The 71607-nt window shown below is 46.1% G+C and overlaps 1 protein-coding gene across 3 annotated transcripts; it reads left to right on the top strand.

The window, feature by feature from the left end:
* Nucleotides 1–26092: 26092 nt before the first annotated feature.
* On the top strand, nucleotides 26093–68958 carry PITX1 (paired like homeodomain 1). Of its 3 annotated transcripts, XM_079968158.1 has the most exons (5): nucleotides 26093–27173; nucleotides 30133–30186; nucleotides 53607–53756; nucleotides 59026–59231; nucleotides 68054–68958. In XM_079968158.1, exons 2-5 carry the CDS (start codon nucleotides 30141–30143, stop codon nucleotides 68585–68587), a joined length of 936 nt encoding a protein of 311 aa, XP_079824284.1. In that variant the 5' UTR covers nucleotides 26093–27173; nucleotides 30133–30140; the 3' UTR covers nucleotides 68588–68958. The 3 variants fall into 3 exon arrangements, with proteins under 3 accessions (XP_079824284.1, XP_079824286.1, XP_079824285.1); XM_079968160.1 differs by lacking the exon at nucleotides 30133–30186; XM_079968159.1 differs by lacking the exons at nucleotides 26093–27173; nucleotides 30133–30186 and having other exon boundaries at nucleotides 53018–53756.
* Nucleotides 68959–71607: the final 2649 nt, after the last annotated feature.

Genomic DNA, 71607 nt, shown 5'->3' with positions numbered 1-71607 from the left:
TGGGCCATGGGGTCACAAAGAGTTGGACACGACTAAACGACTAAACAACAACAACAATATCCACAGCCTCAGATTGTGGCATTGATAAAGGGGTTAGTTAAGCCTTCTCTACTTTTGCTATTTAGCCTACCCCAAAAATGCTTCCAGTGCTGCTTTTTGCCCTTAAAGATGTGATATTGCTTGAAATAGCATTTTTGAGAGGTAAACAGCTTCAGGTGATGTCTTTTTGGTAGGAGAGAAAAAGGCAAAAAAAACCACCCCCAAACCTGCCCTCTACACCATAGGCCCAGACCACACTGGGGGCCTATACAGCTGCTATTTATAAAAGAAAGTAGACCATTATAAACACTTACTTACTTACTTACTTACTTACTTATTTATTTATTTATTTAAAAAACTATTTTTATTAGTAAATTTAAGAAATCAAATTATAAATCAAATATAACAAATTTCATTTCCCCTCGCTCCCTCTCCCACCCTCCAAAGACTTCCCTCAGCTTCCCTCTCTGATTTGTTCATACATATTATTCTCTGCATACTGTAAGATTGTACATATCATTACCATATCTATCATATGTTCTACTAATAAATTTGGGGGTGTTTATTCAAAACCTGCCAAGGAGTCCAGATCCTTTTGTTGTCTTTTTAAATAGTTTGTAAATAGTTCCCATTCTTTCTTAAAGTCACGGTTGTCCTTCTCACGCAGTTTATATGTTAACTTTGCCATCTCCGCATAACTCATCAGTTTTTCTTGCAATTGTTCTTTGGTTGGGACTTCCTCATTCTTCCATCCTTGTGCTAACAAGACTCTTGCAGCTGTTGTAGCATACATAAATAAATTCTTTGTTTTTCTTGGCAGGTCTTGTCCTAAAACCCCTAACTAAAATGCTTCTGGTTCTCTTACAAATGTCATTTTGAACATTTTTTTCAATTCATTGCATATCATCTCCCATTTTTTTTTAACTTCTCTACATTCCCACCACATATGATACAAAGTACCTTCTTTTTCTTTACATTTCCAACATATATTTAAGGTATGTGCTTTCTCTAACGTGCAGACTGATTTATTTCATGTGGAAATTATGATTAAATTTACAAACTGAATTTCCTTTCAGACAACATAAAATGAAATTCCCAAGTCAAACCAGAAGCTGGACAGTGTTTCTAGCACTAGACCCTATGGAAACAGCAAGTCCAAAAGTGTGCCATGTACTAATAATGACATCATCAGTGTGCACCTTATTCTAAGGGACACTAAAGGAAATAGTAAAAAAAAAGGAGACTTGGGAATGGCCATGTAACGAACTGTTTAAAAAAGTCTTTAAGGAACACAACAGTCCTAGTATAGGCTTAGAATAGGCATTCTCAGTCAGGGGACTGAGTTTCCTCATGCCAAGAAAATTCTGTGTCCAGAGAAGGAAGTTTGAATAAGAGATCCAGGTCTTGGGAAGCAGATGGCTATGCAAGAAAATGTTTTCTTCTTGATTTTTGCATCATTTCCTTCCAGAATAACACAGCATTGCTATGCTGTTGATTACTGCAGTTCATCCTGGTAGCAAATTGTGCTCATTTCACTGCACTGTATACTGCATTGAAAGTGGGAAATGAGTAAGTCCATGTGTCATTATATTTCGGTTATTTTTATAATTTCCATCTTTGTATGTTAAATATTTCTTGAAAATAGCTTAACTAAAATGATTTTGCAGGTAGGCTCTTTTCATTCAGAAAATGGTAACAGTTCCTGTACACACCCTTTTGTTTCTGCTTCTCAAACCTGCATCTTCAGATGAAATTGCAAAAAAAAATGTAATTTTAATTTTAATTTTAATTATACCCCACCCACCTGGCTGGGTTTCCCCAGACACTCTGGGCAGCTCCAAGCAGAATAGTAAAAACACAGTAAATACATGGCATTCCATATTCAAAAGGTGCTCTTTGTTAGGAATGGCACTAACAGAATAAAATTGTCAACGTACTGGTCTTGGAAAATGTTCTTTTGCCTTCAAAATACTTGTATATCGCTAAAGAGTTTGTTTGCTAGGCATAGCTTTTCTGCTCGTGGTGCTGAATTGAGAGCAAAATCTTCACAGTACTTATTTAAAATTTCTCTGCTACATATCTATTGTAAGATTAAGGCTACTAGTTAGTAATCTAATGGGTGCGGATGATGCTATCTTCAACTTTGTGACAGTCTTCCAGAATGACCTTGGGTATATTACGTAATCCAGTGACTGCCCTCATTATTTTGAAGCAAACCATTAATTGACAGTGTGTGTTTTTTCCCCACCCACTAATTATATCACCCTTTGGGCTACCATGAGTGCCTATCCAATAATAATTCTTCAAAGTTTTTCCTCTGTCTTTTATAAGCAAGACATTCAGATTTTCAACCTTTGTGGGTGCAATTAAATTAATTAAAAACTTAAAACACTACACTTCTCCTAGAAGCAGCTTATTCTTCCATCAGTAAATAAATACCAGTTTAAGCATGACCACAGGAGCTTTATCCTGTTTAAATAAAATAAAATGGGCACAATTCAGTGAAAGTTTTAACACTTTCGAAGTCCCATTGATTTCAGTGTGTAACACAGAAAATACGGCATTCTCCCACTGAAATTAACAGAATTTAAACATGCTTAACTTGGACTAGATTATGACCAAAATGTTTAAAAGCAATCTGAAATATTCCAATAAAACACTGTGCGTTGATCAGCTCTTACAGTTTAGCTGTGGGCATTTCCAGCTTGCAGGTTTGAAACTTCCAAACTTCCAGGTTTGAAAACAGCAATTTGTATTGTCATAGAAAGGCTTATCCGTGTGAAGACAAAAAGTATTATGTAACTGGACTAGAGTGATTATTACATATCTCATTGGTAAAGTGTCTCTAAAAATCTTAAATTTTGGTTAAATGTTCTTGAGGTTTTTCCTTTTACTGTATTGTATTTTACTGCAGCTGTATACACTGAAAAAGAAATTACCAAACTAAAAGCAACAAAAGAATGGCTAACGCTAACTCTGCTTCCTTTTTTAAAATGTGAATCTTACCATTAAAAACGTTGAGAGACAGAATAAGAACATAAAAAGAGCTGTTCTGGATCAGGCCCGGCCTGAGAAGTGTCAAATTTTCAAGAAATTTTGACTTTCTACTCTGACTTTTCATCCTGTTGTGTAGCTTAAGGTCTAGGGATCCAGAACCTATGATGAGAGCAATAACCCATTCTGAAACATTTATAAATGACCCTCTTAACTGTTTATGAGACATTATCTGAGGTAAAACAGAGTAGGAGAATAAACTTGAAGTAGGAAGAGCTGGCTTGTCTCCCAGATGGAGGTTGATAAAGTGTCTTTTTTGTCAGTGTTTCTTCTCAGTTTTACGGCAGCCTTTAACTGCTTGGTGTTTAGGGGTCTTTTTATCAGAAGATGGGAAAAGGAGTGGATCCAAAGCAAAGTGGCTTTCCCAAACAATATTCCCCAAATGACTTTATGTGAGCAGATACTGTGTTATCTGGCTATCAAGATAACGCCATATATTCCTTTACTTGCCATGACAGCCTGTTGTTCGGATTCCTGGTTCTGGTATGTATAAGAAATTCCTCAGAACAGCAATAAATTTTCAAAGGGCATCTGGTTCAGCCAACTCCTCTTCCCCCTATTAGTGGACATATTTAACAAAGTAAATCAGCAATGAAATTAACTCAATCAAACGGACCCTTTGAATCTCAGCAGAGACAGCTTAAGTGGCTACCCAGAGCATTTATTCTACAATGAACCCAGTTCTCAGCTAAAAGATTCTCAGTATTTCACAGAGAAGAACCCAAAATATATATAATAGAGCAGAATGGATAAATATATGCAAGTCATGCAACATGTGTGCTGCAGTACAAACATGTGGAAAACTCACCTGGTTCTGGTCATATTCATTAATTTTGGAATATCTTTGCTTGTTTTGTCTGGATGGTATTCAACAAAATAAATACATGAGAGGAGCGACTTCCACTTGAGCGACAGGATTTTCTCCTCTTCTCCTCCCCTTCCCTGTGCTGTCACCAAATCTTCTCTGGGGGGTTGGAAGAAACCCCAGAATAATTTAGGAAGCACAAAGGGGGAGAAGGGAGGCAGTCCTGTTGTGCAAGCAAAAGGCATTCCACTTTGTTTGCTTGTTTGTTAACCAAACTTTTGTGCATTCTTCTTCATATTTGGGGGGGGGGGACAGCTTAATTTATTTAGAATCATGGAGTTAGAAGGGGCCCCGTGGGTCATCTGCTCCTATCCCTGGCTGATACAGGAAACCCACTACTTTTCATGACCTGGGGTCAGAGTCACCTTCTTCAGGAGATGAGGCTGGCGGTTCAGAGAGGGAATTTCACTAAGGACCAGCCCCCACCCCCACCCCCAATGTATCAAATCTACTGGAAGCACTTCTGCAAGAGGAGCTGATGGAGCCAGTACTCCTCCAGTCTGGGGATGTTGCCTTGCCCTTCTCTGACACAGCGGACTCCATCTCAGAAGTTCCAATACAGCCAGTGTTTCCACTCTGTCAGAGTAAACTATTCCAGGAGGACGCTGGGCCATTTAAATGAAGAGGCACCTCTCAATGAAGGTGGAAGACAAAGTTGCACCTCCTGCATAAGGCTCAGTCTGCAAGTAACTGCTTCTGAAGCAGTAGTGGAGATTTGTCTCTATGCAGTATTCAGCTTCACCTCTGCTGATGTTAGTATGTACATCACACAACTATTACAGCATCCCTGCAACTACTCTATTCCGAACGTAAAAATGGAAAGCGTAATTCTGGTGGTCAACAAAAGAGGTTTCAAGACTGTCTCAAGGCAAATCTTTAAAAATGTAGTATAAACACCAACAATTGGGAAACACTTGGAGAACAGCCTTTACCAAAGATGTAATGGGCTTGGAAGACACTCAAACTCAGGACACAAGGGGAAAATGTGCTAAGTGGAAGGCATGCTTGCCAAACCCTCACCATGATCAACTCCTGCCCAAACACCAATGTCCCCACTGTGCCACTGTGAAAGGACATAAGGATCCAGAACTGGCCTCCACAGTCACTTAGGGACTCATTGTTAAAACCGTATTTATGGAAGACAATCTTACTCGGCTATGAGTGATCTCCAAAGAAGAAGACAGCATCCCTGAAAGGTGGCCATCTAGCCTCTGCTGCCTGGTGATCTCCCAGTTTATTTCAAAGTTGGTGCCCTACAACCAAACCAAAATGGCAGCATCAGTTGTAGGGCAGATTGGAGAGCCTTGTAGGATGCATGTAGCTCATTAATCTCACAGTTGGCACCCCAGCACTGAAGGGAATTGAGTTTAGTCTTTACCTGGAATTCTAAAAATGCTTCCAAGTTCTGATGAAAACCTTCAGCAGAAGCCTGCATTTTCACATCAAAAATGTAGGTTACTGTCCCTGGGCTTTTTATGCTAAAAGCCAAACTCACAAAAGAGCTGAAGTATTTTGCTAGAGTGCCTGTGTAAATTTTGAGGGGGGGGGGAGAAACAATTCAAAAAGTGAACTAGAGCTCAAACAGATGTTATTCAATTTTGCTTGGAATAAGTATGTTACCTCTTTTAAGCACACTTATGTAAGTTATAAAAGCATGTGGTAGAAGAGTACATAGCCAAAGTGGTATTCCTTCCACCATCCCAGTGGCTCTATAAAGTATACAGCTCTTTCCTTAAAGAAATCTCCTGCCTCTTTACAAACATGGAACGGGAAAGCCTGTAGTCAGTGTTGAAAGCATTAAAGTGAATCTACTTGATGCTGAAAGCCTGCATTTGCCATTCCTTCATCCCCAGCTTCACAACCCAGGCAAATAGTACAAGGGTACAGGCAGTATTTGGTTTTGTTTTCTAATAATTATTGTCTGTAGTCAAGGCTAGATCTCTCCCTTGGATGTGTTCCCTGTTAAAATTCATGTACCCGGGTGAAAACTATAGAAGGCCTGCCCTTTGGCCCTTTGAATAGCAGGAAGGGTTTTGCCAAAGATACTTTTCTCAGAAAAAAGATACCTAACATTAATGCAAATGAGATGAAATTATTTTACGAAGGTCCTATGTACCCTATAACAGTAATAGTAGAAAAAAGCACATTGATTTGTGAAGATCTACTTTGTCCCTCGATGATAAAGTATACAACTATGATGATCTGCTCTGTGCAGGCACTCAGTTTGTTTAAAGTAACATTCCTTCCCAAGGTCTTTCTAACTGCCTGGCTTCCCATATCATATTATGCAATGCTGTTTCTTGTAAATGCAGCCTAAAATTATTGGCCCCACTCCACAGATGCCCTCATGCAACGGTGGGCTGCATTGACATGTGTGAATCCATCAAATAGATGGCGTGACTCATCCACTTTGCTGATCCGAAAGTTGAGAGAGGAGGAAAGGAGAACCCATCTATCCTTCACACTCAGTAAGCACCCTAAAAACAATCATCCCATGGTGAGTGAGCTTCACCCCACTTAGACATGCTTATCATAAGAACAGGGCCGGATTTAGATGAAGAGAGGCCCTAGGCTAAGGTTACCAGATTGTTTCCAATGAATCCGGGTACACTTTTCAACTTCAATGGATTTTGTATGGAGACTGATTTGTAAATCTGGGGACTGTCCCTGGGAAGCGGGGACATCTGGTAACATTACCCTAGGCTACTCCACTTGTGAGGCCCCTCCCCATCCCCCACCCTCACAACTAGAAGAAAATGGAAGTATGTTATAAACAAAATTGAGTGAAGCCAAGGATGATGACAACTATTTAAAATTCTACAATTCATAATTTCTCCTCTAAAGGACATAAGATATTCTTGTTAAATAGCATGGTGATTTTTAAAAATGCATAAAATTAACACTGAAAAACTTTTGCAATAACTGAACTTTGTAAACCTTTTGTGGCCTGGGCAGGCCTGGAACTAGTCCCCATGTCTTTTTCCTCCCTAAGGAATCAAGTTCTGCCTTCATGACATCTAACCATGGCTCAGCATCCTCTGAGGTTAAACTCTGGACCTCTTGGAAGCTTGAAGGTTCCCAAACCTTCTCTGAGTTACTAGCAACGGCCTGGGTGCGCCATGTCGTCCTCTTATATACCTGCTGGGATTGACAAGGCATCTGACCCTCACCTGAATCTCATAGCTCTCCTGTAGCTGCCTCTGATTACTTATCATTTAACTCCTGGGGGAAATAATTAGCATCACACATAATGTGCATGGAAGTTGCCTTGCCGAACCAATTAACCAACTAGAAGAATTACTGTTAATAGCACCAGTTTTCCTATAACTTGATATCACTGGATATTTCTGATGCACTGCAAAAGCATTTTTAGTTTGTTTTCCGTTGCCACCCTGGAACTTTTCTTTATTAGTGCCACTTTGTTTTGTACGATTCCTTGCAAATGAAGGAAAACAACTTTTCTGCTTGTATATGTTGATAATATAATTTTGGTTACTGAGGACAAACAAGATTGTACAAAAACAAGATTGGGTGCAGGCCTGCCCAGGACATAGGCATCCTGACTGTGACAAAGGTGACCTGTGTGCTTGCTTGCTCGCTTGCTTGCTTGCTTGCTTGATTAACAACTGTTGGGAATTTCAAGGTCCCTGCTCTCCCTTCTTATGGTCTTTGTACTGAACCTGGAGACTCCAATAGAGAGCATTCCATGTCAAGAAGGAGGACAAGTGGGCACTCTATCAAATGACAGGGCAGGAGTTACACGGAGCAGGGCCTTTTCACTGGTGGTGCCCATTGTATGCCTCGCTCTTCCCAGACCTGCTCTCTTTTGGCCTGTATTTTGGAGCTTTATAATTAGGAAGACTTTGGAAGAACTGGTTGACAAGCCTTATCAGTTGCTGACGTATGAGCGGATTTTTTTGCTGCTATTCTGTGCTTCTGGTGCACCAGGGTTTACACCAGCGTAATAGAGTTGGCCAGGATGCCAAAAGAGATACAATTTACGAGCTTTCTCCATTATCTGCACAGTAGGGGGTGTTCAGTCAACAGTGCAAAGGCTGAGCTGAAGCATTCTATGCTGGTTACCTGCTTTCAGCCATAGGGGTCGCTGTTTGCTAGTACCCAATTGGTTAGCTGTCATATTCTAGAGCTCCCAATAGTGGCTCTTAGGTAATTCACAAAATACAGAGTCTGTTCATAAAACATCGTTTTCATTCATAAAACAGTAACATAAATCTCCATTGCTACATATTGGGTGTATATTTCAGCGTATAAGTTTACGGCCATGCTCTAGTGTAGTGCTTATGTGACTGTGAATAAAAGGTGATTGGGCTCCTTGTCTCGGGGTTTGGGGGGGGAGAGGTGACAAAACTGATTTCCAATAAGTGCCCCCCTTTATTTCCATAACAAGTCCTTGAGTCTGTACTCTGAGTGGTGACACCAGGGACCTAGAAGGTGCAGGGCTTCTCAGTCCAACCCCTGCACAGTCTCATCAGGGCTGACCTTAAGGCAATTGTAGCAATTGGGCCAGATTGGGCCCTGTGGGCCACTCCTAAGGGGGCCCCTGCACCAGGGCAATCTAGATGGATTTTATTTATATCTATAGGATTTTGCAGACTTTACCTGTGAACTGGGGCCCTACAATGAGAGCCAGTGTGGTGTAGTGGTTAGGAATGGTGGACTCGTAATCTGGGGAACCAGGTTCGCGTCTCCGCTCCTCCACATGCAGCTGCTGGGTGACCTTGGGCTAGTCACACTTCTTTGAAGTCTCTCAGTTCCACTCATCTCACAGAGTGTTTGTTGTGGGGGAGGAAGGGAAAGGAGAATGTTAGCCATTTTGAGACTCCTTCGGGTAGTGATAAAGCGGGATATCAAATCCAAACTCTTCTTCTTCTTCTACAATACAAAATAAATCAAGTTGTGCCCCACTGCTTCAAATTGGGCCATGCTGGCTAGCCCTGAGTCTAACAGTTGCTGGGCCTGAGTTGCCCTGCCCTTGCAGGGCAGGGTTTGCAATGTTGGGAGAGGGGAGACTGCAGTACTGGGAGAGAGCAGGCTGGTGAGGCCCCCTAGTCTTAGAGGCCCGAGTTGCCCTGCCCCCACATGAAGTCTTGGGTTTGCAATGTTGGGAGAGGGGAGACTGCAGTACTGGGAGAGAGCAGGCTGGTGAGGCCCCCTAGTCTTAGAGGCCCGACTTGCCCTGCCCCCACATGAAGTCTTGGGTTTGCAATTTGGGAGAGGGGAGACTGCCCGCTGGGGAGCGGGAGGGCTGGCGAGGCCCCCTAGATTTAGAGACCCTAGTCTTCAGCCTACTTAACCTATACATAAATCCGGCACTGCATAAGAACCATAATCTTAACTCCAAGAGCCTCTATGCCCCCAGTAGATTTCCTGGCAGTCACTGGTAGGGGATATGTTTACTCAGAAACATGATGATGGCAGCTCCCAAGATGCCCTTGAGTCTGACTTATGAGGCAAAGCAGTGGTAAATAGCAACATTCCCTCCAGAGTTTTCTGGGTGTCCTTTACCATGTACTCACCTCTCAGGAACGACTTTTGTTCAAATTGAGTGAAGATCAGCATCAGGTTGGCCAAGGGACAATCTAAGCCAGATGCATTTGAGACTGTCTGGTTTCTTTTTATGACGCTCATTAATAGGTCAGTCGAGAGAGTGAAACCACTGGACTCTCATGTGGGCTTATGGAGAGACTCTGTACGATAAGGGGACTTACTTTGTTTACCAACTTGCAACTCTTGCATTCCCTTGTCATGATTCTCCTGCACAGTAGAAACGTAAGAGACCAGGCACTGCTAGTTGTACAATGAAGTTGCCCTTTATTTTGTAACTATTTGTTGATGTTTTTGCATTCAAAACAATAAAAAGGATCTTTTTTTGGGGGGGAAGCATAGTGAAGATGTACTACACAAGCAAGCCATTCTGGGTAAGCACATCAGAAAAGCCTGGGTGGATCAGGAGCAAACGTCCATTTAGTGTGGCAACTTGTTTTCCAATGATGGCTAACCTTCAGGAAACTCCCAAGCAGAGAGAAGTGTGGGGAGGGAGAATAATTGCAGCATCAGAAATGCCTAAAGAAGCCAATGGTAGATAAACGTCCAACTGGGGCCTGCAAAAGAATTTTAGCAAAGCTTTTTAACACATCTTCCTCAGTGGTGTGTTAGTATATCAATAATGCAGAGTGGAAATCAACCTAAGAACAATGTTATTCTATGATAAACCTGGATAGCACACCAAAAAAGAATTTATAAAATTGACAAAACAAGAAACAGACATGCTTTATCAATACCACAAGAACAAGTTTTTTTTTGTTTTTGTTTTTTTTTTTGAAAAATATGTTAAGCAAGAAACATACCAAATTTGTGAAATAAGCATCTTGCTGGAAAGCATATAGGGCAATTGTGGACAGCAGTCTCCAGGATTAAGAAGGGTCATCAAGTCCACTGTATTCTTAATACAGACAACAATGGACTAGTTACAAAAAGTTAGCGGCACTCTGAAAAGAAACATCCAAGCAACCTGCAGGATTTCCAAGTCCTCCCATTAAATGAAAGCAGCTAATTTTTTAAAGCCCAGATTTCAAAACCAACTTTTAAATGCCCTAAGTAATATCATCACATAAACCTCAATATGTGAGCTGAAAAAGATGAAGCTATCTAGGTCAAATAACGTATCTCTTACATAGACAGTTTAATATTGGTTCCAGTTTGTACTCTGATTTAATGGGTGCTATCATTTTGCAGAATCTCATTAGTGGTTTGTACCCAGCAAAGATGCCCCATTAGCACAGATGTAAGGAAGCTTTTACAGCCAAAGAGCCTTCTGGGTTGGGCAGGTCCAGAGGCAAAAGTGAGTGAAGCAGCAAGTGTGAAATCTACCTTTGTACAGAAGGCTAGCGTCTAAGACACTCACATGCCCCTCGCTACGCTTCATCCAGACAACCAGGAGGCACTGGAGTTCAAGGACAGGCTCCAGCATCACATGAATAACATTTGGGGTAGCATTGCTCTAAAGGTTAGGACCTGAACCACTGGGTTCAGGCTGGAAGTAAAATGACTTAGATGGAGCAAGATATTCAACAGGCTACCTAGGAGGGAGGCGGACTCTCCTTTGCTAGGGGTTTTCAAGAGGCTGGAGGCCACCTCGCCATCATCTGTTTATATAGACATATAGATATACGTGATATAGATAGAGATAGAGATAGAGATAGAGATAGAGATAGAGATAGAGATAGAGATAGAGATAGAGATAGAGATAGAGATAGAGATAGAGACATAGATATATGCCACCTTCCACACAATTGTGCCCAAAATGGCTGAAAACAAAAGAACAAGAAGTACAACAATTTAAAAAAACATATTAGAAACAACTGGAAATAACTGTAATATCAATACGTAAATAAATTCCAAAAAAACAGTCCATGCAACATTGTAAAAAATAAAAATAAAATAAACTGATTTGACAGCTTAAACCCAACAGCATTGCATAGATCAATTGTATCCTTATCAGGAATGTATTGATAGTACATTGCCTACATTGCCCAGTAGTTAAACTAGAAACAGATTACCTTTGAGATCCCTTCCAGTTCTGTGGAGATCCCAACATAGATCTAGCTACCTGGTTGAGATACTGGACTTAGCCATTTCATTTCATCTATAAGCACAGCAATTTTCTTAAAATGCCATGTTCACTGAAGATGCTGTGGATTGGCACTGGGTTCTAAATTTGGCAGGAAAAAAAACAGCAAAGCTAAACAAGCTGCTAAGGGCAAAACTAAACAAAAAATAATCAGTTGATAAAATACATTCAGCCATGCAAATGATAACTATACATAGGCATACAAATCAGTCATGTGCTTTTTCCTTTAAAGTTCTTTCGTACATTATGAACGGGAGACTTTTCTCTAAAGCATCAAGACCTGGGTCTCTGCCAGAGAAGGCAGGATATTAGACTTGATGGACCAGCGGTCTTATCCGGTTTTTGGTTTTTTAAAAAAATCCCATGTTCCTATGTTTACGTAAGTATGAAGTGGGGTAAACTTGAGTCTTTAAAAGCAAACATTTTAATGCACTCCCTAATCCTGAGGTATACAATATGTAATTATGCTAACACACCTTGAATATTTTTGGCAATTGTAACTCTTCACCAGAAATTGGTACTTTCTTTCAGGAATTCTGTGTCTGACATTCGCCAGCTCGCTGCCAAAAACTGCAACATGGAATGAACTGTGTGCATATCTTGAAGGGAGACCCAAATAATTCTGAAACCATGGAACAGGCAGTGTGTACAAATGGGAATTAGCCATGCCTACAACCCTAAGAATATAGAAGGAATGTCAAGAAAAATTGAAATATCCAGTCCATCTCTTCCAGATTATATATACGCAACATGCATGGTCTATAATTTTCTATTGCATCCATCTGTACAGTGGTACCTCAGTTTAAGAACAGTCCTGTTTAAGAACGATTCGGTTTACGAACTCTGCAAAACTGGAAATAGCGTCCCAGTTTGCAAATTTACCTCGATCTAAGAATGGAATCGAATGGTGGAAGGGAAGCCTCATTAGGGAAAGCACACCTCGGTTTAAGAATGGTTTCGGTTTAAGAACGGACTTCCGGAACGGATTAAGTTTGTAAACTGAGGTACCACTATATATCACTTTTGAAAAGAATTTGTGATTTATTTAACTCCTGCAACAGCAAAGATACCAGGCAAAACATTCACCCCATTTTATCTCCTGGGAATTGGAATAGTAAATGGAATATCGTTTGGGGAGGTAAATCCACAAATATCCAATCAGTCCTCTGCCATACATCTGTTTTAAAATATATAGATATCTGTAGGGGAAGGGTGAGGAACTTGTGGCCCTCCACAGGTTTTGGAATTATACTTCCAATCATCCCTGACCATTGTTCATGCTGGCTGGGACTGATGGGAGTTTGAATCCAGCAACATCTGAAAGGCCATGGACTTCCCCTGCTTTTAAAAAATCCTGAATGTTGCTTGATTAAAATATATTCTCATATATTTTACTTGTCTCGTTCTTTTCCCCCCATGGGACTTCACACAAATGACATCATAATTTGTACTCAAGTTTCATTTTCCAAATTAAGGACATAATCATAGGAGGGGGATCTCATTCAGTTCATGCTCAGATATTTGGCAGAAATTTTTAATTGTATCCATTGTTTCTCTACAAGACAATACTGGATCTACAGCTGAGATTACCACATCATCAGCGTACAGAGTCGGTTTATGTCTGCCCTTAAATGTCTATCTCCTTTCCAAAAAGGCTGTTTATTTTAAAGAGGAATAGGTAAAGGCCCATTTCTGCAAAAATGATGTTATGCTCCTGAGGGTAATGAAATGTGGAGAAATCGAAAACAGACTAATGGGATAAAGATGCCGTAAACTTCTTTTGTTTAGTCAGGAATCACCATTTATTTCCAAACTGTCTAATTTTCATAAAGTGCTCAAAAGAAATAAGGTTCAACTAAGTCCCGTACACCAGGGATTCCCAATCTGATCCATGAAGCACCATTGATCCACAAGCATCATTCAGAGTGTCCGTGGTGCATCTGTGGGTTTGTGGCTGAAGACAGGTGAGACAGCACCGCCATCACATTAAATACAGGTGGCAACAGTTTTAGGCTCATCCAATTGATGTGCAATTGCTTACGCGTGGGTCCTTTTGGATCTAGAAGAAGGCGGAACAGGGGTGGAACAGGGGGTGGAACAGGGTGGAATGGGGGCAGGGCAGGCAGTAATGGGGCAGGTGGAACTGATACCTGCTGTACTGACATGGGGGGGGGAATGGAACCCCTGAGCGAAATGGTCGCCACCTGTCTTCATACAGATTTTAATTATAATTTTATTTCTCCTATTATGTATTGTATTTCATTGTATTACAATTTGAGTTAAATTGAATTCAAACTATGATGCAATAAAATGCAATACTGTATATATGAAATATAAGAAACAATACAAATGCAATTAAAAATAACAAAGTATCTAGCACAATTGCTATCACAGGCAGAAATGGCATTAAGTTGTCTGGAGAGACCCTCAGCAATTTTCAAGTGGTCCATGGAAGGAAGAATTTCCCTACACCAGTGGTTCCCAAATTTGTGGGAGGGGGCACTCCCTTCCTTGGATTCATAAACTCATCCCCAGTGCCCCTTAAAAAGCTTAATTTTAAAAACAGTTTGCACAACCCACTAAGGAAAATGATAACACAATCACATTAAAAACAGTTAATTGCACACATACTCAAAATCCAATTAAAACTACAGTGGTACCTTGGTTCTCAAACTTAATCCGTTCTGGAAGTCTGTTCCAAAACCAAAGTGTTCCAAAATCAAGGTGTGCTTTCCAAAAGAAAGTAATGCAAAATGGATTAATCCATTCCAGACTTTTAAAATGAACCCCTAAAACAATAATATAACATGAATTTTACTATCTAACAAGACCATTGATCCATAAAATGAAAGCAATAAACAATGTACTACAGCCACACAATCAATCAATCAATCAATAGCTGAACTGGGTTCCACACAGTCACAAAAACAAATGACAAAAAGAGCCGCAAAAACACAAAATAAATAGCAAAAACAGACAGACCTCAGTGTAACACTAAAATTGGAAGCATAACATTCAAAATGGAGCCTTTTCAGCTTCTGAAAAGAGTTTGCAAACCGGAATACTTACTTCCGGTTTTGCAGTGTTTGGGGTCCAAGGCGTTTGAGAACCAAGGCATTTGAGAACCAAGGCACCACTGTATTTGGTTTAATTAACTCAGCAAAAAGGATGAACTTTATCCAGTGATACCAGCATCTCAAAGTCTGGTAGTCATTTACCTCCAGCATCCCCCTGCTGCCCTCTTGCCTCTTAATGCCCCTAGGATAACCCACTGCCCCCCAGAGGGTGGCACCGCCCACTTAGGGAGCCACTGCCCTACACTGTCATATCATGCTGAACTCCCTGAGCCTCCGCCTCCTTCTCTCCCTCCCAAGAACCAGCAGCATTGATGCTCAGTGTTTGGAAGGCAGGTGAGCAAGGCTGTCCTGCCTGTACCACGCCTGCTACTGATGCAGAGGAATCCAGAGGCCTCCCCCCCCCACCCACCCCAAAACTGGAAACCTGAATAAATAAGGCTTGGCGTACAGCACAATGATAAGACCTACAAATATCATTAGGATTAGGGGAGGCAGACAAAGGGATAACTCCTTTATTGCAAAATAGAGTTTATTTATATCATGTTGGAATGAAAGAACGCAAGATGCCTTCAATCCTTAGGCTTCACTAGGGGAGATATAAAATTAGAAGCTGCCTGATTTATTTGGCGGGAACGTATTTATTTCGTTGGAAACCTCTTAAAAGGGTTTGAGTTTAAAGAACAAGATGAATTGTAAAAAGCAGTTTATATGCATACATACATATTTGTGTGTGCGCGCGCGATACAGCAAATATAACTGTATTACACACATACACACATAAACTCTGTGTGTGTGTGTGTGTGTGTGTGTGTGAGAGAGAGAGAGAGAGAGAGAGAGAGAGAGAGAGAGAGAGTGCAAAATATAGCAGTAAAAACCATATCATTAAAGCAGCAAGAAACATCAGTATCAATTACAGTAGATGGTAATGCCAGGAACTGGTATTACAAGTCAGAAAAAGTTCAGGTAAAGAGGTATGCTTTTAATTCAGTCTGGTGTAGTGGTAGAGTGTTGGACTGTGACCTGGAAGATGAGGGTTCAAATCCCTATTTAGCCATGCAGGTGAGTGGTTGTCCTTGGGTCAGTCACCAACTGTTAGCCTAACCTCCCTCACAGGCTTGTTGTGAAGATAAAATGAAGAGGGGGCAGATTCATGCATGCTGCCTTGAGGTCCTTGGAGAGAAATTAAAAGTTAAATAAATCAAATGCATTGTTGGTATTCAAGTTTAAAAGGTATATTAAATATTTATATACATATTTAATGTTATTGAATATTAAATGTAATAATAATTGTCAGCAGAAGCACCCAGCGATTCCTAAACCCATTATGTGGATGTAACTTCAAACATTTTTGAAAATCACACATGGGTTATGATCAGGATACTAACATCCTAGTAAGTACACAGCATTCAAGTAATACTAGCGTAAAACAACTGTGCTTTTGTGAATTGTTTTCATGACATTAATGCTTTTTGAAATGTACGGTGGTTGTTTTTACATGGTTATCAAATGTAATCAGGCCACTACTACCCACAGCATTTGAAAGTAAAGGAACTCTATATCCAAATGCTATGATATGACATTTTATATAGACAGATCAATGTCTACGCTTGACTACTTCAAGCGAATGCCCAAATCCCTCAAATCCTATTCTTTGTCAGAAAGTCAGAAGCAGACAGAGGTCTGAAAAGTTATTCCCAGCACGGCCCCTGGGATTGGTGGTGATGGGAAACTCTCCATTCCTGCTGCTAATAACCACGTATTAGTATATCACACATTTCATGTGTTCAAAGTTTTTCACATACATTATCTCAGTACTTTGAAGAAGGAAACCATTTAGGGAGGTAGACAAAACAGAAAATGCTATAATAATAATTTGCTTCAAATGCTTTACAATCCCTAGGCAAAAGGTGTGCAGCCCAAGTAAGCCTTAGTTTACACAAAGCAAGGTTTAATTTCTAAAGTGAACATATAACTTCTACAATTACTTGAGTTCTCTCAGCTATAAATTCCAAGGTTTTGGGGTGAAGGCTATGATGACTAATCCATATTGTAGTTGCAAAGGCCACATGTCCTAAACTTTAACTAGAGCAAACATGGATATATACAAATGTGCTTGCAGATTTGATTAGGGTATGCTTGTACGCAGAGCTGTGTGTGCTCTGGCCAAAATCCAGAGAAACTTATTCATGCTTCACTCTCATTGAAACCAATGGAACACCTTGTTGGATAGCTTAAGATAATAATTGATTTTAATGGGGTTTGAATATGACTAAGTTTCCCTAGATTTTGGTATCTATGTGCTATGCTGCTGGGGATATTAATAAGTAAATTTTAAAGAAATTACAAGTCCACAGCCAGAGGTGGAGCTACTATGAAACCAATGATGCTTAAACTTCAGGGGCCCTAATCCTGGAGGGGCCTCAGAAGCGACTTTAGTCCACAATGCTTAAAAAAATTAGACCCAGTTTCATCATTCTATGATGCATCATGCATGTACATACCTAACTATCACCACCCCATAACTAGAAAACTGTAAGGCATATGATTTTTTTTTTATTTATTTACACCAGTGACTTTGGCATGTGAGATAATCCAGTACAATTTTAATCAAAATCTGAGATGTAGTAGTTAATTTTTATTTATTTTTTCAGTGTGGCAATCTGTTATGGAACAGCCCTGTTGAAGAAGATAACAGTGGTTTCCTGGACCTCACTGCTGCTTGCAAAGGGGGTCCCATAACAGTTCAAGCTTCAGGGGCCCCCAAATGTAGGTCCACTACAGTCCAAAGCTGTATATAATAGCAATGTTTAAGTGCAGTGTGTTGTGTTACATTCATATTAAGGGTCAACAGGTCTCCCGAGTTGTTTTCCCCACCCCATGTATATATCAAGCACATGTACGCTGAGCACAAAACAACTTTAAAATAAGCAGATCTCAGGATGGAATCCTTAGAATGTAAGGCAGGAATTCTGCTGTTTAAATGGATATGCGGTTGCGATCTTGCCATAGCTGTAGCACCAAGCACACCACACATTCCCCTTTTGGAAATGCACCTTAACAACCAATCATTAGGCTGGTCTTCCCTAGAGCTAATTTACAGAACTTCCCATGCAGCACGACTGAGACAAGAAAAGGCAAATTTTCCATGAGCCATTAAAGATCCTCAGGGGGGGAATGAGGATTACATTCCTCATTATAGACAAGGAGTAGGAGAGCAAGAAAAAAAGGGTTATTAAATGGAAGTGAAATACCCTGGTGTGGCATATTGTCTTCATTTTCACACTACCCTTAATTGTATCATCAAACCAAGCACATGTTAAGCAGGCAGGTTAGGAGATACATAGACTGCTCATCTTCTGAATCGCTCCAATGACTGTGTGGCAAATCTGAATCAGTGTGCTGAAAGAAGTATTTCCTTTGGTACGAAGAGTGTGGGTGGTTGGCCCTTTGCAGTGTAGGAAAACCAAGCTAAGGGGATTAATAGCTGTATAGATAGGATTAATCAGTTAATGTATACATTACAGAATTATCTGGTAAACAGCCATTAGAGCCACTGCCGACAAAAGAGGGTTCAACAGCAATACCAGGACGGCAAGACAGCACCTGTCTAAAATGTGGCATGCCATCCTCTGGAAAACACTGGAAATGTATCCACAGAGCCTGCAATGTCCAAGAGGATCTTTGGAGACATGACAGTTTGCCTGGCCTAACTGTCATGTCTCCAAACACGTATCAATCTAACTGAAAATTAATGGCTGGGCTCTGGCACTGACAACAATGCAGTAACAGAAGCCTAAGAAACCTGCATAGACCCCCATAGTGCATAGTAAGGTATGTAGGCTTGGTTTAGTAAATGCCTCCGTCCGAAACTTCAAGGCAAGGACCAATGTATATGGGGAGGCGGGGAGCAATCTTTTTTCTGGAATGGTAAGGTAAAGGGACCCCTGACCATTAGGTCCAGTCATGACTGACTCTGGGGTTGTGGCGCTCATCGTGCTTTACTAGCCGAGGGAGCCGGCATACAGCTTCCGGGTCATGTAGCCAGCATGACTAAGCCGCTTCTGGCGAACCAGAGCAGCACACGGAAATGCCGTTTACCTTCCTGCCAGAGCGGTACCTATTTATCTACTTGCATTTTGATGTGCTTTTGAACTGTTAGGTTGGCAGGAGCAGGGACTGAGCAACGGGAGCTCACCCTGTCGGGGGGATTCAAATCACCAACCTTCTGATCGGCAAGTCCTCGGTTCTGTGGTTTAACCCACAGCGCCACCCGTGTCCCTGGAATGGTAAACTTTGCTAAATTTCACACAAATGTCTCCCCACAGGCAACAGGGCAGTATGGTTCCTCCCGCATCACCTACTGGTTAGCATCCACCTGTCTCAAGAGACAATGGAGTATGCCTCCAGGGGTGAAGTCAAACAGCTGCATTAACAGCACTGAAGTGACCTCTGCAAGACACAAGCCTGGGCAGTGTGTATGGAGGTCCTGGGCTGACCAGATGACACGACACACACACCCCAGCCTCACTGATATGGTCCAAAGGAAAGCAGAGCAATATGTTTGGCACCAGCTTGGCTACAGGAGTTGCCGGAAGGAGGCGTACAAGGTGCCATCCAACTGCCTTAGGGTGTCCACTCCGGATTTGTGTAGGCCAGAGCTTTTCAACCTTTTTGAGTCCCTTGACCAACTACATTATCTCTGCAGCACCCCTGTGGGACTCAAGAGTGCAGTTATGTCACTCCTTGCCTGCAAAGCTGACAGCCTCTCACCTTTTTTCGAATACCTTCCCTTGTGAAGTATTCCCTCAGCCTCTTCTCCTCTCTCCTCTCCCCTCACCTTGAGAGTCCTCTGAGCAGCTAATGCTGCCGTCCCTGGTCTTTGAACTGCCGCCCCCCCAAGAGAGGTACCTCCCAGAGGCACCATTCACCTGTGGAGCTTATAGCCAGGGCTACTGCAATAAACAGCTGTGCAAGCCTTTGGGAATCAGAGACGCAAGAGGGCATCAGAGGAGGGAGGGAAGGAGAGAGGACCAGTGTTGCCCACAGCACCTCATTCAAGGCACCCCAGGGTGCCATGGCACACTGGTTGAAAACCACTGGTGTAGGGTTTACTCCTTAGCCTTTTCTTCTCCTGAAGATGTCCCACAAGGCAGAGAAGGGTTAGGATCAGAGTTTTCCTTCTCTTGGATAAGCTACCTTCCTAGGTTGACAAGCCCCATCTGCCCCTCAGTTCCCTCTACAGCATGTGCAGAAACCACTTTCTCAATCCGCCAGAGCCTGTCTTGGCATTCAGGGGAAGTCCCTAAATCACCCCTCCCCTAACACCCCATACACCCCGCATCACCTATACAAACTCTGAAATACAGCTGTGAGTCGGCTCTGAATAAACCTGGAATTTTGCAACAGTGGAACTTCCTCGTAAGTGTACTTACATCTGACATCTTAGCAGGGGTGAAGGGGAACTGAGCTAGACCACAGACCTCACTTGGATGCCTCAACAATCATCTCAATCTAAGTAAAGAGTGAAGGAGAAGAGGTGGGTACATAGGCTGTAATTATTGTTTTTTGCCTAACTTTCTGGGGTGTTTCTCTCCTGGTGGCTTTTCATTCTTACCACATTCCTGGGAATCCAACCCACACCAGGAAGTGCCCCCTTCTCCTTTTCCATTTGGAGGATGTCTGTGTATGATCCGTTTGAGGGGAGTTTAAAAGGGGGGGGAATAAAAGAAGACTTCCTAATAACACTCTATTAAGCACTGTTTTAGGGACAATCGCCTTTTGCTCTCTTTAATTTCACATTCCCTTTAAAACAGCTGCCACAGTGCGATGGGGACTCCCAGCCAAACAGGAAACACATTGTTAGTTGCCTGCATTAAACCAGTAAAATGCATTAATTTATGAGCTCCCCAATGAGTTTTTATGACCTTCATATCACCTTGTTGTATTGGGTAGGCTCTTGTGCCAAAATGTCTCACAGTGTGTGTGTGTGTGCGCGCGCGCGCGCACGCACCAACCATCCCATATTAACCCTACCCTTCTAGTCCCTTTGAAAAGCTCAAGCAACCTATAAAATACTAACATTAATATCATACCATCTAAGAATCGGCTAACGCCTGGCATGTGAATTCCATTTACTCTTTCCCTGTTGAACAAACGGTGAGTGTTCAGTTAATGCTATTTATCTTTATGATCCTTTCCATACTGAATACTCTCATTTTGCTTTATATGCAGAACAAGAGGGAAGCTCAGGTCAGGTTTTCTCATGGACCTCCATAATGTGCTTGAGAAACTCCAAAAGATGCCCTTTCTTGCATGCAAACTGAAAAACTTACTCCCTCCTTGGGATATTAAGTGCCCAGGCACTTGAGTGGTGCTTGAGAAGGAAGGAAGCAGGGACATGGTTAGAAAGTGGTCGTGGGTGTCCAAGCCCTATGTCCTTTCTGCTTTCGAATCTCCTGCCCTTCCTTTTAAAAAAACACAACTTGGTTTAAAACATTTGCTTCTAGGTGGCTGATGAAATCCTAGCCACCCTTCTTCTTAATTTCCCAGAGGCAGCTACATATAAGAAACAGCATAAACAAACTATATGCAAATTTGTGAATATGAACTGAATCCTTTCAGTATCTAGCAACATCCTGGCTGGCTGGAAGGAAGAAGTACTGGCAAATGTGAGTACTGTATGCTGCTTCTACAGTCTTGGAGACTGTGATCAATATTAAATTAATAAATAAAGGGCACAACTTGTTAAGCCTATTATTTCTGGATCATACTCTTCTTCTTCTGGATAAACAGGCTCCAAGGAGCAGCCATCTTTTTCCTAACCCATCAATTCTATACACCTGGAATGGAAAATGTACTCATTCTGCTCTCCTTAGTTATACAACGGTATTTTAAAGCTGTCCAGAATTGGAAACTGGCCAATTTTCCCCTTGCTGCGGCTGCACTGTAAGGAATTTTCCAGAAGTCCTGCTCATATTCTCCATAGGAAAGCACTGTCCAGTGATTGCATCATAACAGGACTCCCAGTTTAGCTAGGCCTTGGTTTATTTACCCTCTGAATTCCATAATGTATCTTGCGTAACTGTCAGATCCAGACCCAGTTCCGAGATTGTGTTTCACTGAAGTTGTATTCCACAATCAAAATGCAGAATTACAAGACAGCATGAAACTAAGGGACATAGGAAGTTGCCTTATATCAAGTCACACCATTGGTCCATCTAGCTTAGTATTGTCCACACTGATTGGCAGTGGCTCTCTATTATTTCAGATGGGAGTCTTCCTCAGCCCTATCAGGAGACAACAAGGATTGATTCTGGGACTTCTTACATGCACAGCTTGTGCTCTACTACTTTCCCCAAATGTGTACCCTTAGCTTTACACTAAATATGCCCCAGACCGTGTACTATAAATCTCTTCAAAATCTTCCTTACAAATCTCTGCCACTCTAAAGGTGCAGTTCTCTTCTTTGGAAGCAGCTCTCTTGCAAGCTCTAATGTCTAGATCTGATGGAAAGATGCAGTCATTAAGATATACATTTAGATTATTTCAGAGTCCAGAGTTCTCTGGGAATAGGGATTGTTAACACCACTCCGGGAACTGTAGCTTGGGTGGGGGGTGAATAGGGGTCTCTTAACAAAGCTCAACACTCTCCACAAACTACAATTCCCTGGAGTCTTTGGGGGAAGCCATGACTATTTAGTGTTATGATGCCGCTTTCAATGTGTAGTAGAGATGGGGTCTGCCTCTCTTGTATCATAGTATCTCTCTACCACCTCTTTCTCGGAATTACTATTCAGTTAATGTACAGTATTACTTATTTCAGATAAAAGCCTTATCTTACTATATTAAAATAAGTAAGAAATCAAAGCCCAATTACACATACAAGCTTAATCCAATCATATTTACTTGGAAGTAACTCATGCATTGGACTGCAAGAAGATCAAACCTATCCATTCTTAAGGAAATCAGCCCTGAGTGCTCACTGGAAGGACAGATCGTGAAGCTGAGGCTCCAATACTTTGGCCACCTGATGAGAAGAGAAGACTCTCTGGAAAAGACCCTGATGTTGGGAAAGATGGAGGGCACAAGGAGAAGGGGACGACGGAGGACGAGATGGTTGGACAGTGTTCTCGAAGCTACCAGCATGAGTTTGACCAAACTGTGGGAGGCAGTGGAAGACAGGAGTGCCTGGCATGCTCTGATCCATGGGGAAGAGTCAGACACGACTAAACAACAACAACTCGTGCATGTCTTCAATGGGACTTACTCCCAAGTAAATATGCATATTATTGCAGTCTTACTGTACAATCAACACATCAACTCAAAAGCAAGTCCCATTGACATCAATAATGTTTACTCACAGGTAAGTGAACAGAAGATTGCAGCCTTCCGTTTTTAGAAGTAAATTAAACTAGGCCTTCATCCTAAAGATTCAGCTAATTGATTTCAATGGGTTTATGTGTACCTAACTCTGTGTTGTGGGACGCAGGTGGCGCTGTGGGTTAAAGCCTCAGCGCCTAGGGCTTGCCGATCAAAAGGTCGGCGGTTCGAATCCCTGCGGCGGGGTGCGCTCCCGCTGCTCGGTCCCAGCGCCTGCCAACCTAGCAGTTCGAAAGCACCTCCAGGTGCAAGTAGATAAATAGGGACCGCTTACCAGCGGGAAGGTAAACGGCGTTTCCGTGTGCGGCTCTGGCTCTGGCTCTGGCCAGAGCAGCGATGTCACGCTGGCCACGTGACCCGGAAGTGTCTCCGGACAGCGCTGGCCCCTGGCCTCTTAAGTGAGATGGGCGCACAACCCCAGAGTCTGTCAAGACTGGCCCGTACGGGCAGGGGTACCTTTACCTTTTAACTCTGTGTTGGATTGTGCCTATGATGTGCACTAACTCCTTCTTCTTTAAATGGGCCCACACTCCAGTGATTGGTACAGTCCAGTTTTTCCAATTTTAGTGAAGAGTGGATAGCTTGCACCTAGCATGGCAGCCCCACTAATTTCAACAAGTCTGACTTTAAATCCATATTTTGTTGAACAGAGGGCAAAGAAGAATAGAAGTAACAGCACTAACGCTCGATTCTCCTGAAGCTTGCATGGAAATAAATCCAGTTATGGATTCAGGGTTCTTAAATACAGGTATTTTAGTTTGCAATTAGTCCACTTAGACCACTACGAATTCTATGCTGTTTGGGGGGGGCAGGGAATGAGAGAATTCCTGGATGCCAAAATCCAAGCTTGGGAAAATTACTGCTTCGTGAGAGAACCCCAGCAGAGATTTAAAGTCACAAAATATGCAGCAAGTAAAGTGTGGAAATATAGGCTGTTAGACCTTTAAACTATGTCCTTTCAAGTACTGTAAGTTCCCTTCCAGCAGCATAGGAAAAGACCACACGTTTGGTAAGTTAAAAATTGGTTTATTTACAAACTCTTCAAATATCTGGTTCGTGTACTTTTCCATACATCAGTCAGAAAACTTGCACAGGCAGTAAAACTTAGCTTAGTTACAAAGTGGTAAAAATTCCTAGATTATTGGTATAGGAACTCAAGAGTGGCTGGTGAGAGCCAAGCAGTTGAGCTGCAGCAACCAGTTCAAACCTCCTCACACAGTGAGTTCCTCAGGTAGACTAGGGGCAATAGGAATGATTGCCTATTTCCTCCCAAGATGAGGGGAAGTGACATAGCTATGCCTGGTGGGACTGCATACTCTATGGCATTAACCCCTTCATGTATTAACTAGACTGGAGTATAGTGGTGCCCCGCAAGACGAATGCCTCGCAAGACAAAAAACTCGCTAGACGAAAGAGTTTTCCGTCTTTTGAGGTGCTTCGCAAGACGAATTTGCCTATGGGCTTGCTTCGCAAGACGAAACGTCGGGCGAGTTCTTGCGAGTTTTTTCCATTTTTTCCCCTTCTCTAAGCCGCTAAGCCGCTAATAGCCGCTAAGCGCCGCTAAGCCGCTAAACCACTAATAGTGCTAATCCGCTAATCCGCTAATAGCCGTGCTTCGCAAGATGAAAAAACCGAAGACGAAGAGACTCGCGGAACGAATTAATTTCGTCTTGCGAGGCACCACTGTATGTTGCTTGCTGGTTACCTCATTTTCTAAACATTTCTGCTGCCATGGCTTTCTGGAGAAATGCAGGCATCATGGTTGACACAACAAATTTGGGGATAAGGGTGTAATTGTTTTAAATCCATTTTTAATTAAGTAGCTAGTGAAGGAAACATAATCCTAAACATGTTTACGCCAAGTCCTAAATTAAGGTTACCAGACGTCCCCGTTTCCCTGAGAACACTTCCCGGATTTACAAATCAGCCCCCATACAAAATCCATTGAAGTTGAAAAGTGTCCCCGAATTCATTGAAAAAAATCTGGTAACCTTATCCTAAATTCATCTTGCAGAGTTCAATGGCACTACTTCCTAGCAAGTATCTTGAAGACTGTAGTGCATATTATGAACTGTGTGTATTATGAACTATGTATTTTGATTGTAACCTGCCCTGGGGCCTAAGGTGAAAGGCAGGAAAATCATCATCATCATCATCTGCACTTAAAATGGTTTGGCACAAAAACTGCATTGTGCACACCTGTTCTTAAGAATCAGATTTGTGATGAATCCAGGTTCTCAACTGCAACAACTTTTCTAAACCACTGCCCCCCACACCACCCTGTTTTCCAAACAGGCCCCTAGCTCCTCTGCATCCCCCAGTTCAGGAGGGTCAGTCTTGACTTGACTGAAGTTGCCTTGCCTTAAATCTCACGAGACCAGGATATGTGATTTATGTACAAAACCTAGAATCTGGTGGTTCTTTGTATCATCAGCTCCAAAAGAGGGGAGTGGAAGACTCTTAGGCTTAAAGCCATTTTGTCAAGGCAGGCTAAGCTGCCAACCCCCTGCCAACTTTACCAATCATTCTTAAGCTGCCTCCATAAAGTAAAAGGGAAACAAGGTATAGTTTTCTTCACCACTGTCCCCTTCAACCCAAGAAATAGGGGAGGTTGGGCCAAGTCTATGCAGAAGGAAGCTCTAATGTGTGCGATGGGTTATCCTCCCTAGCAAAGAGTTTAGGGTTGCTGCCTTGGCCACAATGGGATGATGGAGAGAGCTTGCTTGCTCTTGCTTCAATAAGGAAACAGCAAGCTAGCAACACTTCTTACGCACCCCCACCAATCCACCACGCCGACCCCCGCCGGCCTATTAGTCCTTTCTTCGGCTGTGTGTTGCTGTATCCTGTTATTCAGCGATTTAATAAAAGGCCTTGCTAACTTGAGAAACTGGAGGATTAGGCCTAGTAAGAGAAGGGAGTCCTGCTCCTGTAAATCCCCAGGCAAAGACCTTGTTATCCACTGCCAGGGTGAGGGTCTCCATAATAATCATCCCCTAGAAGGCGAGGAAAGAAAAAAGGAAAAAGGAAATGTTAATGTTGTCTGTCGCTGGCAGTGGCGAGTGAGGAAGGAGCAGGCGGCTGGGGGTGGGGGCTGCAAGGGGTGGAAGGGGGCAATTTGAGAGAAGGAAACGAAGGCAGCCAATTTGTAGGCCCTGTGCCTCATCAGGGCCGCTCGGGGCCTCCGCGTTTTGCTCCTGATTGGGGAAAGGGGAATAGGCGAGGGGGGATCAAGGAGCCTTGCTGGAGGAGGAGGGGGGCCGAATAACAATAAAGGAGGTCGCCTTTGCAAGAAGGAGGTCTTCTCTGACAAAGCGTGGCGAGGCAGGGTCCCCAGCCAAAGGTGGGCCAACAAACCTGCCCTCCTCTTTCCAGGATCTCCTAGCTTTCGCTCTCTCCATATATATATATGTATATATATATATATAAAGGCAGGGGGAGCTTTCTCCGTTGCCGCCTCCTGCCTCCTCGGCAACTGGCACCAGCCCTCTGCTAGGGCAGACACGCACCGGAAAGGGTGATCCCCTTCGGGAAGAGGGGGGCGGATTGGAAGGATCACGTTCTTCGAGGCCGCCGGCACTGCAGGAAGCGGGAGCCGGGGTCGGAGGGAGAAACCGAGGGCGCGGGGCAAGGTACACACACGGCGGAAGGCTCAGCTCTTGTCTGGAGGGGTCTCTCTCTCTCTCTTCCCCCCCACTCCTCCACCGTGTGTGCTGGTGGTGGGACCCTGGGTGACTGACGTCAGAAGGAGCCGGCGGGATCGCCGGGAGAAAACCTGCCAACCCCCCGGCGCCGGCTGCTCACAGCTCCCTGCTGGGCCCGGGGACCAGAGCAGGCGAGGGGCGGGAGGCGGAGGGCTGCTGCTGCTGCTGCTGCTGCTGCTGCTGGGCCGGAGCGCCCTGAAGGGAAGGGAGGAAGGGCCTCCCTCCGACGGCTTCCCGCGAAAGGCTTGGAGAGCGGAGTCGACATGGACCCTGGCAGGACGCTTAGAGCGCGCTGAGGAGGAGCAGGAGGAGGCCGCCCCCGCCGCCGCTGCTATCCTAATTTTAGCAGCCCGTTCTCTGCTGGGATAACATACGAGGCGCTCCAGAAGACCGGGGCGCAAGCAAGGGTAAGCGCCTGGCTACTCGGGTCGCGGGGGCGGGCCGGTGTCGCCGCTTTGCGGATTCCACAGAGCTCCTGGTCTCGGAGTCTGTTGTAGTCCAAGGGGAGCTCGAAGCCTTCCCTCAATCGTTTTGGGAGACTCGGGGAAGGCTTCCCCTTTGCCCCCGCCCCAAACCCCACGTTGTTTATATACCCCCTTGATTCTCCTCCACCACCACTCTAGAGGGCAGTGCTTAAATCTGGAAAGGGGGCGGGGGGGCGGAATCTGGAGTTCCTAACCCCACATCCAAGGGCATTTCTCTTGCGAATGAAAAAGCGAGGTTATCTGCTCGCCCGCAGAACGATCCGTCCGGCGGAGTTGCCTTGACCGATCGCCCGTCGGGTTTTGTCAGCCTGGAGGGATCCTGTCGCTCGCCGGGCAACCCCGGCCGGGCCCCGCCCTCTCTCTCCTTGGCTGCCTCGGCCTTTTCCCCCGTCGAAGTCGCCGCCGTCCCCGCGGCTTTCCTAATTGCAGCCTGGGCTTAGCCTTGAAGTTGCAAGTCCTTGACTTCTTTATACCTTGTATAAATTCTCGAGGGCTCCTGCGCTTCGTCAAATCTGACAAATATACCCGAAAATATAATTCCAAGGGGGTTACCTCATTTTGCATACTGCGAAGATGGAAATCAAACCAGAACTTCTTGCCAAGGGGAGACAGTTCTCGGGGCTGTCTAGTGTCAAGGCTGCAGGGGACAATTTCGTCTCCTGCGCGTTGTGGATCAGCATGACAAGAAACACGTCGGAACGTCGCTAATAAATGTTATATTTTTATGGAATTCGATTTTCTTTTTATAGCTGCAGCTACTTGATCCTGAAGTATTATTATAATATATATATGCAGTTGAAAAGGCTAACCTAATATTTCACAGGTGTATTTTTCTAGAGGTCATGTGACAAGAGCTTAAGGGCCAAATGATTTTTTCAGAGCGCTGATTTATCCGCCAGAACTCGAATAATTTGCCAAAAGTCTAGGAGGACTTTAGGAAGAACAAATAAAACTAAGCATGCATTACTCCAAAAAGAAATCAAGTAGGAAACCCGATGCCTTAAAAAGACGATGTCTTTTTTCTTTTCTTTTTTTACATAGACCGAAATAACTGTTGGTTCTAGTTATTAAACTGCAAACAAACGGTTTAATAAAATAAATAGGAATTCAAACTGTCCACATTCAAAACCTAAATGGAAGCTATTTTATTAAACTGGAAATATCCATTTAAATAAAAATATATACACGATCAAAACTGTCCTGACTTAAATCCTAAATGAGATTTGTGTTATTGATAATGAAGCATGTACCTTCATTTCCCGTCCATGTACAGTAATTGCTGCCCTAGTTAAACGCTGAATATAATCCTCAGTTCCTCTTACTAGAAATTAGTTCCTTGGCTTTCTTTGCACTCCTTGCACAGCTTAAGACAGACTACTTGAGTTTATGTAAGTTTCCAAGTATTAAAACATAGAAGAGGCTACATTATTTAAACAGAACTGACATCCAAGTATGTTTGTTCAGGACTTGAGTTTTACTAGGAAGTAAGTTCTATTTCTATCAAGGCTGGTTACTTTAAAAAAAAAAAAATCAAAATCTGGGTGCCAGTCCCATAATCATTTTAAATCCAAACAACGCTGAGGTTTAAAATGGATTGTAGATTAGAGTAAAATAAAAATAAATAAAACAATCAGCCAAGCATTTGTCAACAGTTGTTGCCTTTGTTGTGAATAAGGCAGTAGACCAAAAGAGAGAGAGAAGCTACCTGATGTACACTTCTGTATATGTGTGTACACACATCTGTGTCAAGGTTCTAAATCTGTTCCTGTCTAATTTGAGGTTAGACTAATATCTTTGGTTTCTTTGCATGTTATCCACCCTGGCAATTCTTGTTACTATTACAGTGAGGGGAGCGGGGAATACTGTAGATAGGTGTTGGTTGTGTGGTTTTCATTTTAATCTACACACACTCCTGAGATATAGTCCTAAACATACTCTGGGAGATATATCCCATGGAACTTACTTATGAGTAAACATATTAAGATTGAGTGGCAGACTACTTCTGTTTAATAGTTCCAGTCTGGATAATACAGTACTATGTGGACGGGTGAAATGTTCTTTTATTTGGCTTTTTAAAATTTCAATTGCTTGCTAAGATAAGAAAGCGCCCAGCTGCAAATTCCCATAGTTTCCTAATCTTGTGTTTTCGCACTCCCGTTGCCCCCACCACCCCGCCCCATTCGGAAAACCTCGATCAGGTACGAGGAGCCCCGGGGAGAATCGGGAAAACGGGATATTCAGCTTCTGTAGTTTTGAATTTGGGGTTGGCATCCTGTCCAAGTCAGTAGGAAATCCACTCTTGGCTCTAGATTGCGCCAGTGCAACCCGACTCTGTATGTTTACTCGGAAGTAAATCGCACCGTGTTCAGAGGGACACAGAATAAGTGGGAAATAGGACTGCATCCGCTCGCTTTATAAAATTTCCCTTTCCAGTGTGCGGGAAGGCAGCTTTTTGCTAAAATACAGCTTTCCAAGAGTGACTGTCAAACACTTGCCGCTGCCATTTGATTTTCTGTTTGGAGGGGAGCTATATTAACATACATTGGGACAGAAGAGCCGACTTACCAATAAATCCCAGGCGTGATCCGCCAAACCTAATTCCTCCATTGATTTCCATTAAAGGGAGCTAAGCACGTGCCTAAACAGTGAAATCAGCGGGACCTAAGTGTCCCCTATTTGCAAGGGGTGGCTTGGGTATAGGCCCTTAAGAAAAGGCATTCAGCTGAAATATTGGGTGTGGATTTTTCCATTAAAAAATCATAATCGTGGTTTTGGTAGAAATCTTATCTGTTTCACCCTTCCAGCATGCATGCATGCATAGATACACACATACAAGCATCCCCATGCGATTCATTTACGGTGTGTTTTGTTGTCTACACAGATTGTATTATGGAACTGGGTCTGCCCAAGAGTATCCCTCCCTATGTGGATTTAGGTAAGACAGTGTCTATTCGCTAGAGAAATTCGGAATAGCAGGGAAGCGGGGGAGGGGAGAGGGGGGTCTTCCTGGGCATTAGGCTCCGCGTCGCTTTTAATACTCTAGTAAAGTCCATTGAGCCCTTTTTTAGTTGGGCGGATTTCTATAGGCACTAATTGAGGCGCGTTTCTTTTATTTACTCTTGCCTCGCTATCTCTAACTCTGCGTGTGCTGCTGATTAACTCGGCTCTCTCTCTGCCCCCTCAAAAAAAAGACTTTAAGGGAATATTTGACTCTCACCCCCCCATCAAGTTGCTACTAGTGTTAAGATAAAGCGGGAGGTTTTTTCCCCCAAATACAACTGCAAAGGCATCGCCAGCCTTATCTGAGCTATTTCTCTGCGACGTTGTTTGCTCTCTGGACCCCATGACTGCAGGGAAGATAATGGATGGAGCTGGCACGCGCTGATAAGAACTTGGAAGTATAAAGTCCCGTGGCTTTCTGACTTCCAGAGAAACATGTTCAAGGTGGGGGTGCTCTTTGGGTGCTGCGATCCTGCAAGTACTTGATCTCAAGGGGGAGGGGGAATCCAGCGGGGTTTTCATCAGGGCCAATGTGTGCAGGATCGCCTTCTACGAGGCTCACTTTCCATAGAGTTTCGACTCGGGGAGAGTCAATGAAAACAGTTTTATAATGATGATTTGATTTTGATTAAAAAAAAAAAAAACTCCTATAAAACTTTCTAGAGTGAATATACATACGGATCCGCAGCCAAACTCAGAACCAGAAAGGATTTTAGCCGATGTCGTGGTTAGCTCCGCTTAGCTGACTTGAGGACTGCACTTGTCTGGCTTCTGTTTTTCTTAATGGGGGTTTTATCGGGCTCGGACGAAGTTCTTGAAACGTTTATAATTACCATTATTAAATATTGGTCGTTGACCGTTCTCCTCAGCAGAGTCACCGGGTTGTCAATTTAGCTGTGTTTAAAGGCATCTTGGGTTTGTTGGTTCTCCACAAAGGGTAATTATTTGTCTGATTTTTTTGTCGTTTGAAACAGGAAACATTCCTGGCTGGGTTTGCTCTGAGCACATTAAAAAGCCCCGTGCGTTATTAGAATACTTCAGCCTTTCAGGAAATGTCCCGTTTGGGGGGGGGAGTGTTTTTTTCTCTCTCTCTCTCCCTCCCCCCCTCCCTCCCTTCCTCACCAAGCAAAATACTGCGAGCAATTAAGAGGCTTGCTCGAATGAAACAAGGACAAGGAAGGGGGGGGGGTTGGAATACATGTTGGAAACACAATCCCGAGTGGCTCCGATTGCAGCTTTTTTTCAGCTTGGGAAGGCTCCCTAACGAATGAGAGAGGCTAGTGGTTCCTGCGCTTTTGATTACACTGGATCAGAGGCATATTTTTTAATTCCGCCCTAAAGAAGAAGAAGGGGGAAAAAGCACCAAGTTCAGATGAAGAGATGCCCTGAGTAATATGAGCAGCCTGGTTAACAAACTCCCCTGCCCTTTTCCTCCATCAATTAATCTGAAAAGCATGTTCCCAGAGGGAGCGAGCTAAGGAACGATATTATAGTTCCTTATCCTGCCCCTCCGGACGCTTCCGAAACTTCCCTTCTCTCCTGCTCTGAAGATAGTCAGAGCTATTCAAGAAGACAGCAACCCGCAGCTCGTGGACTCCAGGGCCCGCCTAAGATCAATAGATCTGCTCTGGTGTAAGTGCCCAGCGCAGCCTAACAGGGACATTAGATGCGCGTTTTATTTCCCCCTGGAAAGCGAATCCTATTCCGTGTCTTCAACATGCACAGGACCGGGCTGCAGCCGAAGTCGGAATGCAGCACGTTCTACTGCAACGAAGCATCTCGATTTTGCAGCAATAAAGTCCCAGGCCAGCCAAGGATTGAGTGGTCGCCTTGAAGTGCGACCTAGAGCCGAGATTCGGAGCGCGTCGACTCAGAAGCCACTGAGTCGGGCGGGGTCCCTGCTACGTGCCTTCAGCCTCACGGTGTCCAAAATGGGATTCAGTGTAATTGTCCCGAAAATGAAGTGCCAGGCTGTCACTGGTGTATTTCTGCCCCAAGGGCTGCTTCTTTTAGTAGAAACTGAAACTGGGGGACCTCTTTCTTTTTAAACGAATAGCAAGACAGACCACTATTGTCTACACCAAGGATGAGGAAACCGGTGGGACCTCCAGATGTCGCAGGAGTACAGCTGTCACCCTCCCCTGGCTGTCTGGACCCATCAACATCTGGAGGGCCAGAGGTTCCCCGTGGCTGGCCCGGCAGCGGCTCAGACAGGGGCCTTTGGCAGCCCTTGCCTGGCGATGGCGGGACTTGAACCCGGGACTGCATGCAAAGCAGATGCTCTGCCCGCTCTTACTATCTGATACTTCTTCCCACACGCGCTCTGCAATCCTCTCCTTTTCTCTTCCTCCTGGAAACGTCCAGGATCAGGGCGCAAGAGAGCCTCAGCATCCGAACAAGAGACGGAGGCCCCCGGAGAGAGGCTCAGCCATTGCGCTCTGGCGGCCTGGGGGCCCCGCAGTCACCCAGGCGCGCCTTAGGCAGGCAGGCAGGCAGGCCGGCTGTCCCGGTGCCAAGCGGAAACCCAGCTCGCTTTGCTGTAGAGGGAGGGGGAGGGGGGAGGGAAGGGCTTTTCTTTCTTCCCAGCTTTGGGAAGCATGTTCAAGCGGCGGGTGGAGGGGAGCGGGAGAGATCAGCGGCGGTTCCGGCAGCCAGTTGCTGCTCTTCGAAAAAGCCTTGGGGTGTCATTTGTATCTGTCAGGGAAAATTAAGCTTTCTGTTTTTTAGCCCGCGTTTTTGTCAGCTCTCCCAACGTTTAGTTCAGGGCCGCTGCCTTATTATTAAAGTCCCATCATCTGTTTGGACAGTAATATATTAAAGACGTTGCATCTGCGCAGCGCGCGATGCCTCATCCTATTACAGTCAGAGCTCCACATGAGTCCACACACACGCACGCACTCTCTCAAATCCGTGCAGGTAGATCCCTGATCTGGTGCTCCCACACTGGGTCCCAGTGCTCGCGAAAGAGTGCATTTGCCACGTCTGAAGAGAGAGGGTGGGGGTGAGACAGAGAAAGTAGGTGGTCCTCGCCCATTTATTTAACTAATCTGGGTTTTCTAGCTTGAATTTATCCACTTCTGAAGCTTAAAGCTGGAATGTCACTTGAATAAATAGATCGCCCAGAGGCATGTTTTGCAGACCAAGCTCCCGAGCAAATTCTTTTGTGTGGCTGTATATCCCCCTTGCATTTTTTTTAAAGGAGGAGAGTGGGATCCCGTCATGGGGCTAAAGGAGGGATTTTGCCCGAAGACAAGGATGACTGTGAATCAAATAACAAGGCAAAGCGAGAAGGTGGGGGTCATGCACAGCCCCCCACCTCTCATGGATTGCAATAAGGCAATGGTGGTAGTTGTGAGGGAGTTGCTGAACTCCACCCAGCGGAGTGGATGTTGCTTGTAGGGCTATACGTGTCAGGATGCGCTTTGATCAGCGAGGAGATTCATTTTTCTCTTCTTGTGCACCCCCAAGAGAGGGGGAAGTCCCTCAGTGCTTGGAGGGAGGAGGGCCTGTGGCTTATTGCTGTAGCCCCTGTAACTTTCCATTTCCTCCTCCTGGGCGACCCCCGCATGCCTGGGTTGGTCCTCGGATCTCTGGGACGCCTCTCCAAGTGCTGACGCTGCTTGGGCGCCGGTGTTGACCTGGCAGTGGTTTTGTGTAAAGGGCCAGAAGTTGACCCAGTCCTGAGGGCCGCCATGCGCGAGGAAACGACCAGCCTGCTTGTTCTCCCAACACTCCCTTAATAAAAGCAGCCTCGCGCTTAAGTGCGTAAACGTCGTCGAGCCATGTCAAGCGCACACGGAGAGAGGGAGAGACTGTTTCTGGGGTCCTGAACCCCCCCAAAAAGTGCCTCCTTCTTCTTGAATGCTCCCCCTTTCCCTTCTTGTTGCGATCGCTTCCCAAGCCCAAAGCGCGTGGCCCTCCGCTTTGCATTGGCACCTCCGTCGTCGGGGGTGTTTTTATGTTGGCAAACGGCTCAGGGAGCTGTTTTATTGTCCCGTGTAAAATAAAAGGCTCTATAAAACCTGCCTCGCTCTGGATGGCTGCCACGGTGGTGGACGCTAGGGGCACCTGGAGCGGGGCAGGCGCCTTCTGCTCCTTCTCCGCCCTGGCTAGGACAGACCAGCCGGCGAAGGATCTGCCTGCGGGGCCCAAAAGCCACGGGTCCGCTTCCAAGGACGGGGCCGGTGAGATTCCCGCCCCTCCGTGGCATCCTCCGGGTCACCACAAGCACACCACCACCGCAGAGACGGGGTGGCGGGGCTGCAGGCCCAATGCTGTTGGTGGAGGGCAGATCCGACGGCAACGCGGCGCGATCACGCTTTTGTAACGCTTTGGGCAAGTGGGAGAAAGAGGCCTGGAGGAGCCGCGCCCCTGGGACTCCATTAGCCTCGGGGAGGCGCGCAGGGACTCACGGCTTTAAGAAGAAGCAGGCTGCTTGCAAATCCCAAGAGCCGCCGCTCCACCACAAGGGTTCCCCTTCCCTAGGCTTCGATTTCAGCCTATATCTACGTCCCCATCCTTAAATGCATTTATTTCCCCCAATAAAGGCGCTGGGCATTGGTTCAGTTGGCTTTGGTGGGACTCGCGCCCTGATCAGACCGAAACAAATGGTTTGGAAATACAGCAAGTCCCCTTGGAACCGGTTTTCTAGGATCACCTATACCTCGCAGCACGTATGAGGTCGGGAATCGGAGAGCTGCCTCTTGTTTGGCGTGGCTCTGCAGTCCTCTCCAAGGGTAGCAGGGACGGACTTCCAGATTTAAAAGGGCGCAAGATTTGGACCGACTTCGCCCATCTCCTTATGGAGCGCTCCTTGGCGGGGAAATGCAGGCAGATAATGATCCGCAGATAATGGGCGTCTTGAGCTGTCGCGGTGCTCGCATAAGTGTCTTTGTATCCTGGGTTTGGTGGCGCGAGATGCGAACTTCTCCCCCCCCCCCACGCGGGACAGATTAAATTTCAGTGCGCGCAATGGAGAGTCTCGTGGCAATCCGTGGGGTTAGTTTCCTGCCTTTCGGGCTTCGGTGAGACGTGGCTGGCGCTCACCCTCCCCTGGGACGCAAGGTTTGAACTGTGTGCTTTGCGTTTGAGCGAGGAACTGCATTTAAACCACGCGGAGGTCTTCCCTGGCGATTTAAGGCTTTAATAATTGATATTAGCTTTTGTCTGCTTTTTATGAATTCAACACGTACCAGTCGCGTCCTATCCTACGCCGTTAGTGTGCGCATCATTAAATGTTTTCCACCTCCCTCCTGGTTTCATTATTTGGGTTCCACAAGCTCTGAGCAGACAAACCAGTTAATCCGAATTCCTTGTGTACAAAGTGAATTGATCCCATGCACATTTACCTCGGAGTGAGCGCTGTTGAATTCAGTGAGACTGACTTCTGCATAAACAGACCTAGGATTGCGCTATTGGTAGGTTTCAGAAGTCGAGGGTACAACCATTTAACCTCAAGCCAGCAGTGTGCTGTTTTATACTAATTTATGTAACTCTCAAATTAAAAAAAAAAATGCAGAAGCAGAAAATATTCCCCCCAAAACAGAATACGGTACTACTGATGCGAATCTTAGAATAGCACCCCCCCCCCCGTTATAGATCAGAGAACGGTTATATGTAAATGGACAAAAAATGAGGAAGACCAGGAAAGGGACACAGCTACGTTGATGCCTTGCTTACATTGGAGGGGGTTGGACTAGAGGGCACTTGGGTTCCTTCCAGCTCTAAGGTTCTATGACCCTGAGATCAGGGTAGACGCACAGTGCAGTCCTAAGAAAATGTATTAGGGAGCATCCCCACCGGGCTTACTTCGAAGTCACGTGCACAAGAGTGGTCTGTTAGGGGCCTGTCTAATGCTCTCTAGGGAAAAATAGAGGACTCAAAAGCGAGCCGTGTCCCATATTTTAAGATTATGAGTGCAATCGGAGAATAATTTACAACAGGTTTTTTTCAGATTAGGTCATGGGCGTAGCCAGGATTTTTGTTGGCGGGGCGGGACTTGGTATGGGTGGGCAGGACTTTCGTTAGGGGGGCAGAACCGACGTGATTGGTCAGTTAGTTAAGTATTTCTATTGTTTTACTTGATCTAGGGGGCAGCTGCCCCCCTGCCCCACCCTTGGCTGCACCCATGGATTATGTAAACGCACAGGTAAAATAAAGACTGCTGTCCTTAAGGAGTAAATTAAGGAGTAGCTCAATACATTTAGGAAGGCTTACTCCCATGCAAATATCCATAATTTTAGAAGGCTTCTCTTCCTTTTGTGCAGTTGTCTTCCTGCTGGCTAAATGGAGGTTGTAAGATCCTTGGGGCAAGAACCCTTTATTTAGGTATTTATTTTGTTTGTCGCTCTGTAAAATCATTAAAAATAACAACCAAGCAAGCCTTAGTTTAAAAGTAAAAGGCGTGCCTTATTAGTGAACAGAATGATGTAGGTCAACTCAAGCGCAGCTTGAAGCTTTATTCTGCCTTTCAATTTTTTAGTGTCTCCCTCCTCCCTCTCCTTCCAGCCATTTTCCGAGCTGCACCTTCTTGTGCAGATAGAACTTATCTCTCCTGACGAGATAGAAATGGCTATTGTTCTTGTTTGTTGTCTGGAAGAGGAGAATGGGCACATCATTCAACGCCACCCGCAGTCTCATTGTCTTCTTGATAAAACAATTACATATTTTCCTTAGAAATCTTGGGGCATATTTTGCTTTGGCAAGCAGCGCACATACAGCTGGTGAGTCTGAAATGAGGGGGTTCAAGTTGCATAAATAATAATAATAAAAATGTTTCTCCCTAATTTCCTAACTCTCTGCTTCCTCCACGGGAGAGAGCACAGTTCCAAGGCAACCAACGTCCAAAAGTCTTCCTACGAGTTTTTTTTTTTTTTTGTCAGAACGTGCCATCCACGCATACGTGTTTGTGTGCAATGAATTATACCGTATTAAGGATGCAATCCCGCTGGGAGAAAGTCCCATTAAACTCAGGGAGACTTACCTCTGAGTAGATATACATAGGCTTACCTTGTTATCCATTAACCAACTGTCCTCATTTGGAGACATATGCAACCAGAGCCTGTGCATTTTTTAAAAAAAATGCGCGGGTGTTAAGTCGCACTGAACCCAATGAAATTTACTCCCCAGTAACTGTCCATAAAGCATAACAATTTGGACAAATTCTGTCGAGAGTTACGCATCCGCCCCCTTTCTCCTTTCTTGGCTGGAAGCGTTTCTTACGGAACCCAGTTGGTCTTGGCAATGTCTTGGGCAACCCAACGTAACGCAATACTCCTGCCGGGAAGGGAAACGCCCGGCCAGGGCACAGGATTGCTTGCCGGAGTGAACCGGCTCAAGGACCATTTAAAACCACCTGATTAACTTGCACGTGTGAATTTGTCAATCGATTGTATCAGCCAGCGATTACTCTCAGCCCTGTTCCGGGCGCTTAGATTGTATCCAAACCAAAATCTCGCCCTTTGAGGTTCATGCAGCCATCCAAAGCTTTGCCCTACTGAAAGCACGATGGGCTGACTGGGAATATCAGTCAGTTAAAATATTGCTTGCTAAACGTCTGAGGAAATAAGGAGTTTTTATTGTTTTTTAAAACACAAAATAATATCCATGTCGTCCTAGGAGCGTTTGTGGAGCTTGTGCGTCAGAAGACTGCCTAATATATAAACTAGTAGTTCATTATAATAGGCTTTTCCTTGGAATTTGAGAGGAAACGGTGTCACTTACTCTTTAACGATTTTCAATAATTTATCGGCGAAACATGAGTCTGTTTAGCGCTAATAAACCTGCAGAAAATCGAGCGGGGGTGGGGGAGGCGGAATTCCACATTTTGTTGCCAGGTGGCTTTTAAGTGAGATCTAAGGGTTACTGTCCTGTGCATAATACCCTGTTTAGTAATCAGCTCTATATTATATCTTAACTGGTTTATGGATCGGGCTGTACAAGGTGGGCGGGGAGACTTTCTTTAAAAAGGAATCATCAAGTTTAAAAACACACACACACACACATTGTGGGCTGCTAGTTTGAACATTAGAAAACAACTGAGAATTTAGCCGTCGCAAAACGACCAAGCGGCGGAGGGATATCGCCCAGTCTGAACACTAATGGGATCCGAGTTAGACTTTATTGTAAAAACCCACAAATACATAGGCATACGGATCCAGAGCGCATAGGAGCTCCTGGACGTACAGATCCAGCTCAACAACTCTAGGTATTTTTCTTGTGCACAGATAGAGGGCGGGGGTCAGGCGGGGAACCTTCCACAATTTTGGCTCAGAACAGCTCCAAGCAGCGCCATCCGGAAACCCCAAACCGCGTTTCACACGTACCACTTTTAAGCCACCGCGTCCCACCATTGGCAGTTGAACTATACAAAATACCTTTGCACCGTGTTTTTAATTGATTGATGGCCAGGTAGGAAGCTTGATTTACAATCGTATTTCAGCCTTCTCGTGAGTGTGTTGTGATGAACTTTATGTCCGCAGCACATTTTTGTTCCCAGGGGAATTCAGGCATTTGGGAATAGCTTCTTGCGACGTTTAAACCTCCCTGTAGGAACGAGGCTTGTAGTAAAAAACGGTGCAGTCCCGTTGTCGCAAGACCAACATACTGCGTCCCAACCACACATTCCCTTGCATTTTCAGCCAAAGCAAACATGCTTGCAGCTTCGAAATTTAGGCTTAGATCCGGATTTATAGCCAGGTTTTAATTGGAGGAACTCCTTCTAGCCTGATCCCAGACTCGGGAAAGAAAACAAGTCGTGTAGAAGTTTACTGCGCAACTTTCTACATTTCACTGATAAAGCAAGTCCCATTGTGTTCAGAGGGACTTGCTCCCTAAGAAATGCGTTTAAGGCCGCAGATTTGGGCCGCAATCCCTATACAATCCCTATATGTCGCTTACCGAGCTCAATGGGACACTTCTGAGGAGGCGTGTATAAGATGTCAGGCCCGGGGTCCTGGTTCTGGACAGCATTGTTGCAGATGGGCCGTTGCAACCATTCTGACACCGGGACCCTCAACACATTGAAAGAAAACAGCTTTGTCGTCGTGGATTTACTTACTTCCACTTAAGCGCCTTGGCACTTTTCGTGAAAGGAAAGTTACCTGCCGGGAAAAAGGCCTTCAGATGTGTGGTCGCCGTGGGAAGCAAAGGGTTAATCGGTTCAGGGTAATTTCGGTCTTCAGTAGGAAGGTTGCTGGAATTCCTTGAACGCAAACAAACCTCAGACCTTTCAGGGAAGCGAGAGCTGGGCTGCACTGACCTTTTAAAGCGCGGCTCTGGCCCACAATCTGGTTCAATTCGGACTGGTTTGTTCGGTTTATGCCGCCTTGGCTGGAACTGCACAAGCCGAGTACTCCGGCTTAAGGGTTTCGCTGGTCGGTTCCCCTGTGCAGGCCGCCCTTGCTGCTGTTTCCCCTAGTCACCAAATCTGGATTTAATAATCACGAGAGAGATAAGTGAGAACTACACTGCTGCTGTTCACGCACAACCCTGCTTGCATCCCTGAATCAAATCCCATTTGCCTCTGGGAGGAAGACCCGTGCCGATTCCAACAGAATCTGCTTCTGCCCGATCAGAGTAAGGAACCCGTGTTGCCTTCAGGGCAGAGGTCTCGGGGCTCTAGAGGTCTAGGATCCCACTCGGCAGAATCAGTAGCAGGGCCCCCAAATGCAGCCTGACTGGCCTATCAAGTCAGGGAAGTAAAACACTCTGCCAACTGGAGGGGAAAAAACAAGAACCCCAAAGCCGTTTAGGCAGCAACCCTGTACACTTCCCATTGAGTTCGGTGGAGTTTACTTCTGAAAAGTCATGTATGGAGTTTCACTGTCAATCCAGAGCCTGAAATTGCCTCGCTGCGCCATTGAGCTGAGCCAATGCGAGAAAGATCCACGATGTTCAATGACACAACTTCATGTTGGACTTGACTGCTCTATCTAGCTATCCCCCACAAGTGATTTAGGATTGCGTCCCACGTCTTTCAGTCCGATCCTAAATCTACTGAGTGGGCCTAGGATTAATGTGGGGAATGGCAGGGCATCTGGTTTGCGTGCAGAAGAACCCAGGTTCAATTCTCAACATCTCCAGGTAGGGCTGCGGGAAGCCCCCGTCTGACATCCTGGAGAGCAAGCAGCTGCCAGCTGGTGCAGATAATACTGAACCAGATAGGTCTGGCCGTATCCTGTGTTCTTGTTAGTCTTGAAGGGAGAAAGTGCTACTGAAATACAAGCAGGTGGATCTTCTCCCCCCCAGCCTCTCTCCGCCCGCCAGGTTGGTTTGCTCCAAGGCCCCCTCCTGCCGTCTTCATTCACCCTCTATAGTACACCCTCAATGATGTGCAGGCTCGCATCTCCGACACCTGCCTTCCCATCTGTGCCCATCTTCCTCCTTTCTGCTGCTGGCGCACTCCCAACCTCTTGCCTCCTGTTCGGCCTTCCCAAGCCTCTTCGACCCCTTTCGCTGGATACAGGCCCTGCATTGCTCGCCCCACCATCTCCTCCTAAAATTGACTCTCTGCTCTGTAGTTGTTCCCGAACAAGCCAACGACAACAAAAAGGCTTCCAACGAAGCTTTTAAAGGTTGCCATCTCCAGGACATGTCCTGTTTTTCATGGATATGTAAAATGAGAGTCGTCATTGCGATCCATAGTTAAGAGTAGGAGTCGGCAAATGTTTCCTCTTTTTTTGCTCTCCAAAATACGTGCATTGGAATTGCTCTTAGTTTATTTTTTAAAAAAATGTTTTCGGGTGTTTTGATTGTTTTATGGTTTCTGTCTTTGCCGCCCTGGGCACCTTTAGGAGGGAGGGCGGAATATAAATTTAATAAATAAATCTATAATAACATAAGAAAAAAAACTCCGGTTTGGCACACCTTCCCATAAGGCGTCCAACGCGTTCATAGGAGAATTTCCCCGTGGAAAATCGAGCCAGCCCCCTCAAGACGTCCTGACATAGGACGATCAGTGGACGCTATCGAGGGCGCCAAGTTGAGAGCCCTCTGGACCGGGATTAGTTCCAGCCTGTGACGTCATGCGCATGCATTAAAGGAGCTTGGTGACATCACCCTTCAGCTGCAGCTTCCAAATGATAGACACGTGGGGCAGAAAGAGCGTCTAATTAAATAAGAATTAAAAAATAACCTACTAGGATTAAAGAAGAAAACCCACTTTGAACATAAGTTTACCATGAATTGCGCGGCAAGATTAATTAAGCACAAACGTGAAATCTCTATATTCTACTGGAGAGTGGGTTAGATGTTTCTCGTGGACTCAAATAAGAGCACCAACAACCAGACAGGTCTCTGTAAGGCCTTTATTTCTGATATCCTACGTCCACACATGTTATATGGTCGCAATTCCAGATTGAAACATATATCCTGCGTGAGTGTGAGTCCTTTGATGCTTCTGCTTTAAAAGGGGAAAAAGGCAAACCTATCAGAACCGTTTAACTAATGAAATCTTGCTCATCTGCCATCCTCTCCATCCATTCCTCCATTTGAACCGGCGCGCTTCCGTCATACCAACTAGTATGAGTGGGAAAACATATTACAAGAGATAAGGTCCACTACAGTGGTACCTCGGCTTAAGTACTTAATTCGTTCCGTAGGTCCGTTCTTAACCTGAAACTGTTCTTAACCTGAAGCACCACTTTAGCTAATGGGGCCTCCTGCTGCCGCCGCGCCGCTGAAGCCCGATTTCTGTTCTTATCCTGAAGCAAAGTTCTTAACCTGAAGCACTATTTCTGGGTTAGCGGAGTGTGTAACCTGAAGCGTTTGTAACCTGAAGCGTATGTAACCCGAGGTACCACTGTACTTCACTGGACCCCCTTACTTTATACAGATGAAATGGCATGGGAGAATACAGGTTATGGGCTGTATCCAACAAAGAGTAGAGACATTAAAGTCAATGGAGGCAAATTAGTGGTGCTCATCCATAGTCTAGCAGGACTAGCACTGGTTAGCTACAACAAATTTCCTTCTAGAGGGTTTACAAATTCGTAAAAGAGACTGCCACTTGAGGAAATCCTGTAATCCTATTCATGCTGACCTGGAAGAAAAATCCCAAGGAAACCAATGGGAATAGCTTCCCAAATATGCTTAGGAATGCGTGTGAAACAAAGGCAGGACTTTTAAGCGCGCTTCCTCGCAAGCCCCATCGAAAGCTACGGACGGCCTCCAAAGCAAGGCAGACACATTTGGCATCGGCGGTCATGTTTTTAATAACGTGCGCCGCCTTTTACGACAACAACCCTGTAAGGTGGGCCAATATCTCCACTTTCCCTATTGGCTAGAGATAACAAGCGTCGCTTGGTGAGATTCGAACCCACCACCTCCTGGTTCCCAGCTCCGCCGCACCAAACTGCTCTTGGCTGGCGAGAGAGGCGAGACGGGTTGAGATCGACCGCGGTGACAATCGCAGGCTGCCTCGGTAGTTTTTCCACTCAGCTAAGGCTGCTAACCAACCGACGGCGGTTGTTTGGTTGTTTGGCTTGGAAGATCCTCCAAGCCACAAACCCCGGAGGCTCCGCTGGGAGATTTCTTTGAAAGCCACGGGTGGGTCTCTCTCCTCTCTCTCTCTCTCTCTCTCTCTGCAATGGAAAAGGCTGGTGTAAGTTTTGACAGCTCAAAGAGGAGGGAAGCAGGAGCTCCGCTGGCACCAACCGGCTGTCTCCGGATGCCCCTCCGCGCTCGGAAAAGATGACAGGCCGACACGGATCTATTTGAAAGGCGCCAGGAGGGGAGAGCGAGCGCCGAGCACCGGCCGGGGACCCTTTGGGTTGCGGAGTCGCACCAGCCACTTGGCAGAGCCCAGCGCTGGGTGCCACTCTTTTAAGGGATCGAGGGTTTAATTCAGACTTCTAGACCCCTCTACAGGAGCTGACGGGGGCGGGGGGGGGGACTAAACGCACCCAGTTTAAAATATCACTTTTACGCACTCGGAGATTCAATACCATTGCCCCTGTTACAGCTGATCTGTGCCTATGGACGTCTGTGTGGGGCGGGCCCACATCAAGGCAGCCCTCTTCCCACGTCCCCAAGTATGCATCTGCGCCCATCAGTTGCTTGCAGTTTGGGGTTTTCAGACACCACCAGGCCTTGTAGCTCACGCATCCAATCCCCTTCAGTGAAAAGAAACTGATTTCCAGAAGGGGATAATTGGGGATGAGGGGTTGCTTCTTTTGGAAACAACCCCCCTTAGCCCATGAGAACGTTTTCCTGGCCAGGAAACTCAGGCAGCCACACTCGATCGTGAGCATCGCTCCTTGAGAGTAAGCAACGCTGCATAGAATCAGTAGTGTTCCAAATAAATGTCTCTCCCCCCCCCCCCTCGAGGAGGGCTGAGGTGTTAAGCAGATGCTACAGTATTTCGAAACTGAGCAAAGAGTTTCATATCAAAGGGTCAGGCTGCAAAATGGGTCAGGGAGGAAGAGAACCGGATAGTTAGAAGTCGATGGATCTTCCTCTTGGCGTTCAAACATCCTGCAGAACTTCGCATTCAAAGAGATGGTCCTGCAGTGGACTGTGGGGGCTGTACTTGTTCTGGTGGGACCAGCGCCCAGCCACTTTACAAGACTGCAATTCTCCAGGCCTCTTTGGACAGGCTATGATTTTGAAGCTGGTTTTAAATTGGCTGCAGGAGTGTCAACACTGAAAGGCAATTATGCCAGAAGACCCTGAGCTTTTGCATCTTTGGCACAGGAGGTCGTGGTTTCAAAGAATTCTCTCTTAGCTTCTGAAAGTTAGTTCCTCTTTGGTGGCTGCTTTGGCTACTGACTATGTCCTATTAAATAAAGAGTCCAGTCGGTCCCTCTAACTACTGATTGTAACACTTAATACAGGGACTGGCGATTCTGATTTTAATTGTATTTTATATTCTCTCTGACACGGGCTGTTGTATTTAAAAATGTTGTGACCTGCTCTGAGGTTCCCATGTTATAAGGGACGGCATATCAATCCTATTAATAGATATGATAAAAAGAAGTGACCTTGGGCAGACAAAAGTTCTGATTCCATGAGAACTGTCAGCCTTTCAGTAAGCCACTCAGAGTGGCTGGGGAAACCCAGCCAGATGGGTGGGGTATAATTAATAAAATGATGATGGTGAAATAATGGTTGGAAGGGGAAGGGATGGAGCTCAGCAGCAGAGCAGGTGCTTTGCATGCAGAACTTCAGTCCCCAGCATCTCCAGGTATGGCTGAGAAAAGAATCCCATCTGAAACCCTGGAGAGCACCTCCAATCAGCATAGACAGTGCTAAGCTAGATGGACCAATGGACTGACTTGATGAAAGGCGGCTTCCTATGTTCCTAGGAAGACTTGCCTCTTCCACTGTTTACTTATTTCATTATTTATTTATTAATTGCATTTATATTCCATCTTTCCTCTAAAGAGCTCAATGTGGTGTATGTTGGAGCCCCCTGCTCATTTAATCCCCACAACAACCCTGTGAGGTACAAGACGGTAACTGGCCCAAGGTCAACCAGTGAGCTTCATGGCCAAGTGAGGATTTGAACCCCAGAGTCTGGCACTCTAACCACTGCACTATGCTGCTGCGCACGTTGTGGCATATTGCAATTTAAAAGTCCTCAGTTCTTCCCTGTGAAGATTTAAAATGCCCTAGAGATTTACATTTTCCTCTATGTTTTCTTGATTCTGTTATCTCTCTATGCTAGGAAATCTATGCCACTGGCATGGCTCCCCACCCCACAGCAGAAGTTGTCTTTCATTGAGTCACCCCACTGGATAATCAAGCTCCTTGGGGGTGTGGAACCTGGTGCCCTCCCTAAGTTGTTGGGCTGCAACTTCTATCATATTTAACCATTAGTCATGCTGGCTGGGGCTTATGGGCCACTGGTTCTCCACCTCTTACCTGCTCTGTCCCCTAACATATCCACATGGCCTCAAAAACAGTATGCCACAGACTTGTTTCGTCCAGATACAGTGGTACCTTGGGTTACAGACGCTTCAGGTTACAGACTCCGCTAACCCAGAAATAGTACCTCGGGTTAAGAACTTTGCTTCAGGATGAGAAGAGAAATCGTGCAGCGGCGGCACCGGGAGGCCCCATTAGCTAAAGTGGTGCTTCAGGTCAAGAACAGTTTCAGGTTAAGAACGGACCTCCGGAACAAATTAAGTATGTAACCAGAGGTACCACTGTACTTGGGTTGGAAATGCTGGCAACTAAACCTAGGAATATATGCTCTACCACTGACCCCTCCACAGTGCCTATATTAGGATCTCCTAACCCTAAAAGGTCACAAACTTTCAAATTCAACAGAACTCTTTGTCAGGCTGTATGTCAAGCAAAAAAAGGGGGGGTTGAGGAACATATCATGGTTAGAGAGCCCTAAGTTGTATGTTTAAAACACAAATTATGAACAGGGCCTTTTGCAAAATACCCTGCAACTTCTTATTTTCTCTTTTCCTCTGTTTCATTTATTCTTTTTTGCTTAACATCCAGCCCAAATAAGAGTTATGCTGAACTCAAACTCTTTCTCATTGCTTTCTGATGACATGGTTGAAAGGTAACATAGGGTTCACAGTTACTTTTTGCAAAAGTTGCAGAGAGAGAGAGAGAGAGAGAGAGAGAGAGAGAGAGAGCTTCCTTGTCCTTTGCACCTGCCCAAATGCCATCTTCCGTGACTGTCACAGGCCCTGTCTCCCTTTGCCACAGCAGCTTCCCATATCAGGCTTTCTAACACAGACTGCAGCCTCCCTCCCTCCCAGTCCACTCAGCTGATCCTTGAAGAAGAGATAAGGGCAATTCAGTCCCTTTGTGTTAACTTTCAGTGAAACAATGCAGAGGGCGTTCCTCAAGAAAATAAACTTCGAAGTCTCAGGTTGCTTGCCCTGAACATTTTCGGTGAAGTCTGTCGATGTTGATTTTGCAGCAAATGAGTTGCGACCCTCTGATTTCGACTGGAGACTTGTCATTTCCCCACCACAACATGCCATTTTTCTAAAAAAGAAAGGGGGAGAGTGGTTGATTCAATCATATTTCTACCGGCAAGCAAATTAAGAGAAAACCTGGATTTTAACTGATTGATGCATTGTGCAGTGATAAACACAGACACTGGAAAATTATCCCCTTAGATTTCAGATGAATGCTCTTTACAATTTGATTGCCAATACCAGGGGACAGACTGTGGCTGAGGCGTCAAGAATCTGTCTTGCAGGCAAGAGGTCCCACCTTCAGTCCCTGGCATCTCCAGGTACGACAGAGGAAAGAGCCAGCGTAGTGTAATGGTTGTAGTGCTGGACTGGGACCTGGGAAACCAGGGTTCAAATCCCTGCTCAGCCATGAAGCCATGGGTGACCTTGGGCCAGTCACTCACAGGGTCGTTGTGAGGACAAAATGGGGAGAAGTATTGAGTTCCTTGGAGGAAAGGCGGGATATTAAAGAAGTAAGTAAAACTCCCACCTGAAACCCAATGTAGAGCCTGAAATCCAGGAGACTGCAGCCGTCCAATACTGATTTAGGCAGACCAGTGGTGTGATGGCAGCTTCCTGTGTTTCTGTAACTTCCGTTTCCCAGCTGGTCCAACCAGCTCATGGGTAGTTGTCTCAATGGCACTTTGCCATAACCATGGAAGATCAGAAAGCGAGGGGATCCGCATCCCTTGGAACCAAGCAGTGCCTCGATCATCCCTTTGTAAAACTAATATAAAATTTAAATTAAAAAGGGAATAAATGAGGGCTGGGGAGATTAGAACGTATTGTGTGTTTTTTTATGCTGGATTTCATTTCCGAAACGAAATGAGCCTGCCTTGGAGGTTACATCCGCTGACCCTTAACTTGTAGGGGGGATGCGTGCGAAGCCAAAGACGCACGGAACATGGTTAGGGACCACGTTGTGGCTTCACACAGGAGACAAGACAGCGCGCTAATTATGACACAGGATTATGTGCCAAATTCAATGCATGCCCTCGAAGAAACGAGTTCGTTTTCCAGGTGCCACAGCATTCTTGGTCTGTTGGCTGCTGCCGATTGATAAGCCTCATATGGGAGAAACCCAGCTGTGTTTTCTATTAGCTTCCGACGTGAATCAGGGGAGGAAGGGGGTTTCGAGACCTAGTTTGTTTGGGGAAATCGATGTTCTTGATTTAGGGTGCATCCTTTCTGAGGGAAATTGGATTTAGTGAAAGAAAGGGCAGGTTGCATTTGTGCAGCCGAAATCTCCAGGCTTGGTTTCACACCTTTCTCGCCCATGCGTTGCTGCTGGAGGGGCGATAAGAGGGGATTAACTCAAGGAGACGAAATTGCCGTGGACTTTGGAAGTTTCGGTTAAGCAAACTGACTTCTGGAGCGCTTGTCTTTTATTTTCTTTTGGAAAACTCCACTCCCAATCCACACACACACACACACACCCCCCCCCAAAACAAACTGGCCTCCTTGTATCTGAAATCAGCACAGGCAAATATTTTGTCTCTTTAAAACACAGTCCAGAGGTCGTGGTTTTGGGACTGGACTCCGAGGGAGGAAGAGACGCAGATAATAAAAGAATAAATACCCCAGTGGGGTGTTTCTGAGAGCTCCATCCCAGAGCTCCGTTGCGCTTTGTCAACAGAAACCGTCATAACGATGGCAGAGAATGCGGGTCACTGGCGGTGCATTTGTTTAACAGATCACCCGCACCATTGCACCACTTAGGGAAGGGCCGTGGCTCAGGGGCAGAGCATCTGCTTCGCATTGCAACAGGTCCCGGGTTCAATCCCAGGTGGGGCTGAGAATGTCCTGTTCCTGAAACCCTCGAGACGCTGCTGGACTCATGGTCTGACTCAGTAAACGGCAGCATCCTATGTTCATGAAAAATTGTTTCAAAGCGGAGCCACGGAGGAGCTCAAATTTTGAGTTCTTTCACAGCCAATGATGCAGCTGGAGTTAAACTGCTGGGTCCTGTTGGCCTCAGGAACGGATGTCAAGAGAAAACACTCCGTATAGCTCAGGTTCTTACAGCATGGTGCTGATAACGCCAAGGTTGCGAGTTCGATCCCCATATGGGGCAGCTGCATATTCCTGCTTTGCAGGGGGTTGGGCTAGATGATGCTCAGGGTTCTTTCCAACTCTACAATTCTATGCTTCTATGGATGATTTATCCCCACTTCAGCTTGGTGGATGCGGCTTGCCAACAGCCTCTGGTGACACAACCCCCGGGCAAGTCTCTTCTTGACCCTCGAACCGCCTTTGGCACCTGATTCCGGAGTGATCCTGGTGTAGGCCACAGAGTTTGTTCAGAGGGACTTGTAGAGCGCAGGAGTTTCCCTGGGCGATCGACGCAAGGTTGTCCCGGCCACCATGGAAGTTTTTTGCCCCTGTGATTTGAAGCGCCTTTCTAAGCTGTGGGTTTAGGATCCGAGCCTAAAGCAGCTGAAAAACGCAGGGATGTTGGATTAAGGCTGGAATCCTAGGCGCACTTACTTACAAGTAGCTTCTAAGGAAATCGGCGCTTTCAGAGCAAGTGGGTGGGTCGGTGGTTTCAAGAGAAGTGAGAGTGAAACGCTGAAGGGCCATTTTAACCGGGGAGTGGTTCGGCGGCCCTGAGTCAGCGTTAGAGCTGTGCGCTCTGGGGTTGTCTAGGAAAAGTCTGTTCAAGACAGTTCTCCAGTCTTCCTTTCGCACATTGGTTGGGGAGGGTGCGATTAAAGAAGAAGAGAGCCCAGTATAGGAATTTAGGAGTTTCCTAAACAGAAACTGACCTCCTGGGGCTCTTTCCCCTTTTTAGAAAACTCCCTCCAGTGACATTTCCCCGCAGCATGGAGCATGAAGGTTAACCACAGATTTCTTCTTCTCTCTGAAAGTATTTTGGGCCGAATCGAACCTGTTTTGAACCTGGGAGCTGGAAACGAAGACACCCTTTAGCTCAAGGGGGGAGGGAACTCAGGAACCTTCGGGTATTGTTGAACTATAGTTTCCAACAACCCTAGCCGGCATGACACTGGCAAGGGGTGATGAGAGCTGTTCCCCACTCTTGCTTTAGATAGTTGTCCATGATTCTATGTAACCCACACAGAACTTTAAAACACACACATACGCACAGAGAGGTTTGTCTCTGATTTCAGTCTGTTGGGGAGACCATCCTTTCAGCATAGACACTCGGCTTAGACCAGGGATGAAGGGAACCTGTGACCCTCCAGATGTTGCGAAACTCCAACTCCCATCAGCATCCCAGGCAGCCAATGGTCAGGCATGATGGGAATTGTAAGTCAAGCAACATCTGGAGGACCACAGTTTCATCAGCCCTGCGAAGCAAGCAAGATCTTGCAAGGAGTGGCCTTCTCGGCCCAAACCACCTCTATTTGGAACAAGGCCTCCTGATTGCTTTCAAGTGGAAAAGTTTCCAAGGAATTGTGCTTAGGCTTGCTGAAGCACTCCCTCCCGGTGTTCCTTTTTCCGGGGTTACAGGAAGGATTTGGGATGCTCCACAATGGGGCGGGGAGGAGGCTTCCTTAAACAGGACACAGGGAAAGGTCCGGCTTCGAAGCTGATCTCTTTGTGATGCGATTTCTTTCTTTAACATACACACTCGGCATTCCTATCCAAAAAAAAAATGCATATTCTGTCCGCAACAGACAAGTGGTAAAGAGGAAGAATGCTAAATAACATTATAACCTGCATTTATTGTTTAGCGTGGGTGAAAGACAAGACAGAGTTGATGGGGAATGGGGGAAGATTCTGATCCTGAGCACTCTCCAGTGTATAGACGCGGAATCTATCGCCAGGCCCACATGCCTCAATCCCAGGTTTGTGCAAGAGCTCTTCCTAGGTGAAGGTGGAATTTAATATGCACCAACACTAAGAGTTATATACAGTGGTACCTCGGGTTACAGACGCTTCAGGTTACAGACTCCGCTAACCCAGAAATGGTACCTCGGGTTAAGAACTTTGCTTCAGGATGAGAACAGAAATCGCGCGGCGATGGCAGCAGGAGGCCCCATTAGCTAAAGTGGTGCTTCAGGTTAAGAACAGTTTAGGTTAAGAACGGACCTCCGGAACGAATTAAGTACGTAACCCGAGGTACCACTGTATATAGCCAACTAAAGGACTTATAAATGTAAGGTAGATTCTATGAGAGTTATCAACTGGTTTATTGCTATCCGCTGATACCTTTAGTAATGGTGCATGTGCGAATGATATTATAACTAGGTAGGCATCAAACCACAACCGATCTACCGAGCCGGCCTCCTGGAGAGAAACATTTCAACATTGGTTGCCAGAGGATCTGAAAGTGGCGTTGTCTCTTTTTTAGTACTGAGTGGAAGGAGGGAGAGCCAGGCTTTATATTCTGCCCTTGAGCCCTGTTTGGAGAAGAGATTTCAAGGAGTAGGAATAGGAAGAGCCTCTCCCCGATTTGAAATGGGCTTGCAGTCGGATCCAGAAGTTGGCCTCTCGGGCTGAGATGTGTGTGTGAATTCAGGGTGGTCGACAGATCTGTAAACAACTCATTAGGGAGTCACCAAAATGTATACACACGCGCGCACGTGGCAGCTACGACCTTCCCATCATCATCCAACCTGCCCCAAAAGTGGCACCGGGCTCCAAAATGGGGCGAGATTAGGAGGCCAGTTTTAAGGCAACCGAGAGGCGAGTTTTAAACCACAGGAGCAAAAGGGATTATTATTCCAAACTGTAATCCACAACCAGTTTCCCAAGTAGTCCTCCCGAAGTTGCATGGAATGAGAGCCTAGCACGTTGAGGCAATCCCTAATGGGCCTCCCGGTTGACTTGAAGAACGAGAATTTCAGTGCACGTGGGCTGCGATCCAAATGCCACGGGAAGGTCGGGAGACATTCCCACGGAATGCAAAGGCTACATCCTCAAGCGGTACTGTTTTCGCCTCGCGAGGGAAAACTCCCCAAAGGCTCTACTTTTTAAAGAGATCAAAGGTTCTCAGAAATGAGTCCATCGCTCAGTTCAGCAACACTGGGGGCACCGCAACTTACCCAGGCAGGTGATGGTAGGATCCCGCCAGAAAAGCCTCTCTTTTAACCCAAATAAATCCGCATTAAGGAAATCTCCGGCTGGCCTTCAAGAATAACAATTGGGCAGATTCTTATTCAGCCTCACGGCAATGCGGGCTGGGGGGGCTGGGGCATGGATTCTTATACCTTTAGCCCAAAGGCTCCAGAAATGGCCAGGGGGGGAAAGGCGTTGCCTTTCTTGCCGCATGAAAACAAATTATTTCCCGACTCCGCTCCCCGGTCGCCAGTTTACAGGCAGCTAGGCAAGTTCTTTCACTGATATATTTAAGGATAATATGTAACAAACTGAAAACTTTCCTATGTTCCACCTTTCCACGCCATCATTACAGTGATACCGCGGGTTACAGACGCTTCAGGTTACAGACTCCTAACCCAGAAATAGTACCTCAGGTTAAGAACTTTGCTTCAGGATGAGAGCAGAAATCGTGGAGCGGCAGCGCGATGGCAGCGAGAGGCCCCATTAGCTAAAGTAGTGCTTCAGGTTAATAACAGTTTCAGGTTAAGTATGGACCTCCGGAACGAATTAAGTACGTAGCCAGAGGTACCGCTGTATAGCAGTCCCAGAGAGAGTGTTTGGCTGGGGTGCTTTATCCTGCAAAAGGGGTGCGGGTCCTAATTAAACCTTTAATTTGCTTTTTCTTTAAAACGTATTGAGTATCACTGTACTTGGATTTTTCGATGGCGATTTATATCCAGGGGTGAAATATGTTCTCCGTCGCTCTTAAATTGATGGAGGGGCGCGGAGGGACCTGCGAACCCCTAGAAGAAGTTAGAACATCATGCCACCACCCTATCCGAAACCAGAGCAACTCGGCTGAATTCATTCTCTTGCTCCCCTCCCCCCTCCCTTTGACCTTACACCACGAGCCCTAAGCAATAGCACACCCGTTTTACACAACGCCATTTAATCCGAAAGAACTACACACCCCCGGCTGGTTTTTGCGGCTTATGTCCTGTGCCTAAAAGTCGTTTAGGCTTGAGCAATCCTATCGGCACAGAAAGTTCTATTGGGAAGGTGAGACATGATAATCCCGAGCAAATCCACACTTGAGCATCGAAATGGTGTTGGGAGCTCATCCCATGCCCCCACTTTTTTATCAGCAATCCTGTGCCGGTTTGCTCAGCAGCAAACCCTTTTGTCTTCAGTAGGGCTCACTCCCAAGTTTGGGGAAGGAAGCCTTAAGGATCAATTTGGACTATCCCATCCCCGCCGCCCCCCCCCCCCCAAAAAAGCCGCACAAGCCGATCCTATGGCCGGTTTACTGGCGGCTCAGCCTCTCGGTCTCCAACCAGCCTCGTTTACAGGTAAATTGGGACAGGAGTTCTTAGGAAGGAACTAATCCCCTTTGAAGTGGAGCATGCGCACTGGCAACCAAACAGTGGGCGCCGTATGATGCCACTGAAGTGGGGTGGGAGGCTTCGTGGATTCCAATAGGATGTGGTTAAAAGCTCTGGCCGTTCCCTAGAGGAAAACCTCCTGGAGACTGGCGGGGGTGGGGTGGGGGCGATCTACCTTTCCCCAGCCCCTCTCCTCCTCCTCCTCCTCCTCCTCCTCCTCCCCCCTCTCCGGTGATGTCAATGCCAGAAGGTCCCCTTTGGCTGGAATGGGACCTTGGCTTGCGCCATAAATCCTGGCAGGAGGCAGGCGCTGATGGAGAGGCAAGAGGAGCCACCTGATTGGCTCCAGGCTGCTCCGGGGCCTCGGTTCTTTTAAAGCCAAGCGAGGGGAGGCGAGGCAAGAGAGCGAGAGCAGCGCCAAGCCACCCGGGAGAGAGGCGAGAGCGCTCCTTCCCCGGCGCGGTCTCTTTAAGAAATGCGCCCCGCCGCCAGCCCCCGAGAGCGCTCGCCTGGGCCGCCGGCTCGCAGGCAGCTCCCTTGAGGCCGGCCCAGCGTGGAAGGGAAGGCATCTCGGCGCGAGGAGGGACGGGGAGGTCTCGAACCTCGGCGAGGGAGGAGCTACCAGACAGCTTACAGACCTACGGGCGCGGGCAGCGCACTCGGAGCTCCCTCGCTCGCCAGCGGCCACCTGGCGCCACTGCGCTCTGCTGCTGCTGCTGCTGCTGCTGCTGCTGCTGCTGCTGCGCTCGGCCCCCCTGCTCTCCATCGAAGGGGCTGGCTAGCGCGGGGGGCTGCTGCCACTGCCCCGCATATGAAGCCACAGCCCGTCGAGGCTTGGCGCCGCCTGTCCCACAGCGAGCCAAGCCCAGCCCGGAGCCGAGTGGATTTAACCCGTCAAAATCAGAGCAAAACCCAAAAGCAGACTTCTCCTTTTGCAACCGCTGTGGAATAACCCTCGCCCTGTCTTGGGAAAGCAGCGCGCGCGCCTCCCCGAAGGCACAGGCGGGCACAACTGAGTCTTCTTCTTGCTATGGATTCCTTTAAAGGTGGGATGAATTTGGAAAGGGTTCCCGACGGCTTGAGAGCTCCCCAGGCGCCCCACGACATGGCTTCCAGCTTCCATTTGCAGAGATCGTCCGAGGCCAGGGAAGCGATCGAGAATTCCGCCAGCGAATCGTCCGACACCGAAGTCCCAGGTAAGGGCTGACGTCCTGCGAGTGGCATCGTTCTTGGGGTTGTTTGCGTCACGTAAGAAAAGAGGGCAAATGCCTGCTTTCCTTACTAAGGGAAGATACACCGGAGGACTTATGTCTTTTAACCAAATAGGTGAATGCAGAACTATGTTAATCACCGAAAGGGAAAGAGGCGCGGAGGGATTAAAACTTTCTAACATATAGTCGTATATTGCTCTCCACATCCAAGCGAACTATTGGCGTTGCACACGCACATAAATTTATGTGCTATAAATTTATTTGAGAGCTGCCATTCCGATTGCGGTTTTTGTAGAATGTTTCTGAAAGCATGTCAGCTCTGATGGGTTTATTTTCCATCCTGGAAACCGTACAACATGTAAAAATATCTCTCTGTCAAAATGGGTGAGCACCCATCAAAAATCAGGAGGGGGTGAAGGGTGGGAGTAAACGAGAGAAAGACTGAGAAATCCAGACATTCAGAATCTATATTATTCCATAGGCTGCCCATCACGTAAAACTTGGATTATGTTACAATATATCTTCGTAAAGGGAAAAATCATTTTTAGAAGATGCCAAAATAAGGGGACGGGTGTGTGGTTCTCTCTCTCTCTCTCTCTCTCTCTCTCTCTCTCTCTCTCTGTGTGTGTGTGTGTGTGTGTGTGTAGATGCTTATACTGAAACTTACTCTGAGGTAAACGTGGTAGTATAATCGCAGCCTTAAAGTTAATGCTTAAAATTATTTTAAGGAGACTTTCGGATTTCTTTTTCTCCCCGCTCCAAACTGTCTGCCTGTTTTAATTTTGGCGGATGTCCCGCATATAATAAGGCCCCTCCGCTGAAAAGGTTATCTTTTATTTCAACACAAAACAGAGTCACAGACACCCAGGCCGTGTCCCTCAAGTCGGTACATACGGCTCTATTCCTTGCCTTGCCATTTAATTTCCAGAGCTCTGTAGTTAAGATCCCGGAAAACTTAAACCACGATTAGAGGCCTCGATGACAGATTGTAACCTGGAAGTGAATGGGGAGGGTTGGAAGCTTAAAAGAGCACAGGAAGAGGTTATGGCTGGGATACTGCGTGCACCCTTGGAAGGGAGATCTACGGAAACCTTTGGGACTTACAGCCCAATTTCATACATATCTACTTGCGATCAAGGTTCATTGTGCCACACTTCTTTCTGCGTAAGTGTGCCCAGGATCGCAGCCTCGTTTTCCAGGGCAATACATATATTGGCTTCATTTAAATTTAAGTATCTTTTTATAACTCTCGAACAACCTCCCCACCCCCCGTTCGTTTTCCTTTGCATAGACAATTATGACTTTCGACGTACGGATTTGTAAAACACACGCGCAGCCATCTACACAATATAGATATACCGAGAACGCATATACACTGCATAAGCTCCGTAGACAAAGGAAAATGGATCAAGAGAAGCAGGAAACTTAAAACAAACCTAATTTGTGTAACAAAAGCAGTAAAAAAAACACCAGGGCTGGGAATGGTCATTATTGGCTCTAGATTTGCCCGCGGAAATCGATGATTCTGGGCGCTTTGACGAGGTCTTAAAATAATAGGGAGCTTCGGTTTTAGCAGCTCCAGCGCAAAGGAGGCGCCTTAAATCCAAGTCACGGAATAAAGAAAGAAACCTCCTTTCCCCTTTTTCTTTTCCAAAGGCAGTTTGAAAGCGGCCGGGCCTAGGCTGAAAGGCCGATGTGTCTTGGTGCGAGGAGAGGGAGCTGTGGGAAAGAGGAGGGGGGGACCTCTCCCAGTGGTCGTTGTCCCCCTAAACTGTGGCTCATAAATCCCAAAGCGGTTCAGCGAGCAGGGCCCGCGCTAGTCCACGCCAAGGCACAAAGTACCTCTCACTTCTTCTAAGTGGAAAAATGTGCTAAGACCAATTAAGCCTAATGTGTGTTATGATTTGAAACTGTATCAGAGGCCCATTGGAGAAGGCAGACCCCCCTTTTTTTCCCTGTAATGAAACGGGCAAGAGGGATAAATCAAAGGCCAAGATCTCAATCGCCTTGATGGATGGCGGTTCCAAAGATTTATATGTATATAATTTATATGTGTGTGTGTGTATATATATATATATATATATAGTGTGTGTGTGTGTGTGTGTGTCTGTGTGTCTGTGTGTCTGTGTGTGTCTGTGTGTGTCTGTGTGTCTGAGGCAGCTCTCCTGCCCTCTACCAATTCGAGGAGGCGTCCCGAAGTGAAATCTTCTCCCTGTGCTGCTAGCCAGCCGGACCCTCTTTCCAGGGATGGCGAGCTGGAGGAGCCCAGCCGGGGCTGGAGTGGGTGGGATCTGGGTTGCGATGGGTTTCTGGCTTGAACACCACCAAGGAAACTTTTAACGAGGCGAGCGCGTTCCAGGCCTTGTTTGCTTTGCAAACCGCTTACTGGAAAGAGGGCTATCACAGGCTGCAATAAGGTCATTTACCACTTTGGGGTTTGAACCGTGTAACCGTTTGAACTCGCCTCTTTGCTTTCAGAGCTCCCAGATGGACGCAGGAGTCATTTTAAGCACAGCCAGAGCGGGGGATAGGCATTAATCGGTGACTTAAAGGGAATTGAGGGGTGTTGTTTTTTTGCAGGAGTAGAGCTCGTTTATTTAGGATTTTCAGATCCTCACTGCCCGATACATAAAACGACGTTTCAAGGAAATACATTTCAAGGAAATTAATTCAGTACTAAGCCTTGGATTTAGGATAAACATTCCAGATGCGAATTAAAGCGCATTCACTCTTGTTCGCGTGAGTCCTTGAGGTGTATATGCGTGCGCCTGTTTGTATGTGTGCTGTGCGTGCCCTACACACACTGATAGGAGCACACGGAATTCTTCTCGCTCTATAGAATGACACATAGTTCCCGATCCAAACAAAGTGTGTGTAGGGAGATTCTGAAGCCCCCCACATCCCACTGATTAAAGTGTATGCTTTAATCTCACCTTTGAAATCAATGAGAGGAAAGAGGTTTCTATTTGATGGATCCTGTGCTATGGTTTGGTTTGGTTTGTTAATTACATAAACACTGATGTGTTGTACATATATTTACGCACGGATTCAATTACAATTTGTGCGTTTCAATACATAGAGAAATTAGAAGGTGACAATCCTAAGTCAATGCCATAGAACTGGGACTTCAAATAATGTTGTTATACATCAGCCTGTTAAAAAAAAAAGCAAAGTTTTATGTACGTGAGAACAAAATCGCTCTCATTCTGCACACACACACACACAACAGCCTATGGCTGAGATCCATCGTCCCTTTGTTTTAAAACTTACTGCAATTATTTTGAGGATGTTACTTTTTTTTTAAGCGTTGTCGAGTAAAATGGGTGGTTTTCATAATATTTGCTTCGTTTGCATAGTCGATTATGTGTGGAGTACACATAATCCTACCTGAAAAGATTTGCATATGGACTCCTGTTTGCATACTACGATTGACACGCGCAACGCATCATCATCGGTTAACACACGTGTCTGTTGCTATTGATAAAATACTTCGTAAAATATGAGTTTAAAAACCGGTTTGCAAGCCCGTAAAATTGGAGTGGCTCTGCAATAATGAACGAATATATCGATTCGGAAAAACAGACAACTGGTAACCCAACTCTAAACGTTTCTACTCTGAAGAAAGTGCCGCTGGGTTCAGTGGTTAATATTTGCTGCCAGGGATTGCAAGCTGAATAGCTTCAGTTAAGACGAAATGATTAGTGCTCTCAAAGCATCACCTCAGAAGGCAACCCCTTGGGAGCAAGTCCCAATTGGACTCTGGGATTTTCTCTTGAGTAAACAAGTAGAGGATCGTGCTGCATGATAGAAAAAGTTTGCCGGTCTGAAATATGTTTCTGCTACATATTGTTATGTGGTATGTTAGCACCGTAGTTCCGGTGAACCACGAAATTCACTGAAATCAAATTGCCCTGTATTTACTCTTATATTGCTTTTAAAGAAGTAAGAAGCCATAGATTTCCCCGCCGCCGCCACCCCTCCTCGCCCCATTGTAGAATGCATTGCTATAAAATGAACGTTGTATAAGTTAAGTAGATATACTAATATTATTAAGCAGGAATAAAAATATGGAGACATCGAACCAGCAAAAGGCAATATATTTAATCACTGCCCAGGCAGCACGATCCTGTGCGTATTTATTCGGAAGCGAGTCAATTGAAGGCGAGGATACTTGCACTCCAGGGCGCATACCTATGACATCTTGAAAGTCCTATGCTTGTCAGGCAGAGTTCAGAATATGATTAAATTTTGCCCGTTGAAGTCAATGGAGCTCTTGCCCTCGAAATCTTCCTTCATTGACTTCAGAGGGTCGTAGAGTGAAGCCCCGGTCTTGATGTAATGTGCCAATAGAAGCTTGTACCAGTTGTACATGCTGTACTGCAACTAACTAGCAGGTATTATGTTTTGCCTTAAATTGTGTGTGCACATGCACACATCTTGCACTTCGAAACTGAAAATAATTCATATAATTTCCATTTTTGAAACTTGTAGGTGGGATCAAATGTATTTTGTTTTTGCTGTTGTTGTTTTACTTTATTTAAGGAACCATAGAAAAATGAGGTTCTAAATTTTACCTAACTGAAAAATCATTTGACTGTCAAAATCCAAATGCCCAAAGTAGAAATTTAATCCAGTTGTGTGAAAGGCTTCGTTTTCGGGTTAAGTAAATTCAAACTTTCCCCTTGTGGGGAGTATATTTTGTGTCCTGGTGACTGCTAGGAAAATATCCAAAAACAACAACAACAAAATCGATGTGAATTCTTCATTGTTTTTAGAGACTTTTAAAAAGTGCCTAAAGAAATGGCTTGTAAAGGTTTCCCACGCCTTTTTAAGAAATGTTTTTCCCACCTTGAATCTCTTAAAGTCTATTATGAAAACAAAAACAAAAAAAAATCTGTTGTCATTTGCGTAAAAGGAAGACTAGGTCAGGATCCGGGCTTGATTGGCCTTTGCTTTTGTAATGGAAAATCCTTGGTTCTGGGTTGTGTTTGATGAGGCTTTCTAAAACAGACGCGATGGTTCCAGTCCAGGAGCTCTCGCTGCTGTGCTGTGCAAAGATGCATTTGAGGAAGATTTGGGCCACAAATCCAGACCTCATTCAGATTCCCTTCCGAAGGAGAGTTTGGTGGCGCTGCCTTAGGCTAGGGAGTTAGGAGAAGCAGTTTGGACATTTTTATTCCCCCCCCCCCACCCCAACCTTTCAAATTGTAATTCTTTATTTCGCCTCGTTATGCCCGGCCCTTTGCCTTTGCAGAAAAGGAGCGAAGCGGCGTGCAGAAAAGCGACGACGGGAACGTGGATGACCCGGCGAAGAAGAAGAAGCAGAGGCGGCAAAGGACGCACTTCACCAGCCAGCAGCTGCAGGAGCTGGAAGCCACTTTCCAGAGGAACCGATACCCGGACATGAGCATGAGGGAGGAGATCGCGGTGTGGACCAACCTCACGGAGCCCCGAGTCAGGGTGAGCCACGCTCCGCGCTCTCCTCGGGCGCCCGCCTCCCAGGGTTAACCAACCCAGCCACTTCCCAGGCCTGCCTGAAGACAACTCCGAGGCAGCCCGTAAGAGCCCATCGCCAACTCCCCTGGGCCCTCCCGCCGCTTGGCCGGGCGTGGATGGAGCCCAGGTTGAGAAACAGCTTTTCTCGGAAGTAAGCCCCCCCCCCCCATGTGCGCGTCCCAGGGGACGGACTGCCAAGTAAGTTTGTTCCAGAGGTAGCGCGGCCTTCTCCTCCCGGGTAGGTGCGCCTGTGCGGAGAGGAGCGCAGCCTCGACCCTTATTTAGACACCGGTCTACCAAATAGAGGAGTCCCACGTGAAATTCGAGGAGAGGGAGCCACTGGGGCAGGAGGCGGTTAAGAGGAAGCGCCCGTTGTTGGAAGATGAGGAAGAGAACCGGGGGATCTGGCGCTGGTGGGGCTGTCCAAGGGTGCTTTATTTTTACAGATCCTAAGCCATCTCTGGTCGATTTCACTTTATGCTTAGAAGATCTACAGAAAGAGAAGGGAAGTCCTATAGTTTGTAATTATAATTAGCTCCTTCGTAGCGAAAAAAGAGAAAGTATTTCAGGAATGGGGGAATCAGCTTTACGCAGCAAAATGCATAATTCCATGCAGGTAAACAAGGCTGAGCTGGGCCTGACCTGCTCTGTGCTTGCCATCTCCTTAACCAAGGTAATTTTTGCAGCCCTATATTCCCACTTGCTCGGAAGGAAGTCCCACCGAGGACAGCGAGACTTGCTTCAGAATAGACGTGCACAGAATTGGGTTACATGGAGGAGAAAGTGTCGAATGTCGTGTAGGAGCCGCGCAACTCATTCCTTAGACGCGCGCCTCGCTGCTTACTCCCAAGTAACGGGCTCGCACGCAAGCGGCCTCAGCTTTACTCGGGAGTAAGAAACCAAACGGGATTTACTTCTGAGTGGACTGGGCTAAGCTCCAGCTCCAAGCCTGCTTTAGGAAATTCGAGGAGGCACCCTATACGCCAAGGGTTGTGGGGGTCGGGGAGGCTGCGATTTGGGGAGCAAAACCCAGTGAAAACGTACTTGGCGGATCGGGCCTCACTTGGGCGCCTGAGGACCAATGAATCCACGCGCAACAAACTTTGCGCGTCAGGCTCCCGGCGGAGGGGAAATCCCGGGGCGAGTTCAGGCCGCGACCACAGGGCTGGAGTCAGTTCCCTGGAGGCGCATCAGAGGTGATTTCCCGCAGAAAATCAGGATCCGCAGAGTGCAGGATCCAAGCAGCCCCGAAGCCTTCCGAGGCGTCTGGGGCCTCCCGGGCCCAGGGGTGGAGAAGGCGGCAGTGGAAAGGCGCCCTTCCTGGCACGTCGTTGGCCCTTTAAAGCCACTAGAGAGACAGGCCTCCAGAAACGCGGGCGAGGCTTTATTTAAAACAAAATCCCTGCTCCATTGCACTGCTGAAGGCGCAATCCTACGAACGTTAAGGAGCAAGCTCAACCGAGTAAGCATGCCCAGGATTGGGCCGTAAACAAATAATAATCTTGAAATCATTGAGACCGCCCCAGATCATTGTCCTTTTCCGTAGCATGGGAAAAGCGGGTCTTGGCCAGGAGAGCCATCTTTCAGAATTTACTGTTCTCTCCTGCATTAATTAAATGCAGCCATTTAATACCAAGCAGGAAATCTATTTTCTCTTCGGGCGATTGCTGGGGGAGAGAGAGAGGGAGCCCAGGCATCCGGGTAGAAAGTCTTTATGAATGCGCTCTTTTTCATGGGGCCAGGAAAGGATCTTTCAAAACAAAACAAAAACAATTGTGCCGTCTGATCTAGAAGTGAGGAACTTGTGGGTTTCTTTTTCTTCCCAGGGGAGTCTTGGCCCCGGCCGCTTTCATTGGGCGGCGTTTCCTTGGCGCATTTCCTTAGATGGTAGACTGCAGCTAACTTGGTCAGTGAGACCGGGAGACACGTCCAGGACAGAACCCTGCACTTCAGCTCTAAGTTTAAGCATATTTAAACAAACCGGAGGCGGGAAAGAATAGGAGACACCCTCTGAAATGCCTCGTTTCTTTAGCCCTCTGTAGAGCGCCGGCCCACATTCTGGCGTCTACGCATTCTACGTAGGGGAGCGACCACACCGCTCCTTTAGCTAATGTAGGAGAAGGCAAGGGCAGCGCTCGTTTGCACGTGCTGGGCATTGTGAATGGCGCTGGCTGGACAGAACGTGGCATTTGTACTTAAATTACTGCAGAACGCAGAGATTTTAAATAAATTAAGAGGCTTGTCCTGGAGTGCCCTGGAGGAAAACACTGGACATGATCCAGCCCAAAATAAGCACTTCAGAAAGGTGCGTTGCTGTGGGTTCAGGTTCACCTGAGCTCACTGAGACTTAATTCCAAGCAACGATGCCCTGCTTTGGCCTGGAAGGTCACATTGAATTCAGCGGCCTAGCCAAGTACCTGCTTAACTCTCCCCAGGAAACATAATCCGCGAGGGTGAATTACATAGCGCTCAGTCGGACTTCTCAGTTAAACATAGTTAGGGTTTGTTGCTGGATCGTGCCCACTGGTGAAAGTAAATCCCGGTGAAATGAAATGCCATTTGATATGTTGCGCTGAGGGTGCTCTGTGTGTGTTAGAGAGAGCTGTGCAAAATCCCTAAAACCAGCAGGGAACCATATATAAAAGGCTCCATTTCCTGTGCGGTTTGTTTTGTTTCGCTTTGTTTTGGCCACCCCTTCCTTATATTCGTGTACATATTGTTTGAACGCCAACAGCCTGATTCACAAAACTGGTTTTTTTTTTAAGCGGATGGCTCCGTCTCCCTGACTGCGCCCAACCCGCTTTCGGTGAGAGTTCATTTCAAGCGTGTGGCCCTAAAACGCTAAATTCCCCTGGAATTAAAGAAACTACAATTTCAGTGTTCGGGATCGGAGTAACAATCCCATTGGTGTTGACTTTATATGGACTGGGCCTGGTGGGTGTCGGAATGTTGAGGGTGGCAGGAGAGGATATATTGATTATTAATATCTTTCCTAACTTGTAGCTCTAACACACCCCAAAGCACACTTTCGCTTCAAGAGATTTCGTTGAAATCAAAGGATCCGCGACTTCCAAGTCTGTGCGTAGGTCGGAATCTCTAGCGCAGCAAGGACAGGATCCGCCAAGTAAACTCGGCTACCAGGGCCAGTTGCATTGGGCTCCCAAGTCAACAAATCATTATAGTCCTAAATCAGTACAGAGATGTTCTCTTACGCCTCTCTTGCCTACAACTGAAGAGGCTGTTTCTGTTTGTTTGTTTGTTTGTTTGTTTGTTTGTTTGTTTGTTTGTTTGTTTTAAAAGTTTTTCCTGCCCCAACCGGTAGGAAAAAATATCTTGCCGTAGGGAGAGGATTAGTATTTTATTAGACTTTCTCTTTGCTTGTTTTTAACTTTGGATTTTTAGTTTATTGGACTTTTTTGGAGGTTCTCTCTCCGGCCTCTTTTCTTTCTCTGTTTCTCCGCTTCCACCCCCACCCCCAATTTATGAGCCCAGGATACTTCCTTACACTATAGGGAGACTGAATCCTCGTAGCGCCAGAGCTGCGGGTGGTTTAATCCCCGCTGAGGATAGTTTGCGACATAACTACAGTGGGCAGAAGCGAATGTCAAGACGCCCATTCAGTTCAATGGTTATGCGTTGCATCCTCTTAAAACCGCGTCATCATGGGCTCCAGCTGGCGACCACCCCAAAGGGGCTTGTATACCGCAGTGGGGCAGGAGAAGCGATCAGGGAGTATATGCGTAAACTCAGCTCGGGAAAACGTTAAGGGAACTGCTTTCTTCGATGGAGGTCAGCTTGGAGTACTGGGGGTTTTGAAACCGCGGTGAAGCCGGATCCGATGCACTTTTACTCGGGGGTAAATCACACCAAGTCCAGTGTGGCTCTCAAGTCACGCCTGCATGGGATCTCAGCCACCTCCCCCTCAGTCTGCTTAAATGGCCCTGTTAGGCTGATATTCTGTCCCCAAGTGGCACTTGCAAAGGAAGCCCCGCTAATTTATTTTCAAATAAATAAATAAATAAACGGGCACTTAACCGGCTTAGGGATCGGGCTATTAGAACTGGGAAATCCGCAGAGGTTTGATCTTTATTTCAGAAAATGCAATTAGGCAAGCTCTATCTCCTCAAAAGTGAATCCCGGCTTAATCCCCGGGAACTGCGCACGAAATGGCAACCCTCCTTGTGAAAAGCAAAAAAAAGGGCTATGGGATGTTTTTGCATTGAAGGAAATTTAAGCAGCAACCCCGAGGCTCAGTGACTTGAGAGGAAGTATCCCTGAGGTCAATGGGACGTGTGTCTGAAATAAAGCATGGGCAGGATCCGGGAATATGCTGCATTTTTGCAGGGATGCGTTTAGTCTAGTTTTGGCGCGATCCAGCCGAAGTGGGTCACCCGAGGATCACTTGAAGGCGAGGGACACCTTCCTATATTCTTGCCAAGGGGTGTCACTCCCCACGGGCTCAATTTCCCCCTAAGCGAGATGTAAGACTCTAGCCTCAAACTCTAGGAACTAGCCCCGTTTGTAGGACTTCATCCGGCTGGAATCGCCCCGTCCTTATTTCTGCCCAAATCTAAAAGAAAGGCCGTTTTCGGAAATCCCACTTTGGCCTTAGTAAACCACTGAGACCTGGACAAAACAAACCAATAAAAACGTCGCTTGCAGATGCCGCTTTTAACCTTTCAGGGGCAGCCAGAAAAATCAGGTTTCCTCCCAAGTAAATTTTGTGATTGCGCTTATACTTGTAAACAGCTCAGAAGCCACTCTGGCAAGTAAGAGGTAGATAAATCAATAAATAAATAATAATAGAAGTGTGGGCAAGCTGAACATTTGAAGAGGAAAAATTTCGGGGAATTCATTCCCATTCATTGCAATTCTTCTCCTTCAGCCTTCTGTAGATAATACATATATATTTAGAAGCAGCCTTATAACTCAGTTTTGCCAATCCACCCTTAATTTGCTAAGAGGACCTTCCTTTAAAACGTCTAGAAGCCATCATTAAAACTATTAGCCTCATTTTCAGGAAATTCCTGTCTGGAAGCACCTTCTGAAAAATGAATTACAGGTTTTGAGTGTGTAGCCTTTCTTCGTTTCCTCTTTTATATTTACACCGGATCCTTCCTCCTCCCTGGTCCTTTTCCCCTCACAATTTGCCTTCCTGTTCTCAATGTAGCATTCGAGTTTGTTGCCCCTAAACTCAGACACTGGTGAGCATCAGCTACATGCATAATTTTGAAGTAGGTGGCTGAGTCTGAAAGGCCCCCTTGAATGACACAGCAACCATTCCACTTTTTGGAAGGACCTTACTTAAGGAAAACTGGTTTCTGTTAGAAGGCAGAGCTCACTTTCTAAGAGGCCAGGTGGATGTGATGTCGTCTCACATCTGCTTGCTTTCCCTGACTCTCCTTAGCCGGGACCTGTACAAAGACCACACAACCCACCAGTAACACAGGCAGTTCCGGAGGCCGATATTTTCTACCAAGGGAGGGGAAGATATTTTAACCTGTAGCAGAAACCACGTGGAAGACATACCTCCCCATTAGATCTGCCGTCTCTTAACAGGACGCTAAACCAGATCCGGCTGTGTCCTGCTTCAGGTTATGAGTTGGGTGTCTTTTCCTGTTCTCTGAGCCCTGGATTTTTATGAAAGGGAACTCAAAGCATTTCCCAAAGATGCACTTTCCACAAATCTGCATCAGATCCCTCCCCCCTCCTCTTTCACCGTTTTTTACATTAAACCCCAGGAGCAACCAGTCTCCTTTTGCTCTCCAGCAGCAAAGCTGTAAATTCTGAATATTAAACGCAAAGGCAGATGCTGCATCCATTGAAAGGCGAAGGATGTAGGGGGTGGTTGGCTCTGTGTTTACCTTAAACCTACTTGCCCAGTCCCACTTTTTATGATCTGTAAGGAGGGTGTTTTTGGTGTGCTTTTTGTTAAAAGCGTTAGCATTGGACAAAGCAGACCAGCCGCCATAGCCAGGGCCTGATCACAACAAGAGTATGGTCAAGGGTAGTTAATTCTCTGCAGAGAAAGGAAGCGAGGGTTTGAAATTTTGGAGATAATCGAGAGGAGAGAGATCGGATGCCCGTCCAAAGCAGCAGTCTGCAGGAAGGGATTTATGCAAGGACAAAAACAGCTTACATGTCTTATTGCATGGAACCTCAAAGACATCATGCTTGGGAGAGGGGTGGCAGATACAGAATTTCTTTCTGAGGAAGTGTGTTCTTCCTAAGACAACTTTCTCCAGGGCTTTTTAAAGGAGAGCAGGAAAACTTGATAAGGGAAATCTATAATCTGGCATAAGTTCAGGCTGGGCACAAATAGATGGACAATGTATTTTCTTCAGTATCCCCAGAAAGGCACCTAGACCGAGGTTTCAGAAATTGGCATATTTATTTATATTTAATTCATTTGCTGATTAATCAATTAAAAGCCCTCTTAAAGCCAATGTTATTTAACTGGCTCACAGCCATAGTTTTAAGGATAATTGCTCCTCAGAGACAGGAACTGGACCCTAGCTGAGACCCAGAAACAAATTGTACTCTACTGGCTTCTTGGTTCTACTCAATTGACTTCAACTCCAGCTGTTCCTTTGGGAGGGCTGGGGGTGGAGGCGGAGGGAGGCTGAATGGCCTCTCTGGCATAATAGATTATCCACAAACAGCTTTCCCAGTGGAGTGGAGCAGCATGAATATGAGAAATATTGCAAGTGACAGTTCAGCTTTTAAAAAAATCCAGACCAGCAATCATGCTAGCTTGCAGCAAAAAAAAAAAAATGGTCAAAAGTACCATGGCCCCTTTTAAAGCCGGGACAGGGAACTCCTAAGGCCCTCAGATGTTGTTGGGTGCCACCAGCCCCAGCCAGCATAGCCAATGGTCAGGGATGATGGGAACTGTAATTCAGCAATATCTGGAGGGCCACAGGTCCCCACACTTGTTTTATAGGCTGACATTGTTGTGCAATTTTTTAAAGGCAATAGCTTACTTTTATCAAATGCATAAGTTGGGCTGAGAAACTGGTAGGTGTCTATATAAAATGGAGGTGTCTATATACAGTGGAGAATTTAAAAAAACAAAAGTTTAATGTGCTGATCCTGCGTGTTTTTAACATTCCGGTCACCCTCTGCCATCCATTTTTTTTAAATTTCTAAACAGTGTTTCGACACTATCGTATCATAAAACATCAAGGCAACATACACATGAAAGACCGTTAAAAATAAATAAACTTCATGTTTCCATATCCACTTCAATAAACTTAAGAGGTGGCCCCAAACCTATTTTTAGTGCCAGGGTTATATTGCTAGATCAGGTGAGCAATGCATTTGGGTGCAAATAACTCATAGATTTCTTTCATATTTGGAGGATTAAAGGAGAAAGAAATAGCAGAAATCTATTGAACATTGATGGCTCTTCTTTTAGAGAAAGAAAAGCTATTTTGAACATGCTCGAAGTGTTTCTCCCTTTACTTTGGTTGTCCCTTTTTTCTTTTCTAAATAGCTCAGAAGCAACTATTACTTTTAACCATGTTGCACCCTTGCAAAGCATTTGGCAGAATACTTCTACGGTAGTTTTCAGAAAATATCCATCCTGCTACATTTTAGCAAGGCCTCCAGAAATTCCACCAAGTGATTCCATAATCTGACATGAAGATGCCACAACGGAGAGATAGTATATTAGCTGTTAACTAAACGGCATCTTTAGTCGAGCTTCAGTTGAGCGGAGACGCTTTCCGGAAGCATCGGGCTGGCCAGTACGCAACTAGCTCCGGCGTTGCCAGGGTCGTATCCTCCAGATATTGTCTGTCCCCCGTCAGCCCCAGCCAGCATCAGCAAAGGCCAGGGATGATGGGAAGTGGACGCCCACGGCATCTTGAAGCGCACCCATCAGCTGGCCATCCCTGGAATCTGATGCTACCCTTCTTGGGTCCTTCAGTTTCATCTGTTAAGCGCTTCCCATTAAAAAGGCTCCGACCGCGTAGCGGCGGGGGCCACAGGGAGACGTACTTTAGGGCAGCAGGGCTGGCAGCCAACTCTGAAGCCCTCTGTGCTATTATTATTCTTCTTATTAATTATTTTCTGTACCGCTTAATGGTGACATGTAATAAGGGGGGGGGGGCGCAGGGGAAATAAGGCCATTGAAATCAGAATCGTAAGAGCTGGAAGGGATCCCAGGGCATAGCTGTCAACTTTTCCCTTTTCTTGCGAGGAATCCTATTCGGAATAAGGGAATTTCCCTTTAAAAAAGGGAAACGTTGACAGCTATGTCCCAGGGTCATCTAGTCCAACCATAGGAGCCAACTTCTAGGGGCCTTTTGCTCCCCCCCATAAAATATTTGAGGGAGCCCCCCCCGTTGATGGGTATTGCAATTCAAATGGCGTGTGCGCACCACTTCATGTGATCATAGAATCATAGAGCTGGTTGTGAGCATTAAACGCCTGTTTGCAGATAGTAAACTCAAGGACCAATGCAGGACTATGCAACTGTTGCAACCTTGGCATTATCAGCCCCACGCCCTGACCAACTGAGCTATCCAGGCTCAATGATCAATTATGCGGGGTGTGACTTGCCTTCCTCCCCCCACCCCCACCCCCGCCAATATTCAAGTTGGCATCCCTGAGTCCAACTCCTGGCACGCTGGAATATTTTGCCCTACCCCACGACCCTGAGATGACGATTCTCCTGCCCTGGCGAGTGTGGGTGGGTGCCTGGGGGAAAGGCGTGCCTGGCTTTGGCCGTCGGTGGAGTTCGGCCGCCCCCTGCTAAGCCCTGCTCTGTCCGTCCCTTGCAGGTGTGGTTCAAGAACCGCCGCGCCAAGTGGCGGAAGCGGGAGCGCAACCAGCAGATGGACCTGTGCAAGAGCGGCTACGTGCCGCAGTTCAGCGGCCTGATGCAGCCCTACGAGGAGGTGTACGCGGGCTACCCGTCCAACTACTGGCATGCCAAGAGCCTGGCGCCGGCGCCGCTCTCCTCCAAGAGCTTCACCTTCTTCAACTCCATGAGCCCGCTCTCGTCGGCGCAGTCCATGTTCTCGGCGCCCAGCACGCTGCCCTCCATGAGCATGCCGTCGTCCATGGGCCACTCGGCCGTGCCGGGCGTGCCCAACGCCGGCCTCAACAACCTGAGCGGCTCGTCGCTCAACACGGCCATGTCGTCGCCCACCTGCCCCTACGGCCCGCCGGGCTCGCCCTACAGCGTCTACCGGGACACTTGCAACTCCAGCTTGGCCAGCCTGAGGCTCAAGTCCAAGCAGCACTCGAACTTCGGCTACAGCGGCCTGCAGAGCCCCGGCTCCACCCTCAACGCCTGCCAGTACAACAGCTGACGGGCCGGCGCCTCCGCACAGGGACCGCGGCGGCGGCGGCGGCGGCTGCGCCAAGGGAGCCCCGCAGGAGGAAGGGCGCGGCGGGGCGGCGACGGCGACGGGAAAGGAGAGGGAGAAGGAGAGAGAGGCGGGGGTTCAGACGACGCCCCAGCCCGGCCCTGAAACACGGGGATGAGTTGCAATGTATTTCGTTCTCCTCTGGATGATGCGGGTTTTGTATGCGTGTTTACTTGAACTTGCACAGGACTTCCTCTTCTAAGCGTCCACTTTATTCGAGGAAATACGGCGGGGAGGAGAGGGGGCGGGGCGGGGGGAAAGAAACCGCGCCAGCGAAGAAATGCGCGGGTCGTGGGCGGGGCTTTTTGTGGTAGAGGGTGGGAGGGGGAAGAGGCGTGGTTTCCGGGGTGGGGTTTTGCTTGCTTTTCCGGCCGCTTCAGGAGAAGGGGCGGGGACTCTGGCGAGAGGGGGCGGGGCTTCGGGTCAATGGAAAGATGGGAACTCTCAAGCGGAGCAAATGTCATCCTGACAAGGGTCAACCACTTCAGGGAGGGTCTGTTTATCTTTTCGCCTTTCCCTGCGCTTGGCCGTCGGGTGGGCGGCGTTGCTTTCCACGTGCATGAGTGACTCTCGATGGGGATTTGTTTCTTTAGCTGAAAGCGGTGGAGAGCCGGCCATGCCGAGCACTAAGCGGCTGGCAAGGTTCCTACCTCTCTCTCGTTTATTCCCTCCCAAGACGGCAGTATCTCCCCCCCCCCCAACATCCCTCTTTAAATCGCCTCCCTTTAAAAAGGAACTTTGCAGAACCCCACCCCCAGCCCTTCCCCTTTGCAAAGTCTTACCCCTGATAATCAAATTATCGTTCATCCTTATTTAAATGGCTCTTTTTTTTAATTAAGAAAGAATTCTCCTAGAGAATCTAGGGACAGAAATGTTTAAAATACGGAAAAGGACTATCCTGAAACGTCGATACTGCATCTTAAAAGGAAAGGAGTATAGTAATCTCGTGGTTGGGGAAAATGTTTGAAAAAAGTGACTTTGCTTTTTCAGCTCTGAACAAAAAGCAAGGAGCCCAAACAAGAAATCTTAAAAAGGTGTTATGATGTAAATGTAGATAATACTTAAAATGACTATGAAAATGATAAATATGATCTTTAACTATTAATACGCATTAAAAACGCATATGAAGTTTTCCTGCAGACATATTTGTTGCTTCTTTCTGTCAGTACTTATTACCTGTAGATGACAAAGAAACGTAATATAAAATGCACAAGGTACTTCTTTCCCAGTGTATTCCCACCTGTGGTAACCGTTACGCTGGATGTTTCAATAATGCTGTTGTGGAGGATGCAGTATATATATTGTTTTATAAGTTATGTTTTTGTGATTTTTTTTTTCAAAATTAAGAGCATGGGAATAATAATAAAAAAAACCTCTTCAAATGCTTTCGGTCTTCCTTTCTAGCTATATTAATGTCTAGATCCACTAATCTAAAGAAAATATCCCAGAGGATATTTTGAATATTACATTTAATACTTCAGTCTGGTAGTGGTGGGCTTTTCCTCCTTTGTCTTCTTATATAATGAGCCCCAAAATGTAAACATGCTATGAGACCAAGTGAAAGAGTGGCCTGTGCATAAATTGATCAAGTACTGTATCACTATAACTTTGATACTGAACATTGCAATTGAGTCCAGTGGACTTTACCGTGGGATTTGCCTCAAAGCCATTGAATTAGTCCCCTATATTTAGTGCAAAGATTCCAGTGATATTGTTTCCAAGATTGTGATCTCAGTGCTGCAATATTAAATACAGTACACTTAACTTTGAAGTGACTACAATGAAATCAATAAGAGATGATTTCCTGGTTGAAGTGATGGGGCTTGCCCTTAAAATCAGGGTCTTTCCCATATACAGTACAGAGACAGTATATGGGAGAAAGTAGAAAGAGAAAGAAAAGGAACAGAGGGGCTTTTCGCTCCTCCATTTCTGGAAAATGGAAAGGGTTGGGTTTTGGTTTTTTTACTCCTTGTTAATAGAAAGTAAGCTCTACAGTTTCCAAAGAGATGTTTCCAGCATCAGAGCTCCTGGCTGAAGCCTGCAGTTTTGGGTAGAGACAGTCAGCAGGTTAATTAAGAGCGGAACATAGTTTTGATAAAGCCATCCCATTTTTTGGTGTCAACCTTTTTGGCCAAATAAATATTTGAAACAATCCAAGGCCAGTTTTCCAGAAAAAAAGTGAGAAGATTGTGGACCAGCACCATCCCTCTCTTGAACCTTTTCTGAGGGGAAGTAGAGGACACACTCCCTTTTCCAACCTAACTAACAATACTCCTGGTGTATACCCCATAGACTTCCAACAGCTTGATGGGAAAAAACGATACTGGAGAAAAAGCATGGTACAACAGTAGGTTTTTAATACTCCACTTTAGGCCAAGAACAGAACTGGAGTCCCCGACACCCCCAATATAAACAGCTGAAAGCAAGCTTGCAATACTCAGGCAAATATTTAGCCACGATTACAAAAGAATCTTGTCAGAAATAAGTTCTGAGTTCTGAGTAGAACTTGAGCTCAATGGGGCTTGCTCTTAGGCTGCAGTCCTAAACACACTTTCCTGACAGAGAGAACCTTTTATGGACTAGAATCCCCTTTTAAGTGTTAGTTTCAGTTGCTTGAGATGTACACAGCATGAATTCAAAGAGGGGTGATGGTACTGGAGGAGGGATAAGGTAAAGGGACCCCTGACCATTAGGTCCAGTCGTGACCGACTCTGGGGTTGCGGCGCTCATCTCGCTTTATTGGCCGAGGGAGCCGGCGTACAGCTTCCGGGTCATGTGGCCAGCATGACTAAGCCGCTTCTGGCGAACCAGAGCAGCACATGTTTACTTTCCCGCCGGAGCGGTACCTATTTATCTATTTGCACTTTGACGTGCTTTCGAACTGCTAGGTTGGCAGGAGCAGGGACCGAGCAACGCGAGCTCACCCCGTCGTGGGAATTCGAACCACCGACCTTCTGATCAAC

This window comes from Podarcis cretensis, assembly GCF_951804945.1.
Source record: "Podarcis cretensis genome assembly, chromosome: 2".
NCBI classification, from domain to species: Eukaryota; Metazoa; Chordata; class Lepidosauria; order Squamata; family Lacertidae; genus Podarcis; species Podarcis cretensis.
This window is presented reverse-complemented; position numbering and strand designations above follow the sequence as displayed.

Excerpts from the sequence above, each read along its gene's own strand:
- PITX1 (XM_079968158.1), top strand. The coding sequence starts at position 30,141 with ATGGAACTGGGTCTGCCCAAGAGTATCCCTCCCTATGTGGATTTAG. Across the intron at positions 30,187-53,606 it reads CCCTCCCTATGTGGATTTAG|GTGGGATGAATTTGGAAAGG; the intron begins GTAAGACAGTGT and ends ATTCCTTTAAAG. Across the intron at positions 53,757-59,025 it reads GTCCGACACCGAAGTCCCAG|AAAAGGAGCGAAGCGGCGTG; the intron begins GTAAGGGCTGAC and ends TTGCCTTTGCAG.